We start from the raw sequence: 72,089 nt of genomic DNA, 5'->3' as shown, positions 1-72,089 counted from the left end.
AAGAACACGACTTAGACGCTCCAGACGATCGTCACTATTAATGACGACAACATCCAGACTGTTATAGATACATTTAAACTTGAGAACCCCAAACACGGAAACAAGCAATCTGGAAAGAACCACTGCACCCCGTAACAGTCCAAAAGAACCAGGTTAAACTCATTTAAGTTCCAGTCAGTACAGAAAGCTGTACTGCCATCTTGGACTCTTCAGCCAAAGTAACTTGGTAGTAGGCCTGATTCAGATCAAACATAAAAAATAACGAGCACCCAAAAAGAAAAAGGATAACCGTGAAAATCGGGAAGGGGAATGAACTCCGAGACGATCTTTTGATTAAGAACACGGACGTCCAGAACTGGTCGGAATCCCCCTCCATTGTTCTTCACGACAAAAATTCTGAGGAGGAATAAGTGAGGTAAGTGGCCATATAGCCCCCTACGTGAGCAGTTTGTTGACCAACTCGCACCTGCGCCTTCATTTTGGGTGGGGACAATCACTACGGGAGCTGTCTAACCGTTATCTGGTAAGACAACAAAATACGATATTCAGAACGGTTGGTAACGCCTCATTCGTCTGTGAATACTTGGAGAAAGCTACTCAATATATCTATCAAGACCTTAAACTTGACTGGCAGGCAGGTGCACTTTAGTACAAATTGGTTATCGCACGATCTCACCCCCACAGAAAGTTGACACGAACAGAATTTCACTTCGGGGCGAAATCTAAAATAAAATCGGCGGCATGCATAATGTAGCGCGAACACAGTACGATGAACATAATCGCTTCTCAGTAAAAGGTTAGTGGTGAGTCACTTTGGCACAAAAACTTCCACTCACCAATCTGACAAGATACCCGTACACGACCAATGAGGGGAAGAGTTTGACGATTAACAGCCCTACAACATATGCCTACGGGTTTTTAATTGGGGAGGTTACAAATGTGTCGGCATCTGGAACACCACCGACGACTCATTATCTAAACTTTACCACCCGAGTTTGAGAAAGCACACAAGGGCACATGATTAACGTAAGAGCACACGAAAGAAACTGTTAGTCACTGCTTGAAATTCATTACAGTGACACGACAATACCGAACCGGTAACACCCCGGGCCATCTTCTGGTGTCAGCTGTTAAGACGTTCCGTTCCACCGGACTCGCATCGGTGAGCAAAATGTTCCTGCTGACCACAATTATAGCAACGACGTTTAACGGGCGGCACGTTGTTAGCGGAACCCGCTCCTGGAGTGGGGTTGGCAGAAGCTTGGGATGGCACCCTCTCACAGACTCTCCTTTCGTCGGCTTGTAACCAGATGATTCACGTCGCAGTAAGTCACAGGCCCTCAGCATATAGAACCCTGTAACGATCCTCTGGCTTAATACCTTGATGATAGTAATAGCAACCTCATCCTCAGGGGACATCTGCAGATCAAAAGCTTTGGCTGCCCTACGTACTTCAAGAATTTAGTGAACTAGATCCTCATCCCCCTTCAGCAATCGAAATAAATAATATTTGACTAGGCCATTATTTACCCTAATGGACAAACGCTCCTTCGTAATCTGCACACACAGTTCTTTTAATGACCCCTGGTACATAAAATCGTCTCGACCATTTCGGCCGAGGGCTCCTGACACACAGAACAAAATAGTTGGAAAATGTTTCCGACGACATCTCGAAAACCATTACCTGTTCCTCTAGTGTAATGGAATCCAATGAAAAAAATTAACCAACTCCTATTGCGTGTCTAGAGCGAAGCCTTCTCTGCCATCCAACACACTCAGAAAAGGACTGGGCATATTAGCAAATCCGGCAGAAGATTTCTCAATATCACCAGTTCTGGGCAACATGAAGAACTCCAGATGTTCGGTAACTTCAGTTTCCCCGATCGCTCTCCACTCTAAGGGGCTCAAACCAACGTGTGAACTGACCATCCTGTTCTGTATCAGGTCGCTAATCTTCAGCCCGCCTTAACCAATGCGCAATTTGCCCCTGTATTCGATACAGTTGGGCATAAGATGGAAGGAACACTGCTTTTTTAGGCACTGAAGTGTTTTCTGACTCTCAGAGAGGTATGTGCCACATTATTGAAGAGCAACACTTCTGCTCAATCTGAAACTGACTCTCTCACTTCCAAGTGAAGTCACACCGATAGTTTGCGTGATTCCACGCATGCGATACTCACACTTTAGCTGTTTCTAACAGCCCACCCCAAACGTGACTAGACTTCAGATGGAACGAAACGCACCTAGAACCCAAGTTTCAGACCAACAGAAACTGTGTCTAAATAGGAAAGATACAAAACTGAGTATTAAACTGTAACTAAATGTACTAGCACGAATGATGCTCAGTAGATCTCAGTCCTTATCTCAGAGTCAACCACGCTCTTCTACAAGAATGGGATGCAGTACCCGCATCAGGCTGCCTATGGTAGGACTGACAGGGCCAAAGGGACACTGGATATAATTCCTGTTGTAACCTTTCACTTTATTTTAACAGAAAACACTATGTTAGAGTTATTAATCATCTACTGGAATAAACCTACAGTGGTATTGACTACTGGCAAACAGAATAATTTACAATCATAAAACTGTACCACACAGAACAAATACAATAATAACAGCTGAAGCAGTAGAATAAAATAGCTAAAGCTTCTTTCATGAAAGAAATTTTAAGATTTATAATCTAAAATAAAGTATACTACCAAAATAAGCATCATACAATACTGCTGGATAGCAGAGGTGCACAAGAAACGCAGCAGAAATAACCAAACGAAACTAATGTTAAGCGGTGAGTCCTGAATGATACAAATAACCAATGGGAACCTTCATAAAATTAACCGATTTTAAATCTACTAGTGTTTCTCCACTTCAGACACCAGCACCGCATACCAGAAATGAGATTAATAATGATTCCGTTGGCCAAGTCACACTTGCAGAAACACATGTACATAATAAAATGTAGTAAATACTCAACTGGTGAATTAGCTGGTTCACACTTCAACATTTTACATGAGCTGAAAAAAAAAAACTGAAAGGAGGGCTGCAGTACGAGTGTAGTGATTAAGACACGAATAATTGCATGGACGTGTTACACAGCAATGTCTTGGCAATGCGTAGTAGGCTCTAAAAGATTAAGTAGAGCAGGACCACCTGAATCCTGGTGGTCATTCGGTCGGGCGTGGACTTGCCTCCTCTATCGGAAACTGCCGCTGCTCTATTAACCAGGCAAATTTCACCCAAGTCCCACCAAAATAAACGCAGATGGTTACCTAATTAACAGAGAAATACAGAATTTAGCATAGGAATTGGGCCAGGCCTGCACTATAGACTGAACGCCGCAGTAGGGCAGTCAAAATTACAACACGAAAAACGAATAAATAAGTTTTCAGTGAGTTAACGGAGTCAAATCAATGAAACTTGTAAGGCGGCTGCAATATAAACACAGTTCTTAATACAGTTACTGTGCAGGAAGTTCGACTGCCAACCACAAGCTGTACTAAAGTCGTGCCATGTGGGCGATGGGCAGGCAAGTAACAATCCCGCGAAGCGGGTTGCTCAACCCCAATATAACGCGTTCGGTTGGCTAACGAACACCTGACTAACAGCAGGCAGAACGTAACCTTTAGAATAAAATTACAGCAACGTATAAGATCGTATTAACAAACGCAAAATAAAGTCCTGACTAAATGAGACATAATAATTAAGATTGAGAGGCCCACCCTAACAAACAATAAAAACGAAATAATTCAATAAGGTAATGTACGAAATAGTGCTCTCCAGTAATAGTACATGCATTACGTTGCACACGACATGAACCGACTTAACATATAACACCGCACAGATACAAATACGTCACCATACAACAGCCATCGAGGAAGATGAGACAGAACTTCAAAAATAACACCCAGATTGGAGCATTAAATAAATATGCGAATACAGTAGTTTTATACGAGTACACACACAACTTCCCTGAATAGAGACCGAAGCAGGATCAATAGCCAAAAGTCTGATGTTGTGCCGGACGTGATCCTGGTACAACCAACAAGAAAAGTCCCTAACTAAACAGTCACAGCACTGTACAAGAAATGGCAATCGCAGGTATGGTTACTGTCGATTCTCGGCTCGCTTGTATCCGATAACCCAAATCGGAAGCTTACCAGACATATCCGTAAATGATCCAGGAAGGAGAGCGTGAACCCGACAGCCCAACACAGAGGCCGTCCGCCTCCAGGTTCAATCTGTCGCTTAATCACACAACACGCTCATTCCCTCACGCGCCCCGTAAGTCCAAAGGTTTGTAGCAGGCCGCAATTGAAGTTATAATGTTTTGCAAACCAGGAACTGGTCTGAGTGGCTCTTCTTGGTATCGATGCTAGTCTCAAAGTCGGTGACTGTTAACTGCCGAAACTGTGCTAGCCATCAACTCTCCTGGCCACCAGGTTCCAACTAGACCGTCTCACTCCGAGCGAGCTGTTTCACGTTTCCGGTCTCAATGCCACACCCGTCACCTCCGACCTCCGCGCGAACCACGCCGTCCTAAGGCTCTGATATAGACCGTGGAGCAACTGTTCTACGTCATCTTTTGAAACGAGTCCTGGTTCTGTGTAAAGCATCTCATCTGACCTGCCTCAATGGCCGGCCGCGGTTGGCGAGCGGTTCTAATTGCTTCAGTCTGGAACCGCACGACTGCTACGGTCGCATATTCGAATCCTGCCTCGAGCATGGATGTGTGTGATGTCCTTAGTTTAGTTAGGTTCTAGGGGACTGATGATCTCAGAAGTTAAGTCCCATAGTGCTCAAAGCCATTTGAACCACTGAACCTGCCTCAATGGTATGAGGGTAACAACAGTTACGTCTGATTGGTAAAGCCGGTAACTGGGACAGCTGTCGTTACATTTCCGACTCGTTGTAGCCAGTGGCTGTGTCGTATCTTAAAAGTCGCCGTTGGGTTATATTGCAACAGTTTAACGCAAGACTACTTGTTTCCCACGCTCTTCTGACTTACAGTGTCTTCGACTGTTGATGTGAGCAACACTTTCTACAGATATCTCAGCCGGGAAAACATCTTGTGATCGGTTGTTGAGAAACTGGCATGCCAACGTTCGACGGGAATTACAGTCGAGGAATTCTGACCTAGAATTCAAACAGTGTGAAGTGACGTACACTTGTTTTTCATCCGAGTTGGTATCAACTCGATACACATAATTCTTTGATTATTTTGTTCTTTTTCATTATCAATAGTGTCCCTGGTTTTGTGTGGCCTACCACAACTCGTGTACCAACGTACTAATTTCAAAGTACCGCTTACACCCAACGTCCTCAGTTATTTTTGGGATATATTCCAGTATATGTCTTCTCCAGCAGCTTATACTTTGCAGAACTTTCCCTGATGCCTTAACACAAGTTCTCTTTCCCTGCCCTTTTGTCTTGTGATTGTTCTGAATATATTCATTACCTCACCGATTCTGCGAAGAAGCTATGCTGAAAGACGTGGCAGATCTCTATGCTAAATTTCGCACCCTAAAGCCGCTATAAATATATACTTGACATACTGCATATGCACGACAAGTAAAATGTAGTTATTTTCTGTCCTTCATGCCGTTGAAATTTTAGTGACCAGCAGAATAATAAAATTAACCTGAGAAACTGAGAGTATATCACCGAACTATGAAAGTGTAAGGTACAAACCGCCACACCCAACTCTTTAACTAATCGAACTTTCACGTATAAAATAGCTCAACCGGCTGATTGTTTACAAATGAGATAGTGTGTTTAATATCTGACGTTAACCACGTAAACAGTTTACTTGGATCAGTATAGTCTGGGGAATTTTCACTCCATTTTATGAAGAGCTAGTTTATCACGCGTTTCCATGTTTACGGTGTCGTACCTACTGACCTGGGGCCCACGAGAGATACTGGCCCCGCAATGAACTTGTGACGTCATTCTAATTGCCTCTCCCAACATTCATCACGGACACTCGGCTACGTCCGCTGCCAGCCTGGATATCAGGATGTGAAAGGAAAGTTACACTCTAAAGCCATTAACTTTATTATGTGTTACCGAGAGTTTGGCTTTATTTAAACGCAAGGCTACGAAATATTTAACTGGTGTGAAATAGTAATTCGCGACCGCCGGAAACGGTCACCGCTACTTGTAACATATTTACTGTCACGACAATCTGTAAAAACAAATCTGCTGAATGGACTGTAGAGCAAATGTCTACGGAAGAAAGTGTGGTCTCTGTAAGAGCGCCGAAGCTACAAACTCGCCGCTAGAGGCACATGTGCGCTAACCCATATGACGACAATGTGAGCACATGCACGCGTCGACCGTCCACTGCACTCAGTAGTGTTGAAAACAGAGTAATGTGGTTTTGAAATGAAGAGAAAAAGGGTGTTGTGCTTTTCCATATAGCGGAATAATGCACAGAACGGAAATTCATTCCAGAACGACGCAGCTCTACAGAGGGGCACTGTATTCTGTTTCCAGGATCCGGGTGCAGCACAAGCGATTCAAGGTATGACGGATGTCGCTGGCCACGATCTGTAAGGCCACTCCACATTGCGGACACCATTGTCCAGCATTACTCGTATTTTACATTGTCTTTGTTTTCAGGGTGTACTAAGCAATGCATGCATGTTTGGAGGAACACACGCGGCTACCGTCCACAGCCGTATGAAACAGAAGAAATGTAATATCAGTTGCGAATACGATTAGATTTCAGCTGCGCAATTTATTAGTGACAGCGAAAATTCGTGCCGACTCGAGACTACTTTTCCAGCTTTACGCGGGCGGTCGCCTAAATCTCTGTGGCGCCTTTTCTTTTACTTGTCTCATTTCTCCCCTAGCCCGTTCTTCCGTCGCTCAGCTCTCCATTATTCGCCTCTATCGGCGCCGGCTTCATCTGCCACTGTAACATAATTTCTTCTTTCAATTGCAGTTCCACAGAGTTATTCCTTTCATCAAAGGAACTCAGAATTTTAAAATGAACTGAATTCTTCTTATGATTAAACCCTATACGTATATTGTGAAACGAACTGCTTCTCCTGGATTAAAACTGAGCTCGAGATATATACGTTTGCTTAGATATGAATGAAATTTAAGTGAATTTGCACTCGTTAAAGAAAACAGCACCTTTCCAACGTACAGTCTTCATAACCTCTTTTCTGTTGTGTTGAAGAAATACAGAAACGTCCAAGTCCTCTACAGACAGAAACTAGAAAGTGAAATTATAACTTTAAAAAATCCTTAATGGTTCTAATGTTCTTCATTTAGTTCAGCTGACTGCTATACACTTTGTACCGACATACCACAAAAATATCTTTCTTAAAAAGTTGACATACATCTTCTCTTAGTCTCACGCCTTCAAGACACTGTAATGCTGTGGCTGTTGTACGGGCAGAATGCCTCTTTGCTTTTGTCTTCCTCTGTCAGGAATTAATGTATTGTGTGTCCGTTTAGCCAGTTGACTGTATTGGTGCTTGTAGACGATATGGCACATGTGGTATCGATAGCTAAGATGCCACAACGTAGGTCCGCTCTGCTAGGTTGGCACTACGAGAGACACCGACGACAGCGCCCTCTAGCTGGTGCTGTCGAGGTCTACGAGCTCCGCGACTGCATCAACCCCCATTTGATCAGGTGCAGCCAGCCAGGACACTTCGCTTCAGCATCGCATCTAGGTACAAAGTTATGTAATATTTACCGCCTTGTTTTTGTACTAGTAAAACATTTTCTAGCAGTACCGACTTGTATTACCGCTTCCTACCCACGCGCCGCCTCCCAGGCGGGATACAAAAGCACATCTTTGTGATTTACGCAATATGCTTGCGTAATGCTATTGGCAGCCGTTCGGACTATCCTGATCAGTCTTCGCCTGACGACCTGACAGATTTTCCTGACTGTTTTGCACGCTAATCTATGTTACCCTGCAACTATTAGATTGCAGGACGGACAATTTGGCGAGTCTGGAAGACGTATGACATACATTTTTCAATAGGCCGTTAATTTCGTATCGACGGCCTCGTACGACATCTCTTTGACGTTGTTGGGTAGATGACGGATGTCGCCATTTCTCCAGAATACGTACCAGTCGTGACCGCCGTTTTTTGATTCAGTTTATTTCTGCGTTTATTTGTCTCTAACGTTGCATGCATGTTTTCTACCTTAGCCATATTCTGTGCACTGATGCTTGTTTGAAGGTTCCTAAGCTCAACTAAAAATTGTTTAAAATCGAAAACTCCTATGCGAAATGCAGAAGTTCTATGGGTGGAGCATAATTATAGAAACAGTTCCTTCTTGTGGGTTGGTCGAGAAGCTGTTCTATTCTTCCACATCTTGAATGCATCAGACACAAAATACAGCTTTTGACTTGATACGACGGCACTGAGATTTAAATTAAAACCATTCCACTCCATGACTACCGCAGTTTAATCAGTTCCACCCTAAGTTAGTCTCCACCCATGAAATAATGGACCAAGACGGGACCTTAAATTATCGTGACCTCTCTGTACGGCTCAGTGATTGCCAAATTACCTTCGATATTTTCAATAAGCCTTCCTAGTGTTTTGACAGTGCACACCGTCTCTAATTATACGAGGAGCTATAAACTCATCTATTTTAGAGCTGAAATGAATCTGTAAACTCCCTCTCTGAAGTCTGTATCAATAAATAAATAGTCAAAATCCGCTTTGTAGCACATGAAACCAACACGAGCATTTAGTGCTAGAGCGCCCAGGTGCCGTGCCTTAGCAAGGGGTAAGCCTTGTTTATGCTCTTCACTCTAAAAGAAAAACAAGAATATGGCTGTTTGTAATTGTACTCATATCTATAGACACTTGCGCTATTTCTCTTTACATATTGTTGTTAAACTAAATCATGAGACTTTTTTCTGTGGCAAGATTTTAAAGTTAGTTGTCGCTGTTGTTGTCCTGCAGATATCTGAAGTGAATTGTACTTCGGAATGCGCAGTTCGAACAAGTTACATTGTTGCACTAAAAATTGCAAAAAGTGGAAGATCTTTTACGAATGGACAGTTTGTAAAAGTGTTTTGAAGAATTTTCGGAGGTAATATGCCCGTCTGTTGTGGCCCAATTTGAGGCACTAAGCTTGTCTGAAAATAAAGTTTCTCGAAGAGTGCAAGAAATTGGTGTGGAATTAAATAAGCAGTTGCACAGTAAATGTAGTAACTTCGAAGAGCAGTCGAGTGCCCTCGATGAGAGCACTGACAGTCGCAGCGTGGCTCAACTTGCAATTTTCGTAAGAGGTGTCGAAAAAGATTTCACTGTTACCGAGGAGCTGTTGGATGTGGTGTCTTTGAAAAGTACCACAACCTGGGAAGATATTTGAAAAGTACCACAACCTGGGAAGATATTTTCCTGCCTGGAGAGGAGGTTCTGAACGATATGCAGTTGTTACTAGAGGGCCTGTACGGAATTGCAACAGATGGGGCCCTTTCAGTGTTGTCAGAAGGGGTACGTTTTGTAGGGCGTATGAAAATAGAAGTGCGCGAAGCTGGGTTTCCCCCAATTTTGACAATACACTGCCTTTTACGTCAAGAAAAGCTATGTGCAGAAGTTTTCCACAAGTTCAGGTCCATCATGGAAATTGTGAATTTTTGGGGACTGCAAGGTTTGAATCATCGTGATTTTTAAGGATTTTTGGAGGAACTTGAATCAATTCACGAAGACATTCCTTTTTATTGTGCCACGCGATGGTTAAGTTGTTCGAAAGCACTCTGTCTTTTTAGATTTGAGACACGAAATATCTCTGTTCACTGGTATGAAAGGTTTCCCACAGTCACACTTGAATGCATCGCTGACCTCGCTTTCGTGGAAGACATCATGTGGTATTTACGTGATCTAAACATCTCGTTGCAAGATAAAAATAAATTAATCAGTAGTATATGTGAACGTATTGAAAGTATCAAATTCTAGCACTTGCTTTTTAAAAGTCAACTTCAAAGGAAAAATACTTGAATTTAGGTCCTTAAGAACACATAATCGAGTACACGAAAGTGTTACAACCATTACATAAAGAATTTGAAGATAGGTTTGAAGAACTAAGACAATTAAGACCTGCGCTCAGTTTTTTGACACCTTTTTCTGTTCGCTCGGAGGATGCCCCATCAAGTCTCCAAGTTGAGCTGATAAAACTACAGTATGATCCAATTTTGACAGGTTATTGTTACCATTACAATCGTGATTTGATTTCATTTTCTTAAAGGCATTGATCAACAACAGTTCCTGAGGATTCATGTCTTTGCCCTGAAATGTGTTGCTATGTTTAGTACAATGTTCTTTTGTGATTAAATGTTTTCAGTTACGAATATTAACAAAACAACATGGTTAAGGTTGCTGGATGCTCTGTTGGAAGCTATACTTCGAATTGCAGCTGCCAAAACGATTGTTCCAAATATGAGACAAATAGTGGTTTTCAAAGCAGTGCCAAAGATAAAGAAATAAGTTGTAAACTAGTGTAAAATACGGGGCGCAGTAAAACTATCCCTTCTATCTGCATACAAAATTGGCATTATTATTATTCGTTTTAATGCTGGTACCCCACCCGATGCACGGTTATTTGCCCAGCCCCATCCACCAAACAGTAAAATGACTCTCGCCTCGCTTAACGCTGCCATGACACGTTCCTCTCCTACCACTGCCACAACATTGCTGGGTCTGCCTCGCTCACCTTCTCCCACCCCAACGGCGTTACATCAGGGCACCGGTGCTTTTGCCGCTGTCGGCCGGTGCTCGCGAAGCACTTGAGTGAACGTGGCCCGGTTTATATGATGAACGTAAGAACACTGTAGCCTCCACTATCAATTCTTCGCTTAGATTCGCGGTATACGAAAGCACACGTGTGACTGTCCCATTTCTTTGGTCGTTTTCAAACAACTATTTCGGCACAGTAATGTTCAAGATGTTTTTTTGAAGAGCTTCCCCATGTAATACACTATCCCTCAAATTGAGCAACCTATAAGGAATTTTTTCTCTAAGTCAGGTGTCTAGAAAACTAGGTGAATAGAATGTTTCACCAAGTATATCGGTCAAACAGGGAGATCTTTCAATGTTAAGTTTAGTGGGCATCTACTGACAAAAGGAGAATGGGTAAAAAGTTTTGCCGCTTTGACCAGCACCTCAAATCTTCTGGCCATCGGCCCACAGCTTTAGAAAATGTTAAAATCCCTCGTGTTGCCAATAAAAGCAAGAAACTGTATTTATTGGAAGAGTTTCAAACATCTATGCATATCTTTTTAAAATTTCCGAATCTAGTAAATGAACAAATCTTCTCGAAACATCAAACATTTTTTGATATTATGATGCATATCTTTAAATGGTGGTTGCCACTTTTATTATTTAAGTTTTAGCGTTTGTGTGCCTTTTCTCATTGTGGTTCCACGGGGTCTTGTCAGTGTAGTTGTCCCCATGACAGCACATGCTCACAGTATTGTAAACAGACCATGTTTGTATTCATGGGCCAGCTCTTTCATGGGTAAGCTTTCATCCACACAGTTAGTTTCACGGATTAACGTTGCTTCTGCTTCGTTGCTTCATATTTTTACTAAAAATTCAACTGTTTCTTTATTCTTATTAGTGGCCAGTTGCCATTATATGGGTGTATTTTTCTTTTGTGAGTTTATCTGATCATCGAATATGCCTATTTGCCTGTTAGCTACCCCTTGCACACTTTCTTTTTTCTACTGTTGTTAGCTGTTTTCGTGTTGGTTCTAGGTGATAATGAAGCACGACGATTTGGCCGTTACCTACAAGTTCTATGGGACTCTTCACTTCGGTTACGGTAAACAAGAATTTTTATTGGTAAGTTCAGTTATGGTGCAATATTTTATGAGTCGAAATTTACACCCCTCACCACCCCCTGAAACACAAATGTGGTCCTATCTCTTATGTCCAAGCGCGGGATTAGCGAGCGGTCTAAGGTGCTGCAGTCACGGACTGTGCGGCTGATCCCGGCGGAGGTTCGAGTCCTCCCTCGGGCATGGGTGTGTGTGTGTTTGTCCTTAGGATAATTTAGGTTAAGTAGTGTGTAATCTTAGGGATTGATGATCTTATCAGTTAAGTCCCACAAGATTTCACACACATTTGAACATTTTTTCTTATGTCCAACCGGTGTATGTCTCCATCTCGTTAGTTTTAATTTATTCATTTATTATTGTCTTCAATAGCAATTAAATAAATATAACTCATTCAACAAAGACTCTATTTTCTATTCTGTTCTGTAACGGTTAGTTCCCCTTTCTCAGCTGACAGTATTAACTTCTCGAACTGAAATATACACTCCTGGAAATGGAAAAAAGAACACATTGACACCGGTGTGTCAGACCCACCATACTTGCTCCGGACACTGCGAGAGGGCTGTACAAGCAATGATCACACGCACGGCACAGCGGACACACCAGGAACCGCGGTGTTGGCCGTCGAATGGCGCTAGCTGCGCAGCATTTGTGCACCGCCGCCGTCAGTGTCAGCCAGTTTGCCGTGGCATACGGAGCTCCATCGCAGTCTTTAACACTGGTAGCATGCCGCGACAGCGTGGACGTGAACCGTATGTGCAGTTGACGGACTTTGAGCGAGGGCGTATAGTGGGCATGCGGGAGGCCGGGTGGACGTACCGCCGAATTGCTCAACACGTGGGGCGTGAGGTCTCCACAGTACATCGATGTTGTCGCCAGTGGTCGGCGGAAGGTGCACGTGCCCGTCGACCTGGGACCGGACCGCAGCGATGCACGGATGCACGCCAAGACCGTAGGATCCTACGCAGTGCCGTAGGGGACCGCACCGCCACTTCCCAGCAAATTAGGGACACTGTTGCTCCTGGGGTATCGGCGAGGACCATTCGCAACCGTCTCCATGAAGCTGGGCTACGGTCCCACACACCGTTAGGCCGTCTTCCGCTCACGCCCCAACATCGTGCAGCCCGCCTCCAGTGGTGTCGCGACAGGCGTGAATGGAGGGACGAATGGAGACGTGTCGTCTTCAGCGATGAGAGTCGCTTCTGCCTTGGTGCCAATGATGGTCGTATGCGTGTTTGGCGCCGTGCAGGTGAGCGCCACAATCAGGACTGCATACGACCGAGGCACACAGGGCCAACACCCGGCATCATGGTGTGGGGAGCGATCTCCTACACTGGCCGTACACCACTGGTGATCGTCGAGGGGACACTGAATAGTGCACGGTACATCCAAACCGTCATCGAACCCATCGTTCTACCATTCCTAGACCGGCAAGGGAACTTGCTGTTCCAACAGGACAATGCACGTCCGCATGTATCCCGTGCCACCCAACGTGCTCTAGAAGGTGTAAGTCAACTACCCTGGCCAGCAAGATCTCCGGATCTGTCCCCCATTGAGCATGTTTGGGACTGGATGAAGCGTCGTCTCACGCGGTCTGCACGTCCGGCACGAACGCTGGTCCAACTGAGGCGCCAGGTGGAAATGGCATGGCAAGCCGTTCCACAGGACTACATCCAGCATCTCTACGATCGTCTCCATGGGAGAATAGCAGCCTGCATTGCTGCGAAAGGCGGATATACACTGTACTAGTGCCGACATTGTGCATGCTCTGTTGCCTGTGTCTATGTGCCTGTGGTTCTGTCAGTGTGATCATGTGATGTATCTGACCCCAGGAATGTGTCAATAAAGTTTCCCCTTCCTGGGACAATGAATTCACGGTGTTCTTATTTCAATTTCCAGGAGTGTATTTTCACTACTGATGAAGTGGCCTAAGACCGACATTGTTCCTACAGCAGTGTCACTTGGCATCATTGAAAGGAGTCTACTGGGGCACATTTGTATGTTGCACCCGAATGTGATGTTATAAACAATGTATGTCTTTGATAGGGTTTATATCGCTGACTGTCTACGACCGCAGACCCAGAGATACTGCTTCTGGTCTGAGATTATTATAGTGTTGGAGTAGGAGAGCGCTTGGCGCACAGTTATAGGTAGCTGTCTGTGAGGGAAAGACTATGGAGCAGGCAGTTTTTGTGGTGTGCTGTGTGAAGCCACCAACTGTTAGATTAATGAAGGTATGTCAGTGTTGTTGAATTTGGAAGCAGATGTCTTCATGCAACAAAGTAAAAATGTTAAATAATTATGATTTTTGTTTTTGCCAGCGCGTTTGTGTAGGTGGCTTGGCTGATAATTTGTTATTGGTGAGTAACCCCAGAATGTACGTAAACTGTTTTGATAGAAAGGTAAGTGAGATATTTCATTTTTGTAATGCTTCTAAGATTTATTGACAGACCTATATGTAATTTTATGATTTGCATTTCAGTTTGATTAGTGAAGTTAGATAATACTTTATGTCTGAACCTCATTGTTTTGTGAATCAATTGTGAGTAATGTAACTTCAACTGGCAGATGTTTCTGAAAAGACAAACTTAACTTGCAATATAATTTTGCTAAAAAAACTCAGTGTTAGTAATTCACCACGATCAGTACCGCCTCCCGGTCCAGGTCATATATTTTTTCAAAGGGTTTGGTTGTTTCTTAAACGTTCTCGTTTATCAGCCAAAAAAATTTCAAGTACATTTCAAGTATTATGCCCAGCATTGCACACTGCTCAGCCTGTAGCTAGCATATTTTAGTTTTTTATGAGGGACCAGAATATATCGCATTACCCCGTCCCTGCTTTAGAGGTAAGACAATTTAATTTCTTTGTTATGTGCACGGGAACCTAAGTTGCCAGTTTTCAACAGGACCAGATGATTCAGTGCCTAAGGGGCTGAATGTATTTTGGAGTGACTGTATTTCTTTAATGGTACTGGGAGTTGCATTGCCCAATCAGTTCATGCAAAGTTTTGCTAGCAATAATACAGAGTAAGCATATCACCTCCAGTTACAACACTCTACATTACAACACGCTACACGATAACTCGAGTTCAATACCCATTCCACATTTTAGGCATTCATTCAACGTAATCGTAAAGTTATCATTTTTTTAAAAGAAGGTTACATCGTAAGGACCTGTGTCACATAACTGTCTTTAGAGGGATATACAGATTCACTTGGTTTTACTTAACTTTCCACCATATACCATTTCGTACTTGTCGATGATCCGTCATGTCTTTCAGATGTCATTTGTGACTGCGAGTCCTACATCGTCTGTATAGGCCTTACAAGCAATTTGTGACCGTGTGTGCACAACCCTTGTAGGTGTTCCATCAGGGTTTCCTGCAAGGGGTACGATATCAATGGCAAACAAGGCCATCACACTCAGTCCTTAAGGTCAGCTAACCGTTGACGCCGGCCGGGGTGGCCGAGTGGTTCTAGGCGTTACAGTCTGGAACCACGCGACCGCTACGGTCGCAGGTTCGGATCCTGCCTCGGGCATGGATGTGTGTGATGTCCTTAGGTTAGTTAAGTTTAAGTAGTTTTAAGTTCTAGGGGACTGATGACCTCTGCAGTTAAGTCTCATAGTGCTCAGATGCCATTTTTTTTAACCGTTGACCATGAATTTTGAAGAGCTGCTCTTTAAAATCCTACCGATGACGTTAACAAGACTTTGTGGGAAACTCTGTACCGTTTTGAAGAGGTAGTGCTGGTCGACTCTGTCGAATGGTTTGTAGAAATGTAACGTCGCGATTTAATATCTGGATATTCGAACTTGGTGTGGAAAATAGATCTGCCATTGCCCGCACTGTTCTGGGACGAGCAAGCTACTTCATCTAATATCATCTTAAGCATGAGCTCAAGAATGCGGGACATGATTTTATAATGACCGTTGATCAGTGCAATTGATCTGAGGTCTCCGACTGACACACAACGTATATTTTTCGTGATAAGCATTGCGTTTCCCGCTATGAAGTCCTCTGGGATGTCAGTGCCCCATCCAGTTACTTGAGTTTCATTTGCGTCATAAAAACCTGATAAAACTCGGTGTGTACGCCGCCCGTTCCTGACGATTTGTTTACATCACTGCAGTTTCCAGATGGTCTTCGTAAACCTCAGTCGTAAGTGTGTGAGACGCCCCAGTGCTGAGTTTCGTTTGAACATTTCATAACAGATCGTCTTGTGCCTCAGCATTAACTACACTGCCTGACGTGACGTCCGCAACGTGGTCAAAAATGATTTTTTATCTCATTCTGTAGTGTGAATTAGTATCATCATTTCCTACAATTTCTGTGGAAATATCAATTTGTGCTCTCTTCTTTGCACAGAGAATGTGTAAAATCGACATTTCTTCGCAGGTAATGCACTTCTCATTCAAGACCTAATTGGGTAACCGTCTGAGACCTTTTGAGGGAGAAATATTTTCGATTTCCTTACCTTAAAATAATTGTCAGTCAGTGATATGTCTAGTCTGTATAGTTACCTCAAATATTGGCAGTAAAATTCGGAAATATTCTTGTAACAATACGTTTTTCCTGGAATGTTCAGTCAACATTTTCCGTATTTTGAGTTTTGCGCATAAAGCCATATTCTTAGAGCAGAATTACGCGACAAAAAACGTCTTTCACAATGCTTTTATGTTTCATGAAATCTCTTGTGGCATTCACCGTAACACATTTGCATGAGGTTTAACTTCTAGTAACCTCTTGGACGGTAGGTATCTTGTCTTTCCATGCCGAGTGCGCTGTTTTATGCAGCATGGTCGGTGAAGTTGGCGGACCACATTTCCGTGTTATTCATATTATTCTATAGATAAGTACGGTCTAGCCGAATTTCTGAAGTGTACGTTACCGATGTGATTCTTAGCGCATCACCATTTTTGTACTTCCATGTATCAATCAAGCTAAACTATTTAATTATACAGGACGTGATGAGTATTAGTTCAGACATTTCTATTGGTAACCGAGGACGGTGTACTGAACAATATTATATCAATATCTATGTCATATGCAGACTAATAATTGTAGCCATTACAAGTCGTATGTCTTAAGGTTGCTTAGTAACTCCAACTACATGTGGCAAGCGCAAGCCATTAATGTTTATTTTTCCTTGGGCAGCAAGTCAGGTTCTGTAGTGTGCATGCTTGGTCACAAAGTGGTTAGTCTATATTGACAGGCGTAGTCGACTTAGTGTTGCACTACGAACATACAGACATCACGCCAAATTCTTGACGTTTTTGTGAGAGGACTGTTCGATGCAGAGAAAAAAGATCCAACACACTGATACGTGTTACGGTATCACAATAAAAATATCTGAGAGACGTGGCGGGACTAGCGCTAGTAGTATCTCTGACATCAGTACGATTGATTTCCTAGTGCAGAGGTTTGTCTTTGGGCTTGGGCCGGATCGAGATATAAGGGGTGCCGACAGCGAGTAGAGAGAGGACGCAACACTTTGAGAATATTACGCCGCGGCGTGCGAGTCGGCGATTGGCTGGCGGACAGATGTGAAGACGGCGTGCCTGAGGCCAGGCGGCGGTTGTACTGGGGTCAGCATGAGTTGGCCGGCGCTCTGCATTCACCGGCAAGCTGTGAGCTGTGGATGTGCCCGCTTGCTTGGAGGGACACGCTGTTATGGTCTTGCGAAGCGGTGGTTTGACATCTCAGCCCCAACATCAAGAACCCAGTAAAGTACACTATTTACTAAGAGCGCTTAGTTAACTGTCATTGTGATCGCTCTTGGTACAGTAAGACGTTGCTAGACGTGTGATGTTTTGTTTGTTTGATTTCATTTGATGCCTCTTACTAAGCCTGTGCTCTGCTTCCGCATAATATCGATGTATTTGCAGATGTGTGTCCTTAACTTCTAGTCAGTGTCGGTTCTCGTGAGCAAGCTCATTTCCCACTATTAGTGTTTATCAAGTACTATCTCACTTGAAGGACTTGCGAGTGAAATTAGTTGTTGTTTAGCCTTGCTTTTATAGAGTTAATTTACTGGTCTATCTTAGGTGTTAAAGTTAAGAAAAGTTTCCTGCCTCCTGTTGTCGGGTGTGGTCTGTGTTTCAGTGAGATGAGGCAGCGGGCAACCGAAGCGTAGAGCTTCCCTTTAGATTAGAAGTTTGGCTTACGGGCGGTGGACTTCGGCTGAGCTCGTGTGTTCCTTTTCTGTAGCGTTTGCTTGGTTCACATTTTGGTGGCCTGCTCGACGCGGCGTTGCAAACGGAGCCAGGTCTTGCTTCGAAGTATTACTTCTCTGTCAGTTCCACCGTTCGTGGTTAAACTCCGGCCTTACAAGCTTGGGCCTTGCTTCGGTTGGTACACATTTTCTGTTGTGTCTTAGCTAGAGTTGCTTTGTTAAAGTTATGGTCATATTTTGCCTGAGTTGCGGTTCTTAATGTTTGGCTAATGATTTAACTTGCTTATGATATTATGTAATGTAAGTCTCTAAAATAATCTTGGCCGAGTGGCGCCTGTTAAATTTCATGTGATTGTTTTGGATTGCTAATAAACCCATTGGAATTGAAATGTTCACTTTATTGGGTCAGCCCTTCCACCCCCCTTTAGATTCAAAGGTTAAACAAACAGGCATTAAGTAAACCCGTATCAGTCTCCACCTATAACGTTACACCCAGTATTGTCCACTTCAAGAGATGTGTTGAAATTTGTACAACAAACGCAGTATAATCACCCTCTAAAATAATGTTTCCGTGACGTACTGCGAACAGGGGAACAATTTAATAGTTAAACACCTATTGCGTCGATTAAAAAATGGTTCAAATGGCTCTGAGCACTGTGGGACTTAACTTCTAAGGTCATCAGTCCCCTAGAACTTAGAACTACTTAAACCTAACTAACCTAAGGACATCACACACATCCATGCCCGAGGCAGGATTCGAACCTGCGACCGTAGCGGTCGCGCGGTTCCGGACTGTAGCGCCGCGTCGATTAAAACTGCCAGCTTGTGCGTACACGTTAATGCTGATATTATGAATAGTAAAAGCGATTTTTCTGCTATTTGTCAGTTTTCGACTTCTTGCGCAATACTTCTGGCATAACTGTACCTTCCTTAGTTAAAATCAGTGTCACAAGTTCGTTTACGTTACCTACGTCACTGTGAACGTTACACCTGCATACGTCATATAAGCTAATTCCAGTAAAACAATATCAACATTTGCGGAATATAACAAATCTTTTAAACTATTTAACATCTCAGAACTTCGCACGCTGTTTATATTCGAAGTATCAATTCTATAAGTTTGAAAACAGTTCATAATATTGCACTCTTTATAGGTTGGAGGATTTCGTCGCTAGCAGACAGTATTAAAGTTTCAATATGTGTCAGGTATCTACCCGCTTTCAATTGCTTGTTTCAGCAAATCGGTTGTGATTCTCTGAGAGTTGTCGTTGGTTCGCTCATTTATCCTCCGTAAGATAGTCTGAATCAGTCCTTCGATGTACGCCGATAGTTACTGACTTTACCTGTCTCATGGAGGATTATATCGCCAACTGTGTCGGTGAATTCATTTCATTCTTGGTTGTCATCTTCGTGGGTTGGTGCACTGTCATCAGTTGAAATTAGAACTGACCGTGGGTTATAATGGTCGCAAACTTCCTCCGATCTATCACGAAATGTACTACCTATTTCTTTCGCTTTTTCGTGCAGTACGGAAGTAATTTCCTCGATACCGTCATGACCCAGACTACGCTTCTTATTTGTCCTCGGGGAACGGCTCTCCTTTGATGTTTGAGACTTGTCTAATGAAGTACCCTGTTCCTACTACGTGTGTTTCATCTGTAGATATTTCTTCCACTTTTCAGGAGCTTCTGAGATCTGCTCAGTTGCGGACTTTGTTGCAAGTTCGGTTGGTTGCAGTGCAGCGGGAAACTCCTCCACAGTATCCGGGATGTCCATAGCAATGTCTTTGTCAAGGACAGCGTTATTCTGGATTGGTTCCAAGATCCGTGAGGTAGGCTTTCGGCTCCTGATAGCAGTTACGTAAGTCAAAGGCATCGTTGACATAGCGGCGGGTCTCAACGACTGAAGGGCTTGCAGCTCTGCCACGCGCTACGCACGTGACCCGGTGAGCCGCACGCAATGCACGAACGATGTCGCAGATGTTTATGTAAGGACGGATTGATTATTGACGTCGACCCTTCGTTGACGCACTCTGTTCAGTACCGGAAACTTAAGAGTATTTGACCACCTCTCAGCAGTGTTACTGAGAATTTGTCTGTACACTTATCTCATAGCATTTATTTGCTCGGCCGACAATTTAAAGGACATTTCAAATATTGTTACTGTCCTAATACCAGACGCAGCATGGGTACCATTTAAATCATCTATGTTTCTGTCACTACGTTTAAACTCCAAATTTCCTCCATAAGACTGAACAGTTTTATCATACCATTCGGTAGACTTTAACTTAATAAAATCGACATTACTCACAGTTCACACGCGCATGCCAACGATACTGTAAAGATACTGCTTAACTGCTTCTTGAAGGGACGACTGAAACTCAAATGAGTTCGGTGTTGCAAAGCTACAATGTAATGTAAACTTCAGCGTATCGATTCCATACGACTTCTACATCGCTGAATCTTGGTTCAAAACCTTTACATCACTTACAAATTACAGCGAAAAGTTGCAACTGCGCTAACACTCAACAAGCGTAAGCCTGGTCGGCCGCGGCACCCAGTAAACATTCGCTCACCACCGCTGTTCTGAAGCAACAGACGCCGGTACGACCAACAGCATTATGAAATAGAAGAAACGTATTCTCAGTTGCTAATACGATGAAACTTCAGCTTCACGTTTTATTACTGACATATGAAAGTTTGTGCTCGACTGGGACTCGAACCTGGATTTCCCAAAGGTATGAATGTATGTCTGACGGACGTTGGAAAGTACACTGTAAGACTGCAACCACTGAAAAATACAACTACATGAGTAGAGAAGCCGCCACAATAATAAGTTTTCCACAGTGCGGGACTCAAATCAACTGTGTCAAGGCAGGACGTGGACACATGATGACATACGGTGGTCTGGGTCGGTCCAGAAGGCCAGAAGGCATGCTCGGAAATCCGAAGTTGTTAGGGCGACCGCTCGCGCAGAAACGGGAAATACGGGTTCGAGTCTCGGTCCGGCGTGTACTTCCATATGTCACTAATAAATTTTACAGCTGAAGACTAATCGCATTCGCAATTGTGAATATATTTCTTGTGTTGTCCAACAGGCGGATACCTTCATTATTGAACAACTGCGACTTACGGTGGTAGTTATCGCCTCATACGTCGCACTGAGTCGTAATTGCTACAGACATTCAGTGCTGTCCTTACACTTCTGGGAATTACTATTCGCCTCACACTTTCCGCTGTAAGGAAACGCACCATAGTCCCTTTGCTATTCTCTTGAAGACCCTACAACTACTCAGTGCAGTACATTATTTTAAAAAATTATGATCTTCGATTTTGTTTTAATGAGTCTAGAACTGATAAGTTGCAACGAACACTTAATTAAGCAGACCTTAAATTACTAAGAACATCTCCTCAACATTGAAACAAATATGGAAAGGGAGACTGAGAGTGCATATTATTCGAAAATTAGATTTCATAGTACTTAATTACATTTAAAAACCTCGTGAGAATCATACATCATTTTAGTAGATATGAACTACCTTGCTGTACACAGATACATGGTCTATTCCCTTTGTTATATGACTATCAGTTTAACATTTCACACTGTACAAAGATTCGTCCATGCGCGCTGTGACTTCTTACAGTGCTGTTGATGTTAACTCTGAGACTGGAATGCAGTTTCCGTGCGTAAGAACTTGAAGTGCAGGAAACCGCTCTGTTTACAGTATGTTATTCCAGTGCACTCGAAGTACAACACCGTGTATGGTAGAAACATCAGACATGTCTCATCAGGGCCTGGAAATGACAGTTTCTCTTAATGATGCGATCTACACTGCCTCCTTTAGATTCATCTGCGCGAAAAGGAACACAGTGCCCAAACAGGGATTAGACGAAATACAGTAATACCGCGAGCGATGCTTGCTTGAACATAGATGCAGATTCTAGACATTCCTACTGTAAATTTTCGAATGCCACCCGTAAAGTGTCCTCGACACATTGCAAATGTCCGTCGTAGTCAGTTCAGTGTTGTGTGTAGCTGTGAGTGCCTTACGCCGGAGATAAGAGAATTCGAAAGTGGCAAATTATTGGTGCTCGTGTGGTCGATGCTTCTGTAAGAGGAAGTGTTCGGTGTTTCCAGAGGCAAAGTATAGGAGATTTACACCGAGCACAGAGAAAGCGGATAAACATCATCTGCTAAGTCACAACGCGATAAAAACTGTGTACTGATGAGGACTGTAACGAAAAATAAGAGAACGATAGATGCAAAAGTCAGTGAAGAACTGAATGTCGCACTCGTGAACCTTTTCAGTACCAAAACAACACAAAGGGCAATAAATAAACAATTGTTTGTTGGCCGACTTGGAATTTCAATAATACTGACGCATTGTCATATTACTGCAAAGGAATATGCGATGATTTTGACGGTTCAGGTCCATCCCATAGCGCTATGTTTCTTTCCGAACTGTGATACTGTGATCCAAGGCTATAAGGTCCCTGTTCTCACACCTTCGTCAAAGATTGATTTTGTGAGCACGAGCGTGAATTGTCACTTCTACCTTGGCGGACACAGTCAAGAGATCTCAACATCATTAAGTTTTGTGGTACACACTGGAGAGAAGGATGTGTGATCGCTATCCCCATCCATCATAATTACCTGCAGTTGCCGTTCTTTTACAGGAAGAGCGATGTAAAATTGATTTGAAAACTAAACACGCCTTTTACATATCCATACCGAGACGACTGGATGCTGACTGGAACGCCAACGTGTTTTCTACTCAGTATTAGGCGTTTCTGGTGTTTCCGTAATTTTGTCCATCTCCTATATATCTGATACATTTCGGTGTGGAACTGTTTATTAAAGTCTTGAAAACAGTATCACACATCGGTAGCGAAATAACTGCTATGTATTATTCTACGTTCTTCGTGGTAGTTGAAGCATTTTCAACTCAGTCTTTTCGAAATAACGTGATGTAACCGAAGAGAGCAGAAGACCAATGACGTCCCCACATTTCTCTCGACCCTGTGTAAAACCTTGTACTATCATCATGTCTCCATATTGAGTCGTCATTTGATGAATTTTGGATTCCAAGAAAGGCCAAACGTTCCCTCCGCTCTGTGACAATTGCTGTTACATGTCCGAAGAGCATAGACTGTTCGACAGAATTCTACCGTATTGAGTTACCATAGCGGTTCCTGTATTATGTACACATACGACTGTAATAAAATCTTCAACTTTTATAGTCTTTTCTTCCTCAGTTACGAGTCTATTGATAATTTTTACTTTTGGACCATCTAACTAAAAGTGAATGAAACATGACACGAAAATTGTGTTTCATTGAGTTGTAGTTAGACGGTCCAAAAGTAAAAATTATCAATATACCGTAATGACTTTAATACACCGGACTTCGATGTACTGAGGACTGGAGAAGACGCTACCGAGGCGTTGAAACTAGTAGCCTAAAGAAGGTTTTCCTAAATAATGGCTACGGATTTTTATCTATACAACAATACCTTAAATTTGTTGGTCAAAGGGGTGATATGATACAGTCACTGAGTATATAGCAATTATACAGAAAAGTAGATCAAGTGACATAATCCCAGACTGGAACGGTCTCGGAAAACTGATGGTGTTCAGAAACAGAATGTCCGCTCCTCCAAAAGCACACACACACACACACATTCTATACAACTCAAATGCTGCAGCGAGACTGGAAATCATTCCTGACAACGAAGCACAATGTGCTATGAACGGCTCCCCGTAACATTTTTCATTAAATGCTTAAGACTAAAAAACCATTAATAAATGATTTTATGAACTCTGTATGTAGCGCTAGAATACAGAACGGTACCCTGGAGCAAATGTACGAAATACCTGAATGTTGCACTAGACACGCACTGAAGAAATCCATCGTCAAATAAAATGAGAATGCTAATGATATTATTCGTCATGAAAAATGATGAACAGTGATTCTTATTTTACATTTCAATTAATACTATCTTTATTTCCATTTAATTTCATAGTGCTAAGCCATACCACTAACTATTGAAAGATAGAACATTTCTGAAGAGAAGGCTATGAGAGGAGCCACGGCTTGAATTAAACAAAGGAGAAAAATAGAAGATGGGAAGTATAAGGCAGAGCCATGAGGGGCGGGTGGAGGCCCTCCTTACAACACAGAAAGATATAAAACAAATCAAAATTCTTGTTTGTAACAGATTACACAATAAAACATAGAACATTTTCGTTTGCTACCGCTTCTTTCAGCACGGCATATCATTTATTATAGTGACAACTGTTAACTTGCAATGTTTTGGAGCACGCAAAAGCCAATAGATCTCTTTGCAGTCAGGTTTTATATTTCTACTACATTAATGAGCTTATGTACTATGGACTTAAAGTAAGAAAATAGCTGCCATCTATAAATTTAAGAGAAGAAAGTAGAGAAAACATACAGCATTATGACCGAGCGAGGTGGCGCAGTGGTTAGACACTGGACTCGCATTCGGTAGGACGACGGTTCAATCCCGCGTCCGGCCATCCTGATTTAGGTTTTCCGTGATTTCCCTAAATCACTCCAGGCAAATGCGGGGATGGTTCCTCTGAGAGGGCACGGCCGACTTCCTTCCCTAATCCGATGAGACCGATGACCACGCTGTCTGGTCTCCTTCCCCAAAACCAACCAACCATACAGCATTATAAGACAACCGGCAACATGTCCAATAATAATGAGGAATCTATTCTTTGTAGTACAGCAGTAGACACAGTAGGCATAATTTATCGGTTCATTTCTTACGCTTCAATTAATATACATGAACGACGTAGTGGACGAGGATTTTACGGTAAAATATTCGAACAGACTTGCTAGGAGGGTGACGAGAATCTGTAGTGAGCTGCCTACACAATACCATGTTTTTTGCATTGTATGCATTTGGGGTATCAACGATACCAACATACGTTGCCCCAAAACCAATTGGGCCATACTAGTGAGATCGTTGAAAACAGTGGGTACATTGGGAACTTCGTACTTAACAAGAGTGCCAGCCACAACCGGTTCAAACGCTACACGCTACACGCAACACGAAGAAACAGCATGTGATAAGATACTTTACCATGGAGCAGTAACACGCTTAAGAGAAGCAATGATGTCGAAATATTCTTTGTAGTTCGGCAGAAAATAAATACTGGTGGATGAATAACAGGCTGCGTGTTTCTCCCAAATATAAAAATAAATTTACATAAAGACACACACACTAAACTAAGCTGTAGCATGACAAGGACTGATCATCGCCCCCTCTAATAAAATTAACGAATTCTTGGTCAAATTTCGTCGGTTTGATAGGGGAAAAGCAAACCTTCTTTAAGATATTTCATGCTGTAGCCACTTCCAAACATATCTTTCCGCTCTTCCCAACAAAACGTTGTGCAGTTTTGGAGATTTGGTGTCAAGAGACGATTTCATGGCAAAAATAATCAGTATGCTCTCGGTATTTCCAAGTTGCCTAAGGAAATGCAATTAGAGGTGATATATTGAAAACTATTTTTTGACTTTGCTGGTACTAGAGAGTAATTTATTTATTACCTTGGAAGTGAACTAGATTTTCCCAACTAATATAGCTAAGCTTATGTCTAAGTTAGGGTAAAGATTTTCTTACGACCAGCTTTCCTTTCTCTAATGAAAACAATAAAATAAGAGAGAACTTCCAGCAACATACAGCGGCTTCAAAACTAGATAATGGTATAATAAATCGTATCAGTACCAAAAGGCAGCTCGTTACACATCATTTCTTCATAAAGCGCAAATTTAAATCACAGTTGCAGTTTGTCATTCACATTGGGTATGGCGACTTTAGTCTAGCGGTACTACTAGTACTATGGCTACTAGTATTACTACGTCTGTTGCAGCTGCTAACAATAATGATAATAATAATAACAATAATAGTGATGATAATGTAACAGTAGAAGTAGGTGCATAACGTAATTATTAGTGTAAAAAAGTAATATTTTCGGAAATACCCAGTTGTGAGGGCGAAAAATTCAGGTAGACTGCTCCAGCTATGAGCTTGGGGCAATGTAGAAGGCCTTGTTGGAAAGAAAAATAGTTATAACGTATTAACGAGGGCCTACAGGAATACAGGCACACATTATTGATGCCTTCCTAGATGTATTTTACTGGTTTTTGAAGCTGGAGATGTCACTCAGTTCACTCCAGATCTTGTTTCCCACTACTGAAAAGGAGTTCGGTATATCGGCTGCGTGGTGGGGAGGGACAGAAAGCATTTTCCTTGTGAGGGATTGACTGTTTCTGGTTTGTTGTTCAGAATATTACGTACTGATTTCGTAGTGAGGAACGCAATGTTATGCTAATACCGTTATACTTACCGTGATACTGGTGCGGATGTTTCGTGGTTAATGACCACAACGTTTCCTGGAGGTGTTTGGCTCTACACAGAGAAGCTTTACAAGATTTTCCTAAGGTACATGTAGCTGCTATAGTAACAACAGCATGCCAGGTCCTCCAACGAGTTAGCATCATACATATCCCGCTGTATCAACGATCTTAAGTCAGCAGTAGGCCCGTAAGAAACAGTATGTTTTACTGACTAACGAATGTTCCACGAGACACGAAGTAAGATGAAGTTTAGGGACTAGTCAGTCACTAGGCACTAATGCGCAAAGAAGTCAGATACAGAAATCTTAAGGAATGGAGAGATTTGAAGTTTTCTAAGACTATAAATACTACGACGAGAGAAAGCTCTTTAGACAGATCAGTTGAAGAGGAATGGACATCTACAAAACCAATCAGCATTCAGATAAAAATTGTGCTGCGTTATTTACTGAAGGCCCTTCGTACAATATGATAAGAGCCAAGAGAGAACAAGAATGAAAGACCAAGAACGAAATGCTCAAATTAAACAGGGTATGAGAGGGATGTAGTCTTTCACCCCTACTGTTAATCTCTGCATCGAAGAAGCGATGATGGAAACAAAAGAAAGGTTCAACTGAGGAATTGAAATTCAAGGTGAAAGGATATCATTCATAAGATTCGTATTCACATTTTTATCCTCAGTGAAAGTGAAGAAGGTGTACAGGATCCGCTAAAAGGAGTGAGCAGTAACGAATACAGTATATAGACTAATAGTAAATCGAAGAAAGACGAAAATAATAAGACGTAGCAGAAATGAGAATGCCGAGAGACTTAACACAAGAATTGGTGGTCACGAAGTAGATGGAGCTAAGGCAGAAAAATAACCGAAGATGGGCGGAGCAAGTAGGACATTAAAAGCAGGTTGGGACTGACAAATAGAGAATTCCTGGCCTAGTCAAGTCTACTAGTACCCAATTTAGTCCTTAGTCTGAGGAAGAAATTTTTGAGAATATCGATTAGAGCAAGCATTGCATGCTAGTGAAACATACTGTGGTAAAACAGGAACGGAAGAGACGGAACCATTTGAAATGTGGTGTTACAGAGGAAACTTGAAAATTGGTGGGATGATAAGATACACGATGAGGAGTTTCTCTACAGAGTCGGACAGGAAAGGGATGTGTGGAAAACATTTACAAGGAGAATGGACAGGATGGTAGGACATTTCTTAAGTCATTGTGGAAAAACTTCCAAGTTACAAGAGGGAGATGTAGACGATTACAACCGTAGAGGAACAAAGAGATTGGAAAGCATTCGGCAAATAATTGGCAAGCGCTACTCTGACATGAGCAGGTTGGCACAGGAGAGGAATTCGTGGCAGGCTGCAACAAACGAGCCAAAAGACTAATGGCTCAAAAAAAAAATGCCTAAAAGTTTTGTTGATCGCAAGTCGTATTTCCTGCACGCGGTTTGTGCCCGACTCTGGCCGACTTCGTAACGGTTCGGGGCGACAATTACATATCCCATTTCGTCACACCAGATGCGTCTTTTTTCCCATGAATTTGATCTCACCATGCTTCAAACACGGGATGTAATATGGGTTTGTGTGTGGATTTCATGTGGATAATTATTGCTGTAGTTTTGAAACTCATATTTACTGCGTGCTCCAAATGATAACAGTGTGGACACCGTAACGTAATATGATTGTGTTAAATTAGAGGTCTCAATCAACCTGTGTCAGTCAACATATTCTATGCGCACCATATATAAACAATGAAATGTCTTTGATGAAAGTTATGTTTATTTATGCTATAGACATTGATGTTTAATTATGTGGTTTCGTTGACAAGTTTCCTTAATGACAAGTTGCTGAAAAAAGATGACACATTTCATCGAGTCACAAGAAGCCTAAGTGAGTGCTCAAAGCGGAAACGAGCCAAGTATCGTGTGATTTGCCTACTCGAGGTGCAACTTTAGCACAGGGTGATAAATCAGCCTCCATGACGCTGTTTTCTTTACCATCAGTCCTTCCCTCTCCTTTGACCCTCTCCCTTCCCTTCTAGGCTGATTGTCTTACATATAAGTAACGAGAAATGGGAGAGGATGTCCTTATCCTAAATTACTATAATTTATAACAATAATTTATAACACAATGCCATCAAATGTATTCTATTAGTTAGTATTATTCATGACCCAATACACTTTCCTCTGTATCTGCGCCACCCTTATCTTTTCACTGTAATTTATGACACTGAACAGTGTCATTTGCACGGTTTCTGCGTTTCCCTTGGTTTACTCCTATTTGGAATTTCCGTGCTTTCCTAGAGGGCGTTGCGGAGACTCCGCGAACGTGTTGCTAGCGCGCCCGCTGGGAGGAGGCACTGTGTGCCGTGCCCAGGGCGGAGGAGGCAGTTGAGATGAGTGTTTGGCCCTGGACGACCGTTTTGCAGCGGGACGTTCGGTCCCTCTATGCTAAGTCTGCATGGGCCCAAAAACCCGGGGCGTAAGGACACAAGAGGCTTAAATCTGTGGACAACGTTTGGTTTCCGGTCATGGGCTGAGGAACCTATGAAGTCCGTCTGCGGCTGCCAATAACCTCCAGAAGGTGTTGTCATCACTCAAAGTAAGATTTTTCATCTAGTTAGTGCAACGGTCGTCGTCTGGCGGAGTCAATATCCCAGTGTTGTGGGAGCTATTAATAACTGTGTGGCAACGTTTGTCTGCTTTGAGTTTGTGATCTGAAATTGCCTTGCGAGTGTGTTACTGACCCCTTGCATGATCGTGCATTTGAACGCCATGCAGACTTAAGGGGCGCGTCGTAAAGAAACAAAAAAAGAAAGAAAAATAATTTGGCTGTGGACCTTCTGCAAGCCGTTGTTTTCCCATGGACGGCGTAGGTCATTGTTTGGATAAGCACGTTGTAAAATGTTAAATAACTTTGTACTGTCTGGGGGAGAGATAGAGTCAATTAATTTTATGGATGTCTGAAATGCGAGATTATGTTAATGTTCGCCAATATCTGTTGTGTTTTAGTACGTAGGCATATTTAACTTTAGTCTTTGTTATTGTGTATGTTGTTGTCGTGGTCTTCAGCCCTGAAACTGGTTTGATGCTGCTCTGTGCAAGCTTCTTCATCTCCCAGGACTTACTGCCACCTACATCCTTCTAAATCTGCTTAGTGTATTCATCTCTTCGTCTCCCTCTTCAATTTTTACCCTCCACGCAGCCCTCCAATGCTAAATTTGTGATCCCTTGATGCCTCAGAACATGTCCTACTAACCGGTCCCTTCTTCTTGTCAAGTTGTACGACAAACTCCTCTTCTCTCCAATTTATGACCCTGTATTCACCTTACCAAAAGTCTTGTTCCTTCTAACCTATCAGCCCGATTAAGGGATCTGACATTCCACGCTCCGATCCGTAGAACACCAGTTTTCTTTCTCCTGATTCTTGTGTTAAGGAGTTTAGTCCCCGTGGCACTTAAGTGTTCTATTTAATTATATTTAAGGTAGTGTTAGAGTTACTATTTGGTAATCAGTCTAGCTACGATTGACGTTGGTTGTTCTGTCTCTGTGAAATGTTGGACCTATTGGGTGGAGACCGTTGTTGACTTGCTCTCCTCATCTCTGAAGTCCCGTATTGATACCACGGCAGTAGTTCTGCTGGAATCTCATTTGCAGAAGTAATCAATTCTTGTGAGCACAAATGAAGTTACGTTTGCCTCTGTAATTTTCGTCCGCTGGCCAGCAAGCTTTGGTTAATGATTAAAAATCGCCAACTGGTCTTCGTCCAACTTAATACTCGCGTTGGACGAGTTCCCTTTCCAGTTCGGGTAAATGTTTCCTCCTCCTGGTGGAGCCATCCAATTTCCCAAGCCACGCTGGGGTAAGAGTTGCCCGAGTGTCTATTGCCGCTCAGTGTTCCAGAAGAATGAAATAAGAGGTTAATTATCTACTCCACCGTTATGCCCAATAAAAGCGAATTAGAGTAGTTCTGGAAAACCTATGTATTGTACACTATTAAGATAGTTCTAGGTTTGTAAAAATTGCTGTTTGGTAAAACTTAGCCTTCTGTGTTGGTAATCTGGCGTATTCCACGATCCAACATTGTTATAGAACCGAAAGATTAGGTTTTTATACATCTGCTCAGACGTGACTTAATTATTTGCTATTGACCTTAATTGCTTTAAATGAATCTTCTTTAATTTGTGGTTTTAATTCGTATTGAGTAATCGTCCTTAATGGTGTAACATTTAATGTACGTCTGATTGTCCCCTATGTCACCTACTGACATCATTCGGAGACTGAATAGGTGACACTTGCCAAAGCTTATGGGACTCTATTAACCGTTGATTTTATTGTTTATGGTCCTAAAAAACATGTTCCTTAAAAAGGAAGCATTAAGAGGGAACCTTTTAGTGGAAATCAGTTTTTTGGCTAAATGAACACTGAACAGTGTATAATGCTTAACAAAACCAGGTCTTATCACAAAATATATTTATTGGACTTCTGCAGTACCTGAAAAACATGGGTGTAACTGATATCGCACAGCGGCAACAGAAGTCCTATAAAATATACTTCCTAACAGTCAGTAACTAAACATATGTGTATGTTATAGTATTTGAAGCCCTAACAGGTTACTTTTATTCAAACAGTTAGTGTGGTAAGCTGACTGCGTTCTTATGGAGACATACAATGGTAGTAAGTAGCAAACATCTCCTGCAGAGAGCAACAGTCGAGAACCACTACATAAAATAAAATTCATTCACACATTATAGTGGTTTCTGTACCACCACCAGGGCCAGGGACCTTTGACAGGGCGCTAGGCTTCCCTTTATTTGTTCCTTAATGCTGACACTATCATAGCGATCAGAGATTTATAATCACACTAGCGTATTACGACAAAGGAACTGTGTTTGGTTTACAGGAACGTAAATGGCATTCTGTGTAAGCAACACAACGTGGCTCTCACTAACCATTTTAGATATTAAAAAGAACCACATGAGTAAGCTATTAGCAACTAACAGTCTCTAAACCAAACTTGCTTTACCAGCCCCGAAATGATCCACACTCACAGGAGCCACTTTCGCACCATCTATATCGTGTATATATTCAATACTTGTGCGTATAACACACTGTGATGTATCCGATATGTAGTTCTTCCCTAGCACTCACACTATACAGAGCTGCAGAGAAATTACAACGCTCTATTTTATTGCACTGAAGTAGGAATCCAGCTAGGGGTACTTTATACATCCTGCCACTTGGGCATTGCACAGGCGAGAACTTGCAGACCTATCAGTTGCACGTAGTGAGCTGTATATCTGTTTTGTGCAAACGCTATGTGTTCGAAAGAATCTAGACACCTGCTAGTGGACACCAATATAGGATGTGTCTAATTGCCGAAATTCACATCATATTTAGGTCCTCTGCAACTAACTCCAGGCCTAGAGCGGAAAAGCACTTACACTGCTCTAAATTACCCAGTGTTACTGTGATGTTAGGTATGCTATATGTCTGTCACCGTTTTACTGTTTAAGTAGTGTGAAGCGCAAAAAGATCTACACTTCTTCATTCTGTCTGATTATTTCTCTGGTACAATGACTGCAGTAGCTCCACAGGGACTGGTACTTCCATATATTACAGGACCGTTCGATAACTGTTTGGTACATTCTTTCATAATTGTCTGCATGTGACTGAGGACTCTGTACAGTTTTTAATACACAGATGGTTTAACTCCAATCGGAATTCTGTGTTGTAATATGGGTGAGTTTTGCACAGAGCATAACTTAATCACAGCTAACACTTGGTTCAAGAATCATGAAAGAAGGTTGTATACATGGAAGAATCCTGGAGATACTAGAAGGTATCAGATAGATTATATAATGGTAAGACAGAGATTTAGGAACCACGTTTTAAATTGTAAGACATTTCCAGGGGCAGATGTGGACTCTGACCACAATCTATTGGTTATGAACTGTAGATTAAAACTGAAGAAACTGCAAAAAGGTGGGAATTTAAGGAGATGGTACCTGGAAAAACTGACTAAACCAGAGGTTGTACAGAGTTTCAGGGAGAGCATAAGGGAACAATTGACACGAATGAGGGAAAGAAGTACAGTAGAAGAAGAATGGGTAACTCTGCGGGATGAAGTAGTGAAGGCAGCAGAGGACCAAGTAGGTAAAAAGACGAGGGCTAGTAGAACCCCTTGGGTAACAGAAGAAATATTGAAGTTAATTGATGAAAGGAGAAAATATAAAAATGCAGTAAATGAAGCAGGCAGAAAGGAATACAGACATCTCAAAAATGAGATCGACAGGAAGTGCAAATTGGCTAAGCAGGGATGGCTAGAGGACAAATGTAAGGATGTAGAGGCTTATCTCACTAGGGGTAAGATAGATACTGCCTACAGGAAAATTAAAGAGACCTTTGGAGAAAAGAGAACCACTTGTATGAATATCAAGAGCTCAGATGGAAATCCAGTTCTAAGAAAAGAAGGGAAAGCAGAAACGTGGAAGGAGTATATAGAGGGTCTGTACAAGGGCGATGTACTTGAGGACAATATTATGGAAATGGAAGAGGATGTAGATGAAGATGAAATGGGAGATACGATACTGCGTGAAGAGTTTGACAGAGCACTGAAAGACCTGAGTCGAAACAAGGCCCCAGGAGTAGACAACATTCCATTAGAACTACTGACGGGCTTGGGAGAGCCAGTCCTGACAAAAACTCTACCATCTGGTGAGCAAGATGTATGAGACAGGGGAAATACCCTCAGACTTCAAGAAGAATATAATAATTCCAATCCCAAAGAAAGCAGGTGTTGACAGATGTGAAATATACCGAACTATCAGTTTAATAAGTCACAGCTGCAAAATACTAACGCGAATTCTTTACAGATGAATGGAAAAACTGGTAGAAGCCGATCTCGGGGAAGATCAGTTTGGATTCCGTAGAAATGTTGGAACACGTGAGGCACTACTGACCTTACGACTTATCTTAGAAGAAAAATTAAGGAAAGACAAACCTACGTTTCCTGCATTTGTAGACTTAGAGAAAGCTTTTGAGAATGTTGACTGGAATACTCTCTTTCAAATTCTAAAGGTGGCAGGGGTAAAATACAGGGAGCAAAAGGCTATTTACAATTTGTACAGAAACCAGATGGCAGTTACAAGATTCGAGGGACATGAAAGGGAAGCAGTGGTTGGGAAGGGAGTAAGACAGGGTTGTAGCCTCTCCCTGATGTTATTCAATCTGTATATTGAGTAAGCAGTAAAGGAAACAAAAGAAAAATTCGGAGTAGGTATTAAAATCCATGGCGAAGTAATAAAAACTTTGAGGTTCGCCGATGACATTGTAATTCTATAATAGACAGCAAAGGACTTGGAAGAGCAGTTGAACGAAATGGACACTGTCTTGAAAGGAGGATATAAGATGAACATCAACAAAAGCAAAACGAGGATAATGGAATGTGGTCGAATTAAGTCGGGTAATGCTGAGGGAATTAGATTAGGAAATGAGACACTTAAAGTAGTAAAGGAGTTTTGCTATTTGGGGAGCAAAATAACTGGATGGCCGAAGTAGAGAAGATATAAAAAGTAGACTGGCAATGGCAAGGAAAGCGTTTCTGAAGAAGAGAAATTTAACATCGCGTATAGATTTAAGTGTCAGGAAGTCGTTCCTGAAAGTATTTGTATGGAGTGTAGCCATGTATGGAAGTGAAACATGGATGATAAATAGTTTGGACAAGAAGAGAATAGAAGCTTTCGAAATGTGGTGCTACAGAATAATGCTGAAGGTTAGATGGGTAGATCACATAACTAATGATGAAGTATTGAATAGAATTGGGGAGAAGAGGAGTATATGGCACAACTTGACAAAAAGGAGGGACCGGTTAGTAGGACATTTTCTGAGGCATCAAGGGATCACAAATTTAGAATTGGAGGGCAGCGTGGAGGGTAAAATTCGTAGAGGGAGACCAATAGATGATTACACCCAGCAGATTCAGAAGGATGTGGGTTGGAGTAAGTACTGGGAGATGAAGAAGCTTGCACAGGATAGGGTAGCATGGAAAGCTGCATCAAACCAGTCTGAGGACTGAAGACCACAACAACAACAACATTATGGGTGCCGTCTGCAAGTAGCCATGAAGATTATGGAGGTCCCCGAATTCCAACAACCACCATATCTAAATAGCTACTGTGTCAACTCCATTGAAACGCTCCACTTTTGCATGTAATACAGCTGTACGAATAGCTTTCTGGTGACTATAGTCCATACTTAACCTGACTAGAACATTTTCTATAGTGCGTCTGAATTAGCAACTTACAATCCCTTAACCAAACATACTTCATTGATGCCGAAATTACCACACTGAGGCCGGCCGAAGTGGCCGCGCCGTTCTGGCGCTGCAGTCTGGAACCGCGAGACCGCTACGGTCGCAGGTTCGAATCCTGCCTCGGACATGGATGTGTGTGATGTCCTTAGGTTAGTTAGGTTTAACTAGGTCTAAGTTCTAGGGGACTAATGACCTCAGCAGTTGAGTCCCATAGTGCTCAGAGCCATTTGAACCATTTTTTTTTACCACACTGAGGCGAAACCCTCTTTCATGATCTAAATCCTGTACATGTGAAATTCTTCTACGTATGACACATCATGATGTATCCGAAACGTAGTTCTTCCCTAGTAATTATGGTACACATAACATGTCTACTGATGATTCCATCCGTATGCTCACCCAATGTCACATTCAGATCCCTCTCACACATTAACCTGTGAAGCGAGCCTTTTTGATTTTGCCTGGAGATTAATTGGTTTACCCCTTATGGCACCTGAACCTCGGTGTATTACATCACTGGCGACTGTTTTCGCCAGATGGAATAGTTTTCCTCAGAATTCTATTGTGCACTGCCAACAGTCAGATTTAGCATGATGGTTAAACAGGAAATCCAAACTTAGGATTTGCTTAGTACCAATTTTCTATGTGGGACACAGCTTCTACATCCTCCCAGAATAGTTCAGCCTAAAGCGAAAATTAAAGAAAGTCAATCTTAATGATTCCCCCTAGCCCACATATCCTATAATGTGGAGGCTTGCACTGCATTTAGCCTAACATGTCCAGACTTGCCACTGACCCATGCTGCCATGTATCCAATAATTTATTTTTACTTCTTGTTAATCTACACCCTGCATTTTCATACGTTTTCTCAGGGCTGAAACTTACTGGAAACGCCCACCGACGGATTTGGAGTTCCCTTTTTCGTTTAACGCCAGATTCTTCCGCCTCTATTTCATTTAGTTTTACATTCTTGCAATTCTGCTACTGGTGCTGATGTATGCCACGTGTCGCACGTTATGTCCGGTGACACCGCATGTGGATGTAGGCCGTACACATCTATAACGTCTTACATCAGTACATCTGTTTCGCTGCATACTGCTGTAACTGCACCTATCGCGTAAAGGTCCTTAGCTAACATGACAGCAGCAGCCATATCCTTTGGGTTTCCTGCAGCTACCCTCCTCGATCTATCAGATGGCTGTCCTATTAGACAATCACCTAATGCACTTCGTCCCGCCCCCTGGAGAATAACTTCGTACAATTTCTCATTCTTGACCAGCTCGTATGTATTTGGTTTTATTTACCTTATTCTCTCAACAAAACTTTCTAATGACTTGCCCTGCCTCTGTGCTCAAAAGAATCTTCAGGAACTCTTCTTCGTATAGCACTGTATGAGACACTCTTTTAGTTACCGAATCTAGATGCATTCCAAAAAACACCGTGTTACATACGATAGCCCAAATGGGCCTTGTGTTTACAAATAGGTAACTCAGTCCCTCGAACATTATTTCCACTTGTTGTGTATGTCTTGGACGTTTGGAATAATTTAGAAGCTTTGATAGCTGCAATTGATCTGTATTCTTTGTAATCAAAAACTAAAAAGTAAAACATGTGTTTCATCTTTGTTAGGTAGACACGGACCGAAAGTTTTTACGTATTAGTAAGCATAAAGCTGTCATTAAGACAGGTAAAATCAGCACCTCACCTGTGATGCGTTTACTAACATTGTGATATACATGGCCTCACCAAAATCGTTTTTTTAGTGTATATAATGGCTGGGTTTGGGGGGCTAGCATTGTGTCGATGGACTTTTTTTCTCTGGGTAGATATTTGGAAGAAGAATAAAGGCTCCTGCAAGCATTTTGTTAGATACTCTGTACGGATGGGCGAATAATAACAGAAATACTCTTTAAAATTTTTATTAACTATTGCTTACACATTTGCACACCGAATACTGAAAAATCCGGATGTGCATCCTCTTTAGTAGATTTGTTAGATCTTCTGCCGGTACAAGTAATAAAACATGGAGCTGCTGTGACATATAGCAATACACATTAAAATGGAAGGTAAGTAAACGGTTTTTGGATGTTCCAAAAGGTTCACAATGTACTACATGCACACTGTCCCAAATCTTACTGTAGATTTAGGAAACTGCTGTATAATTATATACGCTCAAAGGATGCAGCTTTACTGTACATCAACATTCTATATCAGGAAAGATATTCCTATTATTTTTTTAGTGTTTTGGTCCGTGATCTGCTCATGGCCGACATGGTTATTACCGGATTTGACGTGATTAGTTTAAGGGTCGGTTAAATGTCTTTCCTGGTGACACCCCAATACTCCCACCACCCCTCCTAGAGGCAAATTTTGTCTACCCCTAGTGAATGTGTGAATGTGCGAATCATGTAAGTAAGGTGGTATTTATGTACCAGTCCAGTATTCATCTAATCGCATGTGGCCAATCTCTCTGTCCCGGTAGCATTGCTTTAAAACACATGTGTATCTAGGCAGGTATTTTGTACCAAGACAGATAATATCTAGATAAGTAAACAGTTACTCTGTTGGCTAAGTTTACACCATAATATCAATACATCTTTCCAAAAAACTGATCAACATTAAAGAATCAAGATTTATGTGCCAAAACATAGAACTGTCATACACAAGTCTGCAAAATATCACTGTCCGTCGACACAGTGTTCCAAAGGGGTAAAACTCCATTTCATTCACCCCAGTGTACTATGTTGACAGATTTACCTGTGCTATACAGCTGAGTACCATTTGAAGCATGTGTTTTGCAATGTGGAATAGCATGACAGATATAATTGAGGTAGAGGTGTACTCTGGAAAACATTCGAAATCTTTATTGCAATAGAACTCCATAACACCACAGTTACGTAATTCGTTGCCTGCATTTATATGTCAGAAACCCTTATCATTCCCAGTTTAGTAATGTTATACTGTTTTATAGAAACACTTAGAAAATGTGGTATGCAGGAGAAGTAACTGGAATTAGGGACAGAAGGTGAGGGGATTTCAGTGTAAGCAGTAGATATCAGAGGAAGATGAATCTGAAACTGTCTACTTTTATAGAAGTGTAGCATAATGATCAAATATGGCCGTATTACTGAGAGCCCGAGAGGTATATTGCAGCAGTGCTGACAGCAGGCGAGCACATGATGTTGTCACTGTAATAATTCAACAAGGCCAGCGCGATGTCGCGAGGCATGTTAGCTTGCTGAAACAGCGCTGCACAGACTGTTACAGAAAGGAACAAGACAGATTGCCCCATTGTCAGCGGCAGGCGTGTTTCCGGACACATCACTGGCAGTGGCGTCAGTGGCGTGTATCCTCAAAAAGCACACCGCTGCTCAGTATAGTTCTCTCTCTCTGTCTTCTTTCTTATTTATTTATTTTTTTTTTACATCTGACTTGTTTGATGCGTCCCGCCACGAATACGTCTCCTGTGCCAACCTCTTCATCTCAGAGTGACACTTCCAACATACGTCCTCAATTATTTGCTAGATGTATTCCAACCTCTGTCTTCCTCTACAGTTTTTCTGTTCACAGCTGCCTCTAGTATCATGGAACACATTCCCTGAAGTCGTAACAAATGTCGTATCTTCCTGTCCTTCGCGTCGTCAGCGTTTTCCACATATTCCTTTTCTCTCCGAGTCTGTGCAGAACCTCCTCATTCCTTACTGTATCAGTCCACCTAATTTTCAGCACTTGTCTGTGGCAACAAATCTCAAATGCTTCGATGCTCTTCTGTTCCACTTTTCCCACAGTCCATGTTTCAGTACCATACAATGCTGTGCTCAAAACATACTTTACATTCTCAGAAATTTCTTCCTCAAATTAAGGCCTATGTTTCATACTAGTAGACTTCTCTTAGCCAGGAATGCCCTTTCTGCCAGTGTAAGTCTGCTTTTGATGTCCTCCTTGCTCCGTCCGTCTTTGGTTATTTTGCTGTCTAGAGTTCATCTTCTTCGTGACCATTAATCCTGATCTTAATTTTCTAGCTGTTCTCTTTTCCGCTACTTCTCATTACTTTCGTCTTTCTTCGAATCACTCTCAATCCATATTATGTACTCGCTAGATGGTTCATTCCATTCAGCAGATAGTGTAATTTTCTTCACTTTTCGCAGGATAGCAGTGTCATCAATGGATCGTATCACTGATATTCTATCACCTTCAACTTTAATTCCACTCCTGAAACTGACTTTTATTTCCATCACTGCTTCTTCGTTGTAAAGGCTGATAAGTAGGGGCGAATGATTACATACCTGTCTGACACCCTATTTAATCCGAACACTGCGAAATTGGTCATACAGTGTTATTATTTCCTCTTCGCTCTTGTACGTGTTAAATGTTACCCATCCCTCCCTTGAGCTTACCCCTATTTTCTCAGAGTTTCAGACATCTTACACCATTTTACGTCGGCGAACTCTCTTTCCATGTCGACAAATTCTTGCTTCCAATATCGACCGCAACGTTAGGATTGCCTCCCTGGTGTCTACCTTACCTAAAGTCAACCTGATAGTCATCTATCATATCCTCAGTTTCATTTTCCATTCTTCTGTATATTATTCTTGTAAGCAACCTGATGCATAAGCTGTTCAGTTGATTGTGCCATAATTCTCGAACTTGTCAGCTCTTGCAGTCTTAGGAATCGTATTGAAGGTATTTTTCCGAAAGTCGGATGGTATGTCGCGAGTCTAATAAAGTCTACACACTAACGTGAATAGTCGTTTTGTGGTCACTTCCCCTAATGATTTAGAAATTCTTTGGAATGTTATCTATCCCTTCTGTATTATTTGATGTTAAGTCCTCCAAAGCTCTCTTAAATTCTAATACTGGATCCACTGTCTCTTGAGAATCGCATCCTGCTTCTTCTTCTATCACATCAAACATGTCTTCACCTTCTTAAAGGAGTCAGTGTACTCCTTCCACCTATCCGCTCTCTCCTCTGCATTTAACAGCAGAATTCCCGTTGCACTTTTAATGTTACCACCCTTGTTTTTAATTTCACCGAAGGTTGTTTTGACTTTCCTATATACTTAGTCAATCCTTCCGATAGTTATTTCGTTTCCGATTTCTTCACATTTTTCTTGAACTATTTCATCTCATCTTCTCTGCATTTTTTATTTCTTTCATTCCTCAGCCACTTGTATTCCTATATTCCTGAATCTCCCCAAACTCTTTGGTACTTTCTTCTTTCGTCTATCAACTGAAGTATTTCTTCTGTTGCCCATGGTTTCTTCTCAGTTACTCTCCTTGTATGCTTGTTTTTCTCTCTAACCTCTGTGGTTAGCCTTTTCACGTATGTCCATTCCTCTTCAACTGAACTGCCTACTGAGCTATACCTTATCATAGTATCTACAGCCTTAGAGAACTTCAAGCATATCCCGTCATTCCTTAGTGCGTCGGTATCCCACTTCAGCCTTCTGTTCATCACAACTACATCGTGATCCGAGTTTATATGTGCTCGTGGTTACGCCTAACAATTCAGTATCTGATTTCAGAATCTCTGCCTGATCATGACTGTAGGTACTGGTAATTTTTTGTAATAGCATTGTTCCGAGTCTCCCAGCCCAGCCAGGACGATAGGGCTGTGCCGGAGGAGTTCACCACATGGACCTGCCAGTATAAATTACAGGTTCGATTCCACAGCAGGAAAACAGCTCTACACACCGAGTTGCTCCGGGACATAGTGCCACGGCGCAATGGGCCACACCAGGCCACCTCCATCAAATTGGCTGATCCCTGCCAAGAAGGCTGAGGGTTGGTCCCCAAGCACACCAGCCGTCTACAGACACTGGCAGGACAGGCAGCCCAGTGTTGTGAGTATCCACCCACGGGACGCAGCCGGGCATCGCCAGTGGCTGCCGCAGACACGCCAACCCCGAGTACACGCGGCTGGCACGGATACCGCATGACCGGCTTACATAACGAGGCCACATTTTTGCTAGCGCAGACGCGTAAGGATCACGGAACATGCACGCAGCTAGCCTCGCAGAATTCGGCAGCCAGCCAGGCACCGACCTGGTGTATCAAGCAGTGCCAATAAAGGAACTTGTTAAATTAGCAGCTGCCTTTCTCTGGAGCCTCCTGGGCTCCCACCTGGCCTCCACTATCCCAGCTCATATGGACTCCACGCTGCACCAGGGGACGTAGTAGAGGAAAAAAGAATCGCTCTAATACATGCATTAAATTACACAGTGCATGGGTCAAATAAAGAATGCAAGTGTGTGCTCTGATAAAAGGTTGCACAGTGGTGTGAGTGCCGAAACTGTGAAACTTTGCCATCTCCAGAAAGGTCCCTCAACCGACACAGCATTAAAAATTTTGCAAAAAGTTATTGATAAAGAGGGTAATCACACCACTGATGAAAAATATTAATTTTTAGACAATTTATCTGTTTGAATGTAATGTGAAATAACTACACTACTTTTCGGTCTCGAAATATTTCGGCTACTTGTAGATGGCCTTAAGTGTCAGTGTCTTGTGGTCAAAAGACTGTTGACAGGGAGGTTTCAGTAGAAAAATAAATCACAAGCAATGCAATTCGTAATGGCAGTTTATATGAGCAGCTGCGATGTTGGCCGACCTGCGACTTGCCGCCGCTATATTTTGCGGCCGGGTGCATCGCCGAGATTTCCACGCGCCTGAGGGCGGATTCCGCACGTTACTCTGCGCATGCCGTGGTATTCCGGCTGGGGGCCGCGCCCATGGCCCGTGCCCTCCTCCTTTACCGGACCTCTGATTAAAATGCGACCTGCATGAGATGCGCACAAAGAAATATTAGTGCAGAAACGGTATACGTCATAACATTGCCTTGTTGGAATCTGAGGGTTTATTAAAATGGAACCAGATAAAATGCTTCTGCCGTACAACAGCCAAGACAAAAATGTGACTGGTGCGGTGTTATGAGCTCCGCCTTCGGATATTGTGTTGGCGTGATGTACAGATAGTCCCGGCTCAGCTTCATAGCAGTTGGAGTCGGGAAACTGTACTGTAGGTATATATATATATATATATATATATATATATATATATATATATATATATATATATATATACACCTGGGAAAAAATATGAAAACGACGCTCGATATGCTTGACTGAACATAACTGAACATGCTAGCTAGGGCTGTAGGTTCCATTGCCGTATTTGACAGCCCGTAACACCTGTGCAATTGTGTCAATATGATTTAATAATCAGTCGTGGTCAGAACAGTGTAGTTATGAGACTATTCTGTTATAGCTAAATGAATTCGAACATAGGCAAATTGTTAGTAGCCGTTTGGTGGGTGCTTCTGTAACCAAGGTGGTCCTAGTGTTTGCTGTTTGTATAGATACCATCCAGAAGATTTCTCCTGCAACAGGGAAAGTGGAAAGTCATCATACACTATGTCACAACGGGGACTAAAGTGTGTGTTGGGTGATCGTGACATATTGTGACGAAAAATAAGAAGACAACAGCTGAAAACGTGAACGCAGAACAGAATGTCCCACTCCCGAACCCTGCCAGCAACAAAACAACGCGATTGGAGTTGTAGAAGCTGGTAACTGCAGGATGAGGTGGAATTCCAAAAGCACTCATCAGTGACACTAATACCTGGAACAAGAACACATAGTGAAGAAGGAATGAAACTTGGAATGTGCAGCAATGGAAGGAAGTCATTTTGTCGAATGGGTTTTGTTTCGCGCTATTTGCAACTTCTGGCACAGCTTACGTCCCAGGAGTGAAACACGACACAGGTTCCGTGAGGGTTTGGGCAGCCATATAGTGGCATCCTCTGGTCTCTTGGCTGCTCTGCAAGATCGCATTACTGCCAAAGATTAATCGAATATTTTGGTTCAACAAATCAATCCTTTGTTACAATGTTTGTTCTCCAGTGGTTATGCTGTGTTCCAAGAGGACAGAGCCGCAGCTCGAACAGCTAGCATATTCGTTTCGAGAGATTGATGATTAACTGTCGCATCTCCTCCGCGTCCACCAAAGTCACCTTCTCAATCTAATTCAGCCGTTGTGATCTACTTTGGAGAGAGGGGTACGTGATTGCCAACCACCTCCATCATCTTTACCTGAACTTGCTATTACTTAGCAGGAAGTATGAGACAAGATAGTCCTGAAAACCATACAGGGCATGTATTTATCCACTTCGAGATGGTTGTTTTGGATGCCATATGATTTACTACACCATATCATGTGTGGTTGCGTGTTGTGTTTGTCGTGTTTTCATACTTTTCTACACTGCTGAATGTGGCCCACGCATTCAGACACTTAGAACCATATTGTCATCGACATACATTGATTGCGAAAGCTAAGTTATTATGGTGCGGTGTAAGGCTTGTCCCTAATCGGTTTCCAGATTTTCAATATCATTACTTTGCTAGTGCCGATATATCCTGCTCTAAGGCACACATTTTGTACAATCGTTTTAGAGACGTCTTCATAAATAGAATTCGCTATCTGTAATGGACCTCGCTTAAAGTTTTCAACAGATATATGTCAAGACGTTTCGCTTGTTTGCAGTGAGTGATATCGTAAGTCACTATTTTTTCTGTTTTTTTATGTATAAGAAAAGACACGACCACATTGGCTACTTTTAGGTCTTTTACTGCAGTTGATCACGTGGACTGTATGCTCAGTTGGAATGGCTACCTAGCTCGTCAAACAGGAAGTACCCCAAAGGACATTGAATTTGGATCGGTGACATGAAACAAATTAGCTATTTATACTATTCTGAAATATTTTTGGTGTGAAATCGTTCAGTATTTAATTTCTGGTACTGTATTTCATTTCTGTTCATCATTAAGGAAATAAATGTATTAATTACACATAATAGTGCGTGCCGCCAAGATAATTTGAGAGATAACATCATTTCACGTTAGAGGTAGGTGATGTTCCGCAACATAGGCGAGTTGGAAAATATCCGTCAGAAGAAACGTCGATGTCTTAGAACAGTGACCATCCTGGGAAGTTTCGAGACGATAAAAGTTATACATATCTTTGCCAAAATCAAACATCACATTAACACACCTACAACAAATATCATTATGCATCTTGGAAGCCTGGCACTGCTACGAGAGATAATTAGTGACACCCGACGAATACTAGATGTGATTTCAAATAATGTTTTTCGTTTCAATCTTTTCATGTTGGCTTCACTCTTTTCAGATTCTTAGGAATACGACATGGTCACAAGCAGTATCATTGCCACTGAAAACGTCTGCACACCATAAAGAAAAATCTGACCGCTAGCACAAAATGTCAAAGTGCAGTGAGACATACAGTAATTAATCTCATTGACAAACATCTTGACAAGCATGCTCTGAGGATCCTTGCTAATGAGCTCAAATTCGCGCCCATTCCAATAATGCTACCAACAGCAGATAGAATCAGCGTCATGGAGTATGTTACAGCTTCACTTCCAGTGGAAGCGACATAAGAAGTTCATTACAAAACGTGTGGAGCGTTTACCAAAACGCCGATGTTAAGTTCTACCATCTCGAAGAAAGAATAAGTAACATTTAGAAATCTGTAGGACGAAGAGGAAACTTTAATCCTACCAATCGACAAGGGCAACGTTACAGTTCAAATGTAAGTCATTGTCTTCAGTATGAATATTTTCGATACATCTCGATTTTCACAGCACAAATAAATGGCCTTACTAAGGTACAAAAGGAAGGTATTCCTCGGACACCGACAATTAGTATTACTGGGGCACCTACGTACACGCTTGTAAAAGACCTGAAACGCACTCTTGGCGAACGTGTGCGGAAGTACGAACACCGTTTCTCAAATCCGCTCACTGTACAGGCTACCTCTATCATTATCGGCTCCAGAATATGAGTAGTGAGTTACGTTACACTCTCCTCCTACAAGCGTCCAGCTTTCTGAAACCTTGAAACCAAAAGCGGGAAAGTTAAGGAGTTGTTTCATTGAATTTTAGTCAAGTTCTGATGTGAACTTATTGCTTGCTCATCGTAAACAGTTATGAACAAATCTATGGCATGGCGACGGATTGTCCATTACCACATGTCTTGTCGAACCTATATGTGGAAATTTTCGAAAATAAGCTCTAGAAACCACCAAGTTCAAACCAACGAATACAGAGTGAGTCATAAATGAGGAAAAATATTTCGTGCAAATCGTCACACACTGTGCTACAAACATAAATTCGTTCTCCGCATGTTCCCATGTTAATAAATGACAATGCAACTGAACGGTAAAAATCTGGAAACATAAAGTGGACTTTTGAGTGTTACTATGCACCGACATTGCCCAAGGGGACAGATCAGCAACAGGGCACAACATGCGAGTGTTGTAGGTAGTCTAGCCGCTCACGAGGAGGCTAGGCTTGCGGCGTCAAGCGACGGTCTGCGTGACACCGTGAGCAACGACAGCGCCCACATGTATCTCGTACCGGTTACGCTTGCTGGTACTATGTATCGTGGCTAGCTGGCGTAGGGAAAGGAAGGTGAGGCGGGTCTGCACTACTGTACATGCATGTTTTACAATTTGGTTTTTGTGTCCCAGACTTAATTTTTAAGGAACGAGTACATAGATGCAGAATACAAAATACAACTACACAGGTATGTGGCAGTTAATACAAACGAATACAGAACAGCTGCATAAATCGACACTACCATAGAAACACATTACCAGAAGCTGCAGTGGCGGTTTATAAGTACTGTTCGGAATGACAGCCACGATGTGTGTTGCAAAGTCGAACTCTTCGCAGGAAGGATTGCTGAATACGGTCCAACATGTCTGTATCTCTTTGCCTAATATCACAGGCATGTTGTATTCTGCGTTGAAGAGTGTTGACATCAACTACCTCTCCTTCATAAATCACAGATTTAAGATGGCCCCACAAAAAGAAATCCATTGCATTCAGGTCTGCTGATCCTGCCGGCCATGCTACAGGGCCTCCACGACTGATCCATTTCGAAGGGGAGGCATTGTGCAGGTGGCGTCGCACTGTGTCACTGAAGTGAACGGGGGCACCATCATGCATGTACCACAGGTTCATACGAGAGGCCAAACTAACGTCTTCCAACAATTCCGGTAATGTATTCTTCGTTTGTGAAACTTGCCGTCGTACTGTAGTAACACTGCGACGCGGCCGTTAGCAGCTGTCGAGACGGCGAGTATCGGGCAGAGTCAGCAGCGTAGAGATGTTTGAAACACGTCATACACGCCACGGGTTTACTTCCGCCGTTGACCATTCATCCCTCTTACAGGACACACATTCCCTAACATGGGACTGCACACTCCGTTACCGCCGGCAACGTATGATTCGCAAGTTCTCATACAATTTGACATACATTACGATGGGATTTGTTCTTTCTCGTATCTTACAAACGCTGGCAGATACATGTCAGCTCATTGTTGTCATGTGTTGTATCTATGGGTGAATGACATGTACTGACCGTGAGGCTCGTTGGTATCTCGTTCAGTGCTTAGGTGTTTTTGTTTTACGTACACAGTACACTGAGGAGAACGAAATTAACAACGGTGCGTCGCGTGTTACGCATAGCAGCATGCAGTACTCGACATATTTTTTCTCATTTATGACTCACCCTGTGTATTTCGGTACCTGATCGGCACGATTGTGGTGCGGCCATATGGAATAGAAAACTTGAAACGTTCCTGGAAAATTTAAATTCACGATGGACCTCGAAAAAGGAGGCCAGCAACCTTGCCGAGGCACTGGATCACAGTGTTTATAGTAATCCCACGCACATTGACTTACAGCTTTACGCCTCCAGCCATCACTAACCGTCACAGAGAAAATCTGTGGTAAGAACTCTGGTCCGCAGATCTCAAACCCTTTCAGACGAGGAGAGCTACGCCTATGAATTGCAGCAACTACGAACAGTGTACAGCTGGAGTAGGTAATCGGATTGTCAAACGAATGGGGTGTAGCAGTCGAATTCAGGAACTTCCAAGGACAAATTTGAGACTAATACAAAGAAAAGTAAAAAAACCACTTACCTGCATGACTCGTGCAAAAGCGAAGTTGCTGCGATAATGTTGTGAAGGAGTCAGTCGAAATAAAGGTTTCGGAAAATCTAGTAAAGAAGTACGGAGGTATCATTTAGTCAAGGCTTGTAATCCATCAATCAGTTTATTAACATCTCGTTGGCTATAATGTGCACCAGTCGGCGAGAGAATGTGATTTTACGGAATATCACTGTGGGCTCTCAAAAACAAAAGAATATCAAAAGGCGCAGTGGGTGCCGGGAGCGAATGAGGCTATAAATAGCGGCTTGAGACCAACATTCATCAGTGCAGGTTGCAAAGAAACTGAAAACTTTTTGTGTGCTTCCACCATTGCATTACTCAACATTCTTCCGTAACACAGATACCTCATTATTGAAACTCCAGGAAGTTTCTCCGGCGGGACATGGAAATTACGCACGCCTGGAACAACATACACATCTGCATCAGCACCCCTCCTAACTTACCTGTCAAAGTCTAATCTATTGCTAAACCTTACAAATTTGGTAATCTTTTCACATTCATGTCCAGAAAAGACACTTCAACTATATGCTTTGTCAACGGAAATGGTTTCTGTGCTAAAAAAGGGCTCCAGGAAAAATTGGTTCGAGAACAAAACATTACAGTTATGGTTCTGCCCAGACCAAATGCTTCGGCAGAGACTTAAGCCTTCTCTATTATATATGCCACATGTTAGATGTACCCAAAACAGGCAGAGAAAGTAGTTCACATGAAGAAGTCGCCATCTTTTATACAAACCAACTGCCTGTTAAGACTTGATTTACCAGAAAAACTGAACACCCACCTTGCATTTTCCTAAAAACAGTAGCAAAATGTGAGAAACCGACCATCTTCGCAAATGTACACTCATGTTCAGAAAAGCAGTACAACTTGAACTACAAGAGGTAGGACGTTCATATTCACGTGCCATGTACACTCTTTGACATAAAACTCGACCGGCGGCCGGCCGCTTCAGAGGCTAAGTCCGCGCCGATCGCGACATGGGACAAAAAAACTGGCCAACTCGCTAATTCTCTAAGTCCGGTTATCTGCACAATCTGGCAACACTGTAGACTGCGGCACTTCCTGGAGGAAAACTTTTCCCATGATAGAGAAGCTCTAGGCTGATTACGCCTGTGGTCTAGCGGTAGCGTGCGTTGTTTCTGTTCATAATGTCGGTGGATCGAGAGCAGCTGGCATAAAATATTTTTATAGCCTCTTCTGTCTGAATGCTAAAGACGTGAATGTAATGGTAGCGCAGATTCAATCTGTTTCGCTTTGTGACACACCGATATCAAAATTTTATCCAGTAACGATTTTGCGGCAGATTTCCTGCAGACTGTCCTCCTCTGGACGCCGTATGCGGCAAAGCTCCGGGATCCGTTAGCTGGCTACTGGCAGCGGCCGTGGCGACAGCAGCGGCGCTGCACTCCCCCGTTCTTTATCGAAAGCGCCTGCTACCGCTCATCGCTTTTGATGATTTAAAACGCTTTATTATTAAATGTTGCTCCACAGAAAATTTCTACAATTTCCATTCACGCTCAAAAGCAACGGAGACAGACGCCCTGATTAGTAGGCGGGTATTATATTACATTAATCGGCAAGAGCTGAGTATGACCCGAAATTAATTTTATAGACTGGGACGAAATTAAACCACCTCACTACATTCGATGAATTTATAAATGCTTCATACCTCGTTTCTTTTCCTTTCAAACTCAATTATTTGTGCAACTTTTGGTCAATGTTTGGATGTTTTCGTCAAGCCAGAGTGAGCGTCTGTGGTGTAAAGTGTATTACAGTTCTTGTGTCATTCCTTATGGTAAGTCTATGCGATAAACTGTGTGAATACCTTGCAGTGCATGCTCTGTAGCAGTACAGGAACACTGCACATTTGGAGTTCCATGTATGGGTTCATGAAGTATTTATTGTTGATTGGAAGTGATAGTTAAGGTCATCAGATTTAAACCAGAAAAATTTATCGTTTTGAAGGTTTCAGAGAACGGAAAGGAATTGCTAACGCCGGTGTTAGAAAACGTCTACAGTTAAATGCTATTGCAAAAATTTAGAAGAAGGGAACTATATTAATGAACATGTGCACTTCATAAACAACCTTCTGACATGTTAGACCTATATGACGAACAAAGCTCAAATTTATATCGTTGACAGTCGGTTTGAATCTTTTCAGGGCCTATTTTACAGTGAAGCACATTGGAATTTGCAAAGCAGAAATCCATGATATTAACTTAATTTACTAAGTCGAAATCGGACGAAGATTGATGTTTAAAGGCATTCTTCAGATTTCGCATAAGAAATTTTTACTAGCAGTTTGCAACTCCATTAATTAAAATGGAAAATAAAAGGTTGTAGTCAGCGGCTTCTACCGTGATTCGAACTGCTATGTCTTATAGTACAAGCACTGCAACGCACAAGGGAACCTCTGAGCTAACGACACACTGGCGGCCAGAGGCGGACTATAGTCACTGCGATGTTGCCTGAGCCTCAAAACGCAACCTTAAACACACAAACAGAGGAGGTGGAGATTACTGTTTTAACGTCCCGTCGACAACGATGTCATTAGAGACGGAGCACAAGCTCGGATTAGGGAAGGATGGGGAAGGAAATCGGCCGTGCCCTTCCTAAGGAACCATCCCGGCACTTGCCTGAAGCGATTTAGGGAAATCATTGAAAACCTAAATCAGGATGGCCGGGCGCGGGATTGCACCGTCGTCCTCCCGAATGCACACACAAACAGGTGTTACTTATGTGAAGAACGCCGTTCTTGGAGTCCAGAAATTAAATATACTTTCTAATTGTGTCATCTTGCAGTCGATTATATCGTACGAGTCTTCGATGTGGAAAACGAATGTCAAGTGAATTTAGCGAGGTAACGCCGACCTACACCCGGAAGTAAATGCACTATCAGAGTGTTGACAAATACTTGCTACGACGCAGCCATTTCTCGGCTCTCTGACGAGGCAGCTCTTCAGCGAAATGCTTGCCGTGATTCTCCGATACGGTTCTTCAGAGTGGAGACGCGCGCGCACGTTTGGTTTTCATGCGGCGTTCTCCCCTGATGGTTTCTGACGTCGCCTTGTGGGCTATGTATACATATGAGACATTCAATTATCATTAATCCAGAATGATACAAGTTTCAGCTTCCGGCGTGGAAGAAGGCTGTTGACGCCGACATTATATCATTTCAACGTAGGGAAAGCAAAACGGATCATTCAATGTTTCTCATTCAACATACAGCATGTGAGACAATTTTCCGTAACGTTCATAATCATCTAAAAATACAAACGAAGTAAAAATACACCGGAAGCTTATTCGAATTGAATATAATGTAAGATACCAAACGCTTTGCACCTCGATGTCGAATTTGTCCACTTGCAATCTTTTGCAGCATACACATAGAATGTCATGATTACCACGAGAATGAAGAAATATGTTGGTAAGGATGGAAGCAAGAAGAGACGCAGTCAACAAATATTCTATTCCTCATGGCATTCATTTCATTTGACACGTAAGAAGAGGTAAAGCGGGAATTTACTTTCGTTAACACGAAAGATATGCCGCACATATTGATAACGAGGAAGTCTGCGTCTTCATACGTTTCCTCCTTGAAATCTGTATGCTCTATTATATACTAAGTAGCCCGATCATTGTTTCAGTAATGTTACCCTCTTGTTTGACCCCGTAACGACGAACAGGTTCCAAATGCATGTCTCTGCATTAAAAGTAGCTGTTCGAACCCTTCCTGGGTTGTTTTTTGTGTTTTATTGCTTGGAATTCCTGAAGCAGACCACTGTGCCTTCCCCCCTCGTGGGTTAGGTCTCAAAACTAAACCGCTTTGTATCCAATGGCATAATTTATTCAGACAGCATCAGCATAAGACTATCAAACAAAGCCTTCCATTTACAGTTGCAGCACTCTAACCAGCACTGACCAAAGTGTAATCCACGGTCATGGTCCTAAATTAGCAGCTGTCTGCTACTGTGGCAAAGTCCGTACTACACTTTCGATTCCGCAGCACCATTTTATCTGGTAACACTGTGTAGTTGCAGAGTTGTGCTACCAGGTCTGTCCTCACACTGTCAACTTTATGTATCTCACTTCTCCTGTAGCGTAGATCACGAGGAGCCGAAGTAAATGAGTGTATTCTGCATGACGTAACATTCAGTATTCCCTTCTTTCATAGCCACTCTTCATGTGCATCGATACCAAATAGGAATGCGAAAACTCTTGCGAGTGAGAGAATGACAATAACAATCGTAACAAGAACAAGCAAATAATGAATGATGTTTATTCCAACGCAGAACGAGAATGGCTTTAAATATAAAAATCTGTATCTATATCTATATCCATATCTATTGATCTTTGAGTTGGCACAATGCAAATATATTCTTAGCATTTAGTTACTGAATTTAGTTCTGGATGTTTGCAGAGAAAAGGAAAAGTCGGTACTTCTCGGTAGTGTAATATAATGTGAACCAGCAACTACCCTTTCCTTAGAACACGACTCAAGCAGGTCCTCAAGTAGGTACCAAGGTACTGCTGCATTCTGTTCCCTGACATTGCTCTGATGACGGTTAATGCAGATAGTTCCGATTATGAAATACAAAACGTATTGCAGGTTAGTTCCTAGGATAGTAACATTAAATTTGCGTTGTAGACGGCACATGAACGTGACGACTATCCATATTACTCATCAATATAAAAAGACAATATTTTGGGAATTTAGCAGGATTACTCAAAATGAATTCTGAAATTGGGTGACTGACCGCACAGGTGCTAAACGTCGTCAAGAGTATACGATGTCCTAATCGCATTAGGAATATGAATATCGTCTTCGACAGCTCGCAACTTTCACATTGCTATCTCCACCCTACTCCAGACAGCCCTCGGTGGAGTTGGACTACGTTGCCGATGTTATGGAAGGCCTTCAAACCGACAACAGACCACATATTGAAAAATACAAGCGAATTCTCTTGCAGCGTAAGCTTATTGTAACTAATCTAAAAATTATTGGAGAGGAACATTGTCCTATTCAAAAAAATTAAAATGTTACACACTGTTGACGTCAAACGGACATTATCTATGTCCTGTCTTGTGTCCTACTCATCTATAATATCAAGTGTACTATGAAAATGGTTATATATAATGGATGATAAGGTAATGCATTGATACCAGATGGTGGGGGCCGGCCGGTGTGGCCGTGCGGTTCTAGGCGCTTCCGTCTGGAACCGCGTGACCGCTACGGTCGCAGGTTCGAATCCTGCCTCGGGCATGGATGTGTGTGATGTCCTTAGGTTAGTTAGGTTTAAGTAGTTCTAAGTTCTAGGGGACTGATGACCTTGGAAGTTAAGTCCCATAGTGCTCAGAGCCATTTGAACCATTTGAACTATTTAACACAAAATGACATTAAAAATTAAAGTTATTCACGAGCAGCTAGTTGAGAATATGTATGAACATTAAATGACACGACGAACCGTCTTGTTCTGCATATGGATCAAACCCAGCTCATGCAGACTAAGCAAAGATTTCGTGACTGACGGAAACTAACAGTCATTCCTGATTAGGCATACAGAGAGTGATATACCTAGATTTTAGACAGTATCAGTTAGCAAATATCAACTTTAAATTGCATAACGCAAACATTTTTAACAGACGCGAATTCCTACCCAGCATCTATTGTCCCTGTTAACGAACTACGAGAGATGTTAAATATTGCTTCTTCACAAGTAACTTACCTGAAATGCCGTGAGGTAAAGCTGTGTGTTGGACACGGATTCGAACCCGGAACTTAATCGGATTGCTATCGAAGCACAGTCAAATGTGACATATCGGAATTTCGCGGCAGTAGCTAGATGTTTTAACTGAAATGACGAGACGAAACATTAATTTTTTCCTTCCCAGGACTCCAACCCGGCACCTACCGCTGTTATATTCTAGAGAAAACGAACGTTAAATATGAGTTTGTTGCACCAGCAGTGACATGTGAGCATGTTTGAACTGAAATAATATGACGAAGAGTTCAGCGCTCACTGGGAATAGAGCACAAACAGACGTCAGCTACCGAATTTTTCTCCACCAGCTGCTCAGAATAGCATCTTGAACTTACAGTCATCTCGCAAATAGTTCTGTGTCTCACTGGGAGTTAAAAACGTCAGATATCGTTAGTGTTGACAACGAATGAAAATACATTAAAAATCAAAATTATTATCCACCAGCAGATAGGTGTTCTCGTGATAGAGCTTGATAATACATAATTAAATCTTTAGTGCCGGGCCAGGATTCGATCCCATTCACGCCTAATATGTGAAGGTGTTGAGGAATCTGCAGTTTTGAACAAACAACAAATTGTAGCCGAGCTGTATTGCCACGAAGGGATCAAATTCCGCGTTAAGGGCGGTCTGAGTTGCATTCCCAGTTTAGAACCAATTTTATCGACATACAGAAGCTCAAATAAAAGATGGAATAAGTGTCCTGTGACCATACATAGCGTTTGTGTCGTCACTTGAAATAAATAACTAGTATAAGAAAGGTTACTGGTGACAGAGTTTCTACATGTCGCCACTCCAGACTTTATTGTGGCTCAACCTACCGTCTACTTGGTAAAGAAGGAATATCATCTTTAATGTGAATTTTCAGACCACGCAGCCATTATATCTCCTTCACTTGGTGTAGCCAGGAGAGAATGGAATCTGTCTCTAACTATCTAAAATCATTGACGGAAGTGGGAATCGAACCCAGACCATAGGTATAACAACCTACCAGCCGTCCAACAGACCACGAAACCCTCTTCTCTGCGAGTCATCTTTCTATCGTAACGCAGTTGCGCCACACTGGATGAGAATTCTGACACACAGGCTCCCTGTAGTAATTTGCAGCATGTTCAGTAAATTCATTTACTTGGTTGACCGAATCACCGTGAACTAGCTGCCTCGGCTACCCAGTGCATACATTCGACTATTTTGTAATCACGGAAATAAAATCACGTAACTGCCACCTACACACAACTGCCAACAGTGTAGGATGCAGAAGTTTAAATAGGAAGTGTTCCTTTCCACTTGAGCTATTCTATTGCGCTATCTGTTATTAGAAAACGTCGTTCAGTCCAAAAGAAAAGCTGTAACTGTTTGTCTCTCAGAAGTCAAGACCTGGCCATATGCATAATCTCACAGTGCTGTGGAATCCAAAAGTTCTGGAGGAATAATTGCCGAGCTCTGGAGCTGTTGTAGCTACGTGTGAGCTTATAGCATAGATAAGATGTCGCGAGTTCGAATACATTCAGTGCAACATTTTTTAAAACGCAATTCTGCTCTCTGCTGAAGGTATCAATCTAATGGAGCTTTGAACATAATTCCCTTCACTTCTCAACCCAAAGTAGTCGCAAGTGGAAAAAGGGCTAACTACTGTGACATTTTGTTCTATTCAGGTTTAATAGACAGCAGGCAGCAGATGCATCTCGAAGATGTGCAGGGAGAGCGCATCGTGCCATAATATGTCAGACAAGTATTTTTTACATTAGCCGTCGTGTGGTAGTGATATTTTATTCTTCTTCAAACTTTGTTTGACAGCTTTAACTCAGAACAAGTTTTCTACATGCATGTAATCAATAAACTGCATGTGCATTGTCAGACTGTCATAGGTAACATCAGAGAATTCGCATATATCGTTGATGATTAATTTCTCTCTCATGTTTACTATTGTTTTAACAACACTAAAGGAAACCTTACGAAAATTGTGCACTGTATTACAAGAAATGAAATGAAACTAACCATGATAACCTTACGACGAAAGTATCTGTACACAAGCATGCCTCTATCGACACGAATTAGTAAAATACTACTCACTTAGATTTTGATTGAGTCTGTGTTTAATTGGTATGCTGTGTCATACTCAAGAGGTATGCAAATGTGGCATTTCATAAATATAGTTACGTATTCCTAGAAACCCAAAATTCGCTTGTCAGCAGCGGAAAGAGGCCTTACCTGTTGTGCAGCATTGTAAGTTTTTCAACATTGCACTATGAGCTGAAAGCATTTTCTTGCGATTTCCTTATTGATGTTTGATCTGACTGCTTGTAGCTCTTTCACAGAAGGGATAAAAACGTTACAGTCAGTGAGACCGGAACTGCGAACCGTAAAAGACGCCTTTTCACAGGTCAGCACGTTACCACAGAGCTGGCGAGGAGGTATAGGTCGTAGCTTCCTATTACGAGGGCAATAGTAACTAGAACTCGTAAACCGCTATTTAAAGGTCGAGATTAGTTGCGGTTTCCACCTGCAACGACTTTCCTGGGCTGAAAACCGTAAATTTTCAATCTTTTGTTACCCTTCAAGCGATAATAACTCAGATTATTCAATGGAAATGACAGGTAAAATCAAGTGAACTTTGAGGCTTAATTCCGTGCACACCAGGAAGTAACTCGTCGATTACAGAGTTGCCAAACATACGTTGCCTTGTTGCCAAATCTCCGTTACAGTACCAGCAGGAAGAAGACGAACCGATGTGATCCTACAGCGGGCTGGGAAGTGACCATAGCTGGTGTCTCCAAGTCGCGGCTGCTACGGCCTGGAATACGTAATGCGTCTGATTCGCTTTCTGTAACTAGGTTTAGGGACTGGAGCGTAGTTACTAATAATACTCAGAACTGGCTGCAAACTGAGCATCATAAATCAGTAACTCTCATTGTTGTTTTTATATTTCTTTCGTAAGTGTACTCAAAACTAAGAAAGTCATTCACAGGCGTTTTCGTGCCTCGCCGATGGTCGAGCACAACATACAAATAAAAATAAAAAAGAATGTGTGTGTGTGTGTGTGTGTGTGTGTGTGTGTGTGTGTGTGAGAGAGAGAGAGAGAGAGAGAGAGAGAGAGAGAGAGAGAGAGAAATAAAAAGCAATGAGAGAGAGTGTAAAAAATTGTTGTAAAGAAATTGAATCATGGTATTTAAAGAAATCTTTCATTAAAATGACACGTTCCACATCATTACGAAATGTCGTATTCATGATCTATGGAACAAGAGTTAATCTAATGTAATCTAATCTAATCACATCATATTGATGATTAGCCATGAAGAGTCATGAATTACCGAAATTTTGGCCAATACCAGTAACCAAATCTAAACTTGAAAATAAAAGACGACAATTTTTTTAATAAACCGTGACTCCTATCAAGACCATTTCGTCCCTGTTATCTAACCACGAAAGATGTCTGATATACCTCCATTCTGAAGTAACAAAGTGTGCATGCATTTAAAGATGAAGTGCATGATGTGACGTTCTGTGACGGAGATACGAACCCAACACGTAATCCGATTGTTAACTAAGAAAAATCAAATGTTACGTATCGGTTTTTCTTACGAGCCGCTAGGTGTCTGAATCTAAAATAAGGATACAAACTTTTGTGCCTAAGCGACAATCGAACTGCACACCTACTGTGCATCCACGAATATAGCTTAAATATCAGTTGCTTACTCATGAACAGTAAGATGTGTGCGTGTTTGACCAGAAATAACGACACCTGTTGCGATTGTTGGCAACACATGAACAGACATTGAAATTGCGCGTTAATTTTCACTAGCAGGTGGGTGTGCACTTGATAAAGCTAGAAATGAAATTATGAATATTTTTGTACTGGATCAGGTTTCAGACCCACATACTTACCTTTGGAGGAGACCTATTCAGATCCTCGAAAGAGGAGATACGAATTCGAATCACAGTCCAGCACCACATTTTTAAACGTCCCTAGTTCAATCAAGTACAAGTAAAATAAGAGCCCTGTCCCTTTAAATGGCTATCGGTTCATCAAATAAAATAAAATTTTCTAATGTAAGAAAGCTTACTGGCGACTGTATTTCTGTTTACCATGACTTCCGCTGTGTCATTTCCCAACGTAATCCGGCTCTGCCCAGTTGGTGATGAAGGAACGTGATGTTTAATGCGGATTCTGGATTATAACGTCTTTATCTTGAGGTTACCAGAGGTAGAATAAATCTGTTTGTGTCTCTTAAAAGTAAATGCCTGAACCCACGCATTGCACCTGTGATAGCTCGTTCCACCATACCATTGTGGCCACATTACCCAGCCCGAAGAGTGTGCTGTAACGGATGATGTGCTTAGCTTACAAAATTAGTCACGGTGGAAAAAATGCGAGTCTATTAAATGGTCAAGTAGAAGCAAGCTTCTGACGCAGAGATTATGCTATTCTCATGTCAGCAGGATGTAAAGACTCTTCTAGGCATCATAGGCTGGATGTGAAGCCATTTTGATTTTTCAGAAATTCAGCAAATTTCTTAGTTCGAGAAAATCCACTGTGAAGTGTGAAGTTGCCGGATAATTCGATTATTACTGTTATTATTACTATCATTTTATTCATACCGCTGCTGTAACACAAGTGCTTGAACATCATTTAATGCCTTTCGGTCACTATAGAAGTAGTTTACCAAGAACATGTTCTTTCCCTGTCTACGGAATCCTTTTCATGTTAATATCAAACACCAGCAATTACTCGTAGATTACATTAAAACTAAAGTAATTGACGAAGTCGTTACTTGGTAACAAAAGCGCACTGCCTTTCTTCATTTACTTTCGCCTAGAAATGGCTATCGAGTACTGACAAACCAAAAGGCAAGAGATCTTAATGCCTTCCGATATACGTTGCTGTTAGTTCTTCCACATGATTTGGTCGACATGACCTGTTTCAAGTTGTGTATGACAGACAGTGTTTTAGAAAATCTATTGTTTCCCTTTGAAATAAACAGAAGTATTTTCATTCTAAGCTGTCCAAGTACAAAATTTTCGCAGTATTAGTTCAAATTTAATATTCGTTTCTATAATGTAAGAAAGTATTTCACAGTCGCAAAACTCGCATCCGAAACGTTGATCTGACAGTCGCTGACCATAAATTCTAGCTCAGAGTGACACCAGTTTAAATAACCTAATGTAGCGAAGACTGTTTGCCAGTGCTCTTTCTCACCGGAAAATACGCAATTCACTCATTTGGCTCCATAAGTACACTGTAACAGTAATTTCTGTGTGAAATTTGTCAGTAAGCTTTTGCCTTCCAACCGGCAAAATACGGCAGAGTACAGCCGGTAAACAATTCACATACCACGATTTAGTGCCGATAAGACGATTTCTTTAAACATTGTCGAAGCTGAGGGAATTTAGTTTCTGCTTAAATCGTCTTAAGCAGCAACGTACACAGATATCTCAAATAGGAAAAAGCTGAATATCCAGGTACGAAGGTTGTAAAACAAACTTCCCACAGTTTGTGTCAGGTTGATCTTTTCGTCTGATAACACTGCTTAAGTATTTTGTCTAAGAGGTATCACAAGTAGTATCCCTGTAGCTGTGGGAATCATTGGTTGAAAACGAGTTTAACACCAATGGGTACGGTGCTGCTAAATTTTCAAAATTATTATAAACCTAAGTCTGAGTTCATCCACAAACTGAGGCGTATTTATAATATTGAAGCTAGACTGTGTATCCTTGTCTTTCTTGAGTGGTCATTGGAAGGTGTTTACACACACGTATACAATACTATGAATATTTTGAACGCTATGGTTAACGTTGCTCTCATAAACTACTTTTTTTTTAATTCTTATGGGTCTTCAGCGTGCAATATGTGTTGTAGATACAGTCACAGACCAAAAAATTGACCACCGAGTCGTTCACGTAAGGTGGACAATACAGTCGTGCTCCTCTCAGAACTCTATGTCGGGCAATATGCTCGATCTAGCAACATGTAGGCTGCGGCACTTCCCAGAGGAAGTCTTGACTCGTCTTAGTACATTACTCTTGACTACGACCGTAGTCTTGAGGTAAAACGCGAGACCAGCTAATATGATATTGTAGATTCGCTTGAATTACACTCATAGCTTCAGCACCGAGAGGAAAGGGGCGATAAAAGTTTTGTCGATATGTGCTTTCGGTCGCCAGACGTCATATTAGCTGGTCTCGCGTTTTACCTCAAGACTACGGTCGTGTTCCAGCAGCGGTATGAATAAAATGATAGTAATAATAACAGTAATAATCGAATTATCCGGCAACTTCACACTTCACAGTGGATTTTCTCGAACTAAGAAATTTGCTGAATTTCTGAAAAATCAAAATGGCTTCACATCCAGCCTATTATGTCTAGAAGAGTCTTTACATCCTGCTGACATGAGAATAGCATAATCTCTGCGTCAGAAGCTTGCTTCTACTTGACCATTTAATAGACTCGCATTTTTTCCACCGTGACTAATTTTGTAAGCTAAGCACGTCATCCGTTACAGCACACTCTTGGGGCTGGGTAATGTGGCCACAATGGTATGGTGGAACGAGCTATGCCGGCCGAAGTGGCCGTGCTGTTAAAGGCGCTGCAGTCTGGAACCACAAGACCGCTACGGTCGCAGGTTCGAATCCTGCCTCGCGCATGGATGTTTGTGATGTCCTTAGGTTAGTTAGGTTTAACTAGTTCTAAGTTCTAGGGGACTAATGACCTCAGCAGTTGAGTCCCGTAGTGCTCAGAGCCATTTGAACCATTTTTGAACGAGCTATCACAGGTGCAATGCGTGGGTTCAGGCATTTACTTTTAAGAGGCACAAACAGATTTATTTTACCTCTGGTAACCTCAATATAAAGACGTTATAATCCAGAATCCGCATTAAACATCACGTTCCTTCATCACCAACTGGGCAGAGCCGGATTACGTTGGGAAATGACACAGCGGAAGTCATGGTAAACAGATATACAGTCGCCAGTAAGCTTTCTTACATTAGAAAATTTTATTTTATTTGATGAACCGATAGCCATTTAAAGGGACAGGGCTCTTATTTTACTTGTACTTCATTGAACTAGAGACGTTTAAAAATGTGGTGCTGGACTGTGATTCGAATTCGTATCTCCTCTTTCGAGGATCTGAATCTCTCGGAACAGTATAGTTCAGTCATTTCGTTCCTATTCCCAAGACTGCAATCTTCTCTAGGTCTCCTCCAAAGGTAAGTATGTGGGTCTGAAACCTGATCCAGTACAAAAATATTCATAATTTCATTTCTAGCTTTATCAAGTGCACACCCACCTGCTAGTGAAAATTAACGCGCAATTTCAATGTCTGTTCATGTGTTGCCAACAATCGCAACAGGTGTCGTTATTTCTGGTCAAACACGCACACATCTTACTGTTCATGAGTAAGCAACTGATATTTAAGCTATATTCGGGATGCACAGTAGGTGTGCAGTTCGATTGTCGCTTAGGCACAAAAGTTTGTATCCTTATTTTAGATTCAGACACCTAGCGGCTCGTAAGAAAAACCGATACGTAACATTTGATTTTTCTTAGTTAACAATCGGATTACGTGTTGGGTTCGTATCTCCGTCACAGAACGTCACATCATGCACTTCATCTTTAAATGCATGCACACTTTGTTACTTCAGAATGGAGGTATATCAGACATCTTTCGTGGTTAGATAACAGGGACGAAATGGTCTTGATAGGAGTCACGGTTTATTAAAAAAATTGTCGTCTTTTATTTTCAAGTTAAGATTTGGTTACTGGTATTGGCCAAAATTTCGGTAATTCATGACTCTTCATGGCTAATCATCAATATGATGTGATTAGATTAGATTACATTAGATTAACTCTTGTTCCATAGATCATGAATACGACATTTCGTAATGATGTGGAACGTGTCATTTTAATGAAAGATTTCTTTAAATACCATGATTCAATTTCTTTACAACAATTTTTTACACTCTCTCTCATTGCTTTTTATTTCTCTCTCTCTCTCTCTCTCTCTCTCTCTCTCTCTCTCTCACACACACACACACACACACACACACACACACACACACACACACACATTCTTTTTTATTTTTATTTGTATGTTGTGCTCGACCATCGGCGAGGCACGAAAACGCCTGTGAATGACTTTCTTAGTTTTGAGTACACTTACGAAAGAAATATAAAAACAACAATGAGAGTTACTGATTTATGATGCTCAGTTTGCAGCCAGTTCTGAGTATTATTAGTAACTACGCTCCAGTCCCTAAACCTAGTTACAGAAAGCGAATCAGACGCATTACGTATTCCAGGCCGTAGCAGCCGCGACTTGGAGACACCAGCTATGGTCACTTCCCAGCCCGCTGTAGGATCACATCGGTTCGTCTTCTTCCTGCTGGTACTGTAACGGAGATTTGGCAACAAGGCAACGTATGTTTGGCAACTCTGTAATCGACGAGTTACTTCCTGGTGTGCACGGAATTAAGCCTCAAAGTTCACTTGATTTTACCTGTCATTTCCATTGAATAATCTGAGTTATTATCGCTTGAAGGGTAACAAAAGATTGAAAATTTACGGTTTTCAGCCCAGGAAAGTCGTTGCAGGTGGAAACCGCAACTAATCTCGACCTTTAAATAGCGGTTTACGAGTTCTAGTTACTATTGCCCTCGTAATAGGAAGCTACGACCTATACCTCCTCGCCAGCTCTGTGGTAACGTGCTGACCTGTGAAAAGGCGTCTTTTACGGTTCGCAGTTCCGGTCTCACTGACTGTAACGTTTTTATCCCTTCTGTGAAAGAGCTACAAGCAGTCAGATCAAACATCAATAAGGAAATCGCAAGAAAATGCTTTCAGCTCATAGTGCAATGTTGAAAAACTTACAATGCTGCACAACAGGTAAGGCCTCTTTCCGCTGCTGACAAGCGAATTTTGGGTTTCTAGGAATACGTAACTATATTTATGAAATGCCACATTTGCATACCTCTTGAGTATGACACAGCATACCAATTAAACACAGACTCAATCAAAATCTAAGTGAGTAGTATTTTACTAATTCGTGTCGATAGAGGCATGCTTGTGTACAGATACTTTCGTCGTAAGGTTATCATGGTTAGTTTCATTTCATTTCTTATAATACAGTGCACAATTTTCGTAAGGTTTCCTTTAGTGTTGTTAAAACAATAGTAAACATGAGAGAGAAATTAATCATCAACGATATATGCGAATTCTCTGATGTTACCTATGACAGTCTGACAATGCACATGCAGTTTATTGATTACATGCATGTAGAAAACTTGTTCTGAGTTAAAGCTGTCAAACAAAGTTTGAAGAAGAATAAAATATCACTACCACACGACGGCTAATGTAAAAAATACTTGTCTGACATATTATGGCACGATGCGCTCTCCCTGCACATCTTCGAGATGCATCTGCTGCCTGCTGTCTATTAAACCTGAATAGAACAAAATGTCACAGTAGTTAGCCCTTTTTCCACTTGCGACTACTTTGGGTTGAGAAGTGAAGGGAATTATGTTCAAAGCTCCATTAGATTGATACCTTCAGCAGAGAGCAGAATTGCGTTTTAAAAAATGTTGCACTGAATGTATTCGAACTCGCGACATCTTATCTATGCTATAAGCTCACACGTAGCTACAACAGCTCCAGAGCTCGGCAATTATTCCTCCAGAACTTTTGGATTCCACAGCACTGTGAGATTATGCATATGGCCAGGTCTTGACTTCTGAGAGACAAACAGTTACAGCTTTTCTTTTGGACTGAACGACGTTTTCTAATAACAGATAGCGCAATAGAATAGCTCAAGTGGAAAGGAACACTTCCTATTTAAACTTCTGCATCCTACACTGTTGGCAGTTGTGTGTAGGTGGCAGTTACGTGATTTTATTTCTGTGATTACAAAATAGTCGAATGTATGCACTGTGTAGCCGAGGCAGCTAGTTCATGGTGATTCGGTCAACCAAGTAAATGAATTTACTGAACATGCTGCAAATTACTACAGGGAGCCTGTGTGTCAGAATTCTCATCCAGTGTGGCGCAACTGCGTTACGATAGAAAGATGACTCGCAGAGAAGAGGGTTTCGTGGTCTGTTGGACGGCTGGTAGGTTGTTGTACCTATGGTCTGGGTTCGATTCCCACTTCCGTCAATGATTTTAGATAGTTAGAGACAGATTCCATTCTCTCCTGGCTACACCAAGTGAAGGAGATATAATGGCTGCGTGGTCTGAAAATTCACATTAAAGATGATATTCCTTCTTTACCAAGTAGACGGTAGGTTGAGCCACAATAAAGTCTGGAGTGGCGACATGTAGAAACTCTGTCACCAGTAACCTTTCTTATACTAGTTATTTATTTCAAGTGACGACACAAACGCTATGTATGGTCACAGGACACTTATTCCATCTTTTATTTGAGCTTCTGTATGTCGATAAAATTGGTTCTAAACTGGGAATGCAACTCAGACCGCCCTTAACGCGGAATTTGATCCCTTCGTGGCAATACAGCTCGGCTACAATTTGTTGTTTGTTCAAAACTGCAGATTCCTCAACACCTTCACATATTAGGCGTGAATGGGATCGAATCCTGGCCCGGCACTAAAGATTTAATTATGTATTATCAAGCTCTATCACGAGAACACCTATCTGCTGGTGGATAATAATTTTGATTTTTAATGTATTTTCATTCGTTGTCAACACTAACGATATCTGACGTTTTTAACTCCCAGTGAGACACAGAACTATTTGCGAGATGACTGTAAGTTCAAGATGCTATTCTGAGCAGCTGGTGGAGAAAAATTCGGTAGCTGACGTCTGTTTGTGCTCTATTCCCAGTGAGCGCTGAACTCTTCGTCATATTATTTCAGTTCAAACATGCTCACATGTCACTGCTGGTGCAACAAACTCATATTTAACGTTCGTTTTCTCTAGAATATAACAGCGGTAGGTGCCGGGTTGGAGTCCTGGGAAGGAAAAAATTAATGTTTCGTCTCGTCATTTCAGTTAAAACATCTAGCTACTGCCGCGAAATTCCGATATGTCACATTTGACTGTGCTTCGATAGCAATCCGATTAAGTTCCGGGTTCGAATCCGTGTCCAACACACAGCTTTACCTCACGGCATTTCAGGTAAGTTACTTGTGAAGAAGCAATATTTAACATCTCTCGTAGTTCGTTAACAGGGACAATAGATGCTGGGTAGGAATTCGCGTCTGTTAAAAATGTTTGCGTTATGCAATTTAAAGTTGATATTTGCTAACTGATACTGTCTAAAATCTAGGTATATCACTCTCTGTATGCCTAATCAGGAATGACTGTTAGTTTCCGTCAGTCACGAAATCTTTGCTTAGTCTGCATGAGCTGGGTTTGATCCATATGCAGAACAAGACGGTTCGTCGTGTCATTTAATGTTCATACATATTCTCAACTAGCTGCTCGTGAATAACTTTAATTTTTAATGTCATTTTGTGTTAAATAGTTCAAATGGTTCAAATGGCTCTGAGCACTATGGGACTTAACTTCCAAGGTCATCAGTCCCCTAGAACTTAGAACTACTTAAACCTAACTAACCTAAGGACATCACACACATCCATGCCCGAGGCAGGATTCGAACCTGCGACCGTAGCGGTCACGCGGTTCCAGACGGAAGCGCCTAGAACCGCACGGCCACACCGGCCGGCCCCCACCATCTGGTATCAATGCATTACCTTATCATCCATTATATATAACCATTTTCATAGTACACTTGATATTATAGATGAGTAGGACACAAGACAGGACATAGATAATGTCCGTTTGACGTCAACAGTGTGTAACATTTTAATTTTTTTGAATAGGACAATGTTCCTCTCCAATAATTTTTAGATTAGTTACAATAAGCTTACGCTGCAAGAGAATTCGCTTGTATTTTTCAATATGTGGTCTGTTGTCGGTTTGAAGGCCTTCCATAACATCGGCAACGTAGTCCAACTCCACCGAGGGCTGTCTGGAGTAGGGTGGAGATAGCAATGTGAAAGTTGCGAGCTGTCGAAGACGATATTCATATTCCTAATGCGATTAGGACATCGTATACTCTTGACGACGTTTAGCACCTGTGCGGTCAGTCACCCAATTTCAGAATTCATTTTGAGTAATCCTGCTAAATTCCCAAAATATTGTCTTTTTATATTGATGAGTAATATGGATAGTCGTCACGTTCATGTGCCGTCTACAACGCAAATTTAATGTTACTATCCTAGGAACTAACCTGCAATACGTTTTGTATTTCATAATCGGAACTATCTGCATTAACCGTCATCAGAGCAATGTCAGGGAACAGAATGCAGCAGTACCTTGGTACCTACTTGAGGACCTGCTTGAGTCGTGTTCTAAGGAAAGGGTAGTTGCTGGTTCACATTATATTACACTACCGAGAAGTACCGACTTTTCCTTTTCTCTGCAAACATCCAGAACTAAATTCAGTAACTAAATGCTAAGAATATATTTGCATTGTGCCAACTCAAAGATCAATAGATATGGATATAGATATAGATACAGATTTTTATATTTAAAGCCATTCTCGTTCTGCGTTGGAATAAACATCATTCATTATTTGCTTGTTCTTGTTACGATTGTTATTGTCATTCTCTCACTCGCAAGAGTTTTCGCATTCCTATTTGGTATCGATGCACATGAAGAGTGGCTATGAAAGAAGGGAATACTGAATGTTACGTCATGCAGAATACACTCATTTACTTCGGCTCCTCGTGATCTACGCTACAGGAGAAGTGAGATACATAAAGTTGACAGTGTGAGGACAGACCTGGTAGCACAACTCTGCAACTACACAGTGTTACCAGATAAAATGGTGCTGCGGAATCGAAAGTGTAGTACGGACTTTGCCACAGTAGCAGACAGCTGCTAATTTAGGACCATGACCGTGGATTACACTTTGGTCAGTGCTGGTTAGAGTGCTGCAACTGTAAATGGAAGGCTTTGTTTGATAGTCTTATGCTGATGCTGTCTGAATAAATTATGCCATTGGATACAAAGCGGTTTAGTTTTGAGACCTAACCCACGAGGGGGGAAGGCACAGTGGTCTGCTTCAGGAATTCCAAGCAATAAAACACAAAAAACAACCCAGGAAGGGTTCGAACAGCTACTTTTAATGCAGAGACATGCATTTGGAACCTGTTCGTCGTTACGGGGTCAAACAAGAGGGTAACATTACTGAAACAATGATCGGGCTACTTAGTATATAATAGAGCATACAGATTTCAAGGAGGAAACGTATGAAGACGCAGACTTCCTCGTTATCAATATGTGCGGCATATCTTTCGTGTTAACGAAAGTAAATTCCCGCTTTACCTCTTCTTACGTGTCAAATGAAATGAATGCCATGAGGAATAGAATATTTGTTGACTGCGTCTCTTCTTGCTTCCATCCTTACCAACATATTTCTTCATTCTCGTGGTAATCATGACATTCTATGTGTATGCTGCAAAAGATTGCAAGTGGACAAATTCGACATCGAGGTGCAAAGCGTTTGGTATCTTACATTATATTCAATTCGAATAAGCTTCCGGTGTATTTTTACTTCGTTTGTATTTTTAGATGATTATGAACGTTACGGAAAATTGTCTCACATGCTGTATGTTGAATGAGAAACATTGAATGATCCGTTTTGCTTTCCCTACGTTGAAATGATATAATGTCGGCGTCAACAGCCTTCTTCCACGCCGGAAGCTGAAACTTGTATCATTCTGGATTAATGATAATTGAATGTCTCATATGTATACATAGCCCACAAGGCGACGTCAGAAACCATCAGGGGAGAACGCCGCATGAAAACCAAACGTGCGCGCGCGTCTCCACTCTGAAGAACCGTATCGGAGAATCACGGCAAGCATTTCGCTGAAGAGCTGCCTCGTCAGAGAGCCGAGAAATGGCTGCGTCGTAGCAAGTATTTGTCAACACTCTGATAGTGCATTTACTTCCGGGTGTAGGTCGGCGTTACCTCGCTAAATTCACTTGACATTCGTTTTCCACATCGAAGACTCGTACGATATAATCGACTGCAAGATGACACAATTAGAAAGTATATTTAATTTCTGGACTCCAAGAACGGCGTTCTTCACATAAGTAACACCTGTTTGTGTGTGCATTCGGGAGGACGACGGTGCAATCCCGCGCCCGGCCATCCTGATTTAGGTTTTCAATGATTTCCCTAAATCGCTTCAGGCAAGTGCCGGGATGGTTCCTTAGGAAGGGCACGGCCGATTTCCTTCCCCATCCTTCCCTAATCCGAGCTTGTGCTCCGTCTCTAATGACATCGTTGTCGACGGGACGTTAAAACAGTAATCTCCACCTCCTCTGTTTGTGTGTTTAAGGTTGCGTTTTGAGGCTCAGGCAACATCGCAGTGACTATAGTCCGCCTCTGGCCGCCAGTGTGTCGTTAGCTCAGAGGTTCCCTTGTGCGTTGCAGTGCTTGTACTATAAGACATAGCAGTTCGAATCACGGTAGAAGCCGCTGACTACAACCTTTTATTTTCCATTTTAATTAATGGAGTTGCAAACTGCTAGTAAAAATTTCTTATGCGAAATCTGAAGAATGCCTTTAAACATCAATCTTCGTCCGATTTCGACTTAGTAAATTAAGTTAATATCATGGATTTCTGCTTTGCAAATTCCAATGTGCTTCACTGTAAAATAGGCCCTGAAAAGATTCAAACCGACTGTCAACGATATAAATTTGAGCTTTGTTCGTCATATAGGTCTAACATGTCAGAAGGTTGTTTATGAAGTGCACATGTTCATTAATATAGTTCCCTTCTTCTAAATTTTTGCAATGGCATTTAACTGTAGACGTTTTCTAACACCGGCGTTAGCAATTCCTTTCCGTTCTCTGAAACCTTCAAAACGATAAATTTTTCTGGTTTAAATCTGATGACCTTAACTATCACTTCCGATCAACAATAAATACTTCATGAACCCATACATGGAACTCCAAATGTGCAGTGTTCCTGTACTGCTACAGAGCATGCAGTGCAAGGTATTCACACAGTTTATCGCATAGACTTACCATAAGGAATGACACAAGAACTGTAATACACTTTACACCACAGACGCTCACTCTGGCTTGACGAAAACATCCAAACATTGACCAAAAGTTGCACAAATAATTGAGTTTGAAAGGAAAAGAAACGAGGTATGAAGCATTTATAAATTCATCGAATGTAGTGAGGTGGTTTAATTTCGTCCCAGTCTATAAAATTAATTTCGGGTCATACTCAGCTCTTGCCGATTAATGTAATATAATACCCGCCTACTAATCAGGGCGTCTGTCTCCGTTGCTTTTGAGCGTGAATGGAAATTGTAGAAATTTTCTGTGGAGCAACATTTAATAATAAAGCGTTTTAAATCATCAAAAGCGATGAGCGGTAGCAGGCGCTTTCGATAAAGAACGGGGGAGTGCAGCGCCGCTGCTGTCGCCACGGCCGCTGCCAGTAGCCAGCTAACGGATCCCGGAGCTTTGCCGCATACGGCGTCCAGAGGAGGACAGTCTGCAGGAAATCTGCCGCAAAATCGTTACTGGATAAAATTTTGATATCGGTGTGTCACAAAGCGAAACAGATTGAATCTGCGCTACCATTACATTCACGTCTTCAGCATTCAGACAGAAGAGGATATAAAAATATTTTATTCCAGCTGCTCTCGATCCACCGACGTTATGAACAGAAACAACGCACGCTACCGCTAGACCACAGGCGTAATCAGCCTAGAGCTTCTCTATCATGGGAAAAGTTTTCCTCCAGGAAGTGCCGCAGTCTACAGTGTTGCCAGATTGTGCAGATAACCGGACTTAGAGAATTAGCGAGTTGGCCAGTTTTTTTGTCCCATGTCGCGATCGGCGCGGACTTAGCCTCTGAAGCGGCCTGCCGCCGGTCGAGTTTTATGTCAAAGAGTGTACATTAGTATATTCTGCAGAAGTGATTAGCATCAGAGTCAACTCGTTTCAGCATGTGTCCTGTTGCCTAGTAGACTCAAGGTCCACCATGGGTGCTGATAACTTGTTTCACGCGTGATGCATATAAGGAGCGAATGGCGTCCTATGGTGTAGTCGGTGGTAATGCATTCACCTGGTTCCAAAGTTCAACTGTGGTGGTTGGAATTGGATCACAGTGCTGCACCCGTCGTTTCACCATATCCCACATATCTTAGATTGGCGACAAGTCTGGTGATATGGCGGGCCAGGGCAAAAGGCTGACATGATGCCAAGAAGGCAAGTGTTCGTGCAGCAACATGTGGTAATGCATTATCTTGCTGAAGAACGGCGTCTGAGGTGTTGTGCATAAAGGGTATGGCTACAGGTCGCAGGACGTTATTTAAGTACGTCACACAGGCATTGCCCTGGACATGCACTAACCGTGACTTGTGATTGTGCACATCACACCGTAAGGGCGAATGCAGTCACTGTGATGCCGCTCCCTCTCTTTGCGGCGAACTAAACTGCAGCCACCGTTTTCAAACCTGGATACGACCGAAAACACTATCTGATGCCACTCCTGTCCCCACTGACGTCAATCAATACACCATTGCCGACTATCATGTTTCTGTGCATTTGTCAGAGGTAAGTGGAGAAGTGGACAACGCGCACGTAACCCATGCCGCAATAAACGGCGGCTGACCGTCACCCCTGATAGGGTGCAATGTGTTCCACTGTTTCACTGTTGTGGCAGAGCCGACGAGGACGCAGATCTGTCCTGCAATGCCATTTGTATGAGGTGTCGATTTTCTCGGGAAGTGGTCTGGGTGATGCGACCTGACCCATTTCGTCGAATTCTACGGCTGTCCGTGAAACATTCTGCACGCGCCCGTTGCACTGCCAAAACCCTTCGTCCCACAAGAGCAGCAGTTTGTCGGATGGGTGCATCTTATTCCCTCATGCCATTAACGCACCCTCTTTCAATCTTCTGATCTCACAGTACGGTTCGTGCATACGTCTGCGAGGCATCCTGCACGACTGTTCGAGTTACACTGTTCCATTACCTTCCGTTTGTAGCGATAACGAGAGGCACTGACACATTTTACCGATAGGTGGTGTTGCGCCGAGATATCGATGTTGACCATGAAACCGCGGGCCTATGGTTTCAAATGGCTCAAATGGCTCTGAGCACTATGGGACTTAACATCTGAGGTCATCAGTCCCCTAGAACTTAGAACTACTTAAACCTAACTAACCTAAGGACATCACACACATCCATGCCCGAGGGAGGATTCGAACCTGCGACCGTAGCGGCCGCGCGCTTCCAGATTGAAGGGCCTAGAACCGCTCGGCCACTATGGTTTCAAATGCTATTGATTTCTGTAGGACGTTCTTGAGACCAAGAACAAGGATCGGCATTAATTTAAGGAAAACACGTGGAAGGGAGGCCCAACTTGATGCGTCGTTTATCATTGCCAAACAAATATTTTTATTTAATAACTATCAGTAGTACCAAATACTCGTTAATAACAAACCATGATTTCAATTACAAGATTAACACTGCGAGTACTGGCTTGACGCATAAAGAAACTTTCAGATTCAAATATACAGCCCCAAGGGGTTACCGAAAGGCATAAGAAACTGGATTCCTGCTCACCTCACATTGGGCGGAATAAACAGTCTTTTAAGTACAGTACTCACTAAACAGTCTTCATAGATAATTTCAAACCAATGCCGAGGAGGCCAATAGCTTCAGGACCCCAGGGGGACACCAGATAATAGTGCCGTGCTGCTCTTGTCTGCGAACAAGTTGTTCAATACATCTTTGCATGTTTAGCACACATCAACTGACTGACGCAAGTCGTAACCAGGTTGCACCTGACGAGAGGCGCTGCTTGCCCACTAAACTCGGCGGTATTAACGGACACGGTCCAGGAAAACGTGGGCTTCCATAGCCTAACGGTCAACGGTGTTAACTCGCTGCAGTCGCAGCAGGCATTCCCGTCCCGTTCCGTGTCTGACACACCATTCGCCACCACACAGTCCAGAGGGAACACATGACCCAGCAAAGATAATACGACGAGCGCCGAGTCGATGGAACAAGCGCAGAAGTGGGGCCAGTAGGATCACTCGCGCGCCCTCACGGAAGCCCCCATGGCTCATTACTAATGTACAGTCGTGCTCAAGAGTATCCGAACGACCTCATTTGCATTTCACCTTATTCGCAAGCAACCCGCATAACGCAGCTGTCTAGCAGGTCCTCTAATCGCTCCTCGGTACAGTAGTTTGACTATTGAAATGGTTCCAACAAGTCGCCACTAGAAAACACTGCTCTGTATCGCAATAACTCAAGATGTAAAATAATACCACGATATCAGGGAATGCCTTATCCCAGGTAACAGTGTCCTTAATGTTTGTAAGCTCACATTTATTACAATAAATGACATAACTGAAGTGTTACCACTCTCATTATTACGTCAGATAGGTAATGCACGTAGTAGGCTAAGTTCGTCGTATTCATGATTTCCACTTGAAAGTAACATACTGTACTCATTATTTAACACCAAATGACATTAAAAATTTAAGTTTTTAACTAGCAGCTAGTTGAGAATATATATAAACTTCAAATGTCACGACGAACCATCACGTTCTGCATATGGATTCAAACCCAGGTCATGCAGACTAAGCAAAGATTTAATGACTGACGGAAAACTAACAGTTATTCCTGACTAGGCATACAGAGAGTGATATTCCTCGATTTTAGACAGTATCAATTAGCAAATATCAACCTTAAATTACATAACGTAAACATTTTTTATCGAACGCGAATTCCTACCCAGCATTAACGAACTACGAGAGATGTTAAAATATTGCTCCTTTACAAGTAACTTACTTGAAATGCCGTTAGGTAAAGCTTTGCGTTGGACAGGGATTCGAACCCAGAACCAAATCAGATTCTTATCGAAGCACAATCAACTATGACGTATCGGATTTTCTCGGCAGTAGCTAGATGTTTTAACTGAAATGACGAGACGAAACATTAATTTTTTCCTTCCCAGGACTCCAACCCGGCACCTATCGCTGTTATATTCTAGAGAAAACGAACGTTAAATATGGGTTTGTTACACCAGCAGCGATATGTCAGCATGTTGGAACTAGAATTAATATGACGACGAGTTAAGCGCTGACTAGGAATCGAATCTCACAAATATCGTTTTTGACAACACACAAAGAGGTGTCAGCTACAGATTTTTTCTTCACCAGCAACTCGGAATAACATCCTTGAACTTACAGTGATCACGCAAATAGTTCCGTGCCTCACTGGGAGACAAACACGTCAGATATCGTTAGTATTGACAACGAATGAAGATGCATTAAAAATCAAAATTATTATCCACCAGTAGATAGATATTTTCAAGCTAGAGCTTGATAATTCATAATGAAAACTTTAGTGCCGGGCCAGGATTCGAACCCTTTCACACACAATATGTGGAGATGTTGAGGAATCTGCAGTTCTGAACAAACAACAAAGTTTAGTCGAGTTGTATTCTCACGAAGGGATCAAATTCCGCGTTAAGGGCAGTCTGAGTTGCATTCGCTGTAGAGAACCAATTTTATCGACATACAGAAGCTCAAACAAGAGATGGTAT

Source organism: Schistocerca nitens, chromosome 4 (assembly GCF_023898315.1).
Source record: "Schistocerca nitens isolate TAMUIC-IGC-003100 chromosome 4, iqSchNite1.1, whole genome shotgun sequence".
Taxonomy (NCBI): domain Eukaryota; kingdom Metazoa; phylum Arthropoda; class Insecta; order Orthoptera; family Acrididae; genus Schistocerca; species Schistocerca nitens.
Note: the sequence above shows the minus strand (reverse complement) of the source record.